This window comes from Hemiscyllium ocellatum, chromosome 30 (genome assembly GCF_020745735.1).
Source record: "Hemiscyllium ocellatum isolate sHemOce1 chromosome 30, sHemOce1.pat.X.cur, whole genome shotgun sequence".
Taxonomy (NCBI): Eukaryota; Metazoa; Chordata; class Chondrichthyes; order Orectolobiformes; family Hemiscylliidae; genus Hemiscyllium; species Hemiscyllium ocellatum.
Genome location: NC_083430.1, coordinates 54,070,523 through 54,142,611, shown reverse-complemented (window position 1 = coordinate 54,142,611; position 72,089 = coordinate 54,070,523).

Here is a 72,089-nt window from a genome sequence, read left to right as displayed (position 1 = left end):
GGCAGGTCTGACCCTAGCACGTTCTGCCCAGAAACTTCAACAAAACCTCTCCCATTTCCTCCTCCTCCTCCCTACCCCAGTTCCTCTCTCCCTCTTCCCTCCTCTCCTTTCTGCAGCACTCCCTCCTTCCTTCCCCTCCACTGTCCAACGTCCTACTCTTTGCCTCTCTGTCTTGCTCCAGTTATCTGCCACCCACAAACCCTGCTGCGGTTGGGAGCATTTTCCTTCCCTCCGTTTCCTGTGTGTAACATCGGTGCAGGTTGAGTTTGTAATAAATAACTGAAGCATTTTGAGGGCAGGGCTGACAGAAGGAAAGGCTGGGCTACATTTCATTTAATAAGTAACAAACTGCAGAATAGCTGCTTGAGTTTGGACAATTTGAAAACTGTCAGCCTGTTCTGTCTGGTCCAATAACAAAGGCACTGTTTTAAAGGTGAGATCCTTATCAGTTAACAGCCCTGTCACAGGTGTTTGTTCTGGTGTGGATGAATACACCTTTGTTTAAATATAATGAACACACCCCACAGTCTGTTGTGAAACCCATGAAGTCACAAGAGCTTTTGCAGTGTCCTTGATAACTAGTTTCTGACAGGGAGCAAGACGCAAAGTGCATTTAAAAGCCGTGGAAGACTGTAACAAGTTCCACATTCACTTCCTAGCCAATGTATGCTTCCCTGCAGTTCATTATTAACTGTACTTTTAGCATTCAAAACTACCTTTGCTTCTTCATCACTGGTCTTTCAGCACTGAATCTCTCCGGCCGTATGTAGCTGGAAGTTTCTGTCTCCAGCACTGTTGCTGAGTTTAGTGTTTCGCAGCCTATTGTAACATGTCCTTCCTGTGCGTGCTGCTGTTCAGGGCAGTGAGATTTATTTTCTGGTTGGCTGTGTTTCTTCTATCTTTCAGATACACTTCCTCTCCCAGTGTTTGCCCTATTCCCACCACTGTATCCTGAAATCAGGTATTTCTTGTCTGTCACTCACTGATTTCTGGAAGTCTTCCTTTCAAGAGCTTAAAACGTTTAACCATTTTGTGTCCACGCACCAGCCAAGTATAACTAGATTCAATTATTGCAGAAAATCACTTACTTCAATCATTTCAAGCTTCCTTGATGCATGTATTGCAAAGTCAGAAATCACATGACAGCACCTTCTAGTCCAACAGGTTTATTCAAAATCACAAGCTTTTGGAATGCTGCCCCTTCACCAGGTGGCAGGAGAAAGAACTGTCAAAGGAGCTGCCCTCTGAAAGCATGTGATTTCAAATAAACCTGTTGGACTATAACCTGGTGTTGTGTGACTTCTGACTTTGTCCAGCCCAGTCCAACACCAGCACCTCCACATCATGGATTGCAAAGGGAAAAAATCATGACTCTTACATTTATCAATCATCCAAAAGTTTCTGGTGAATGTCACTGGCTGGGAGTGTTATGTAGATGGGGCATGAACGGTAACACATTTGGAGAACTAAATCTGATGGCTCCAAGAATCTGCAGCCAGATCAACACCAAGTGCCTGCTGCTGGGAACAGCTGGCAGGGAAGATGTCATTTTTCTTATTTGTTCATGGGATGTGGGTGTTGCTGGTTGGCCAACATTTATTAGCCGTCCCTAGTTGCCCCTTGAGAAGGTGGGGATGAGTTGCCTTCTTGAACCGCTGCAGTCCATGTGCTGTGGGTTGATTCACAATCCCATTAGAGAGGGAATTCCAGGATTTTGACCCAGAGACAGTGGAGGAACAGTGATATATTTCCAAGTCAGGATAGTGAGTTGCTTGGAGGGGAACTTGCAGGGGTTGATGTTCCCATGTATCTGCTGTCCTTGTCCTTCTGAATGGAAATGGTCATGGGTTTGAGTGTGACAGTGTCAGCCTTGGGTCTGTACAGATAATTCTTCCAACTGCAACACTCTAACCATGATGGAATAACCACCACAGGGGTGTTGGGGGGGAGGGGCAGTTGGTGGTGTATCAGTAATCTGTCACTGTCTGTGGGACCATAACCTCATGAGGAATATTATCTTCACAAACCAAACTTCCAAATGCAGGTGAAATCATTGGAGATCCTTTGGTTCAAATGAGAAATACAAAGACGTTATAAAACTGCTCCCAATCAGCAGTGCATTTGAAAGATCAACATTTACATAATTTTATGATTCATTCAATTGAGCGACTGCCTGGGAGATCTCCTCCATCTCATCCTCCTCGTCATCATCCTCATCCTCTCAAAACCTTTGCCAGGTTTGAGTTCAGTTCCAGGTGGAGTGGATAAGTACTCTGCTTCTGCCAGCTCGGTTTGAGAGTGTGAAAGAACATTTTCCACCTCTCTGCTCCCTGCACCTGGCCTCTGTGTGATGATACGTTCTGATGATACAGCAATGAATCTCAAATACTGTACTCTGTGGATTCATCTCCCCTCATTGTGCAGTGTCAAGTTAATAATTCTTCATCTTTTCCGAGTCTACTGGACATCCAATGCATCATTGCCACAGTCCTGGGGCTTGGCAGGTGAGACTGAGTGACAGATTCCCCTGTTTGTAAAAGAGGCCGACACTGATGATAAAGCATCAAAGATCTGAGGTTGAGGTTGAGTGGGAAGATTTCACTTAAGAGGGTTGTGACTCATTGGAATTATCTATCCAATTTATCCTGAACATTTCACAACCGAGTGTAATTAAAACTGGAGATTGAAAGATTTTGGGAGTCTCAGGGATTGGAATACAGGAGGCAGTCAGGAAAATGAAGCTGAGGTAGATGGTCTTTATGAAAGACCGAACAGGCTCAGTGGCCCGAATGGCCTTTGTCTACTCTGATCTTCTCTTATTGAATGGCAGAGCAGGTTCAGAAAGCTGAGGGGAATCTCCTCCTCCCTGTTTGATGTGACTGTCTAAGGAAGCTCCTTGGAATTGTAGAATGGTCGATTTTGGAGTGAGCACTTTCTCCTGCTGATTGGTCCCTGTTTATTCCCTCACGGGACATGAGCATTGCATTTCTTGCCAATCCCCAATTGCCCTTGTGAAGGATGAATGTCCATGAGCCTGAGCATGTGTTGACAGGAATTAGACACCAAAGTGTGTCAGGAGCTCCCATTGAAGCTCCCCCACTTTTTCCAGCTGCGTCCAGTCAGGACAGTGTGGGCAGGCGTAGCCTTGGGCACAGAGAGGTACCAGCTCCAGGGATACACTCACCCTTCCAGCTTCCAGTCCTCCCAGGTTACCACAGGGTATGGGGGGGGACAGTCCCAGGGTGTGGGGGGGGGACACAGTCCCAGGGTATGGGGGGGGGACAGTCCCAGGGTGTGGGGGGGGGTCACTGTCCCAGGGTGTGGGGGGGGGGACACAGTCCCAGGATGTGGGGGGGGGCACAGTCCAAGGGTATGGGGGGGGGGGCAGTCCCAGGGTGTGGTGGGGGACTGTCCCAGGGTGTGGGGGGGGGGGTCACTGTCCCAGGGTGTGGGGGGGGGGACACTGTCCCAGGGTGTGGGGGGGGCACTGTCCCAGGGTGTGGGGGGGGGACACTGTCCCAGGGTGTGGGGGGGGGCACTGTCCCAGGGTGTGGGGGGGACACAGTCCCAGGGTGTGGGGGGGGTCTGTCCCAGGGTGTGGGGGACACACAGTCCCAGGGTGTGGGGGGGGGGGGACACAGTCCCAGAGTGTGGGGGGGACACTGTCCCAGGGTGTGGGGGGGACACACAGTCCCAGGGTGTGGGGGGGGGGGGGGGACACAGTCCCAGGGTGTGGGGGGGACTGTCCCAGGGTGTGGGGCTACAGTGGTTTCTGGATGACCAACAGGTGAGTTTCAATCCCCACAGCAGCTGGGGAGCTTCAATCAAATTAAATAAAATCGAAAAGGGACGGGTAATATCCAGTTGGATAATGAAAACATGAATCAGGTTTCAATGAGGCTATCAACCAGCCCTGGTTCATCACGAACCCGCTCAATGACGGCTGGTTTGTGTTCTGCCAGGGGCCCTCAGTTCCTGAGCTCAATACAGCCTCGGTTCAATCACAGACAACCATGCCTACTGTTATAGATACCGCATTATAGAAAAAGGTGTTTATTTATGTCAAGAACTCCACATGTGGATGTGGATAGGTTGTTTCTCCTTGTGGGAGAGTTCAGGACCAGGGGATATTATCTCGGAACAAGGGATAACCCATTTAAGACAGAAATGGGGAAAAATGTCTTTCTCTCTGAAAGTGGTTATTCTGTGGAGTTAAGTATTTTCAAGGCTGAGACAGCCAGATTTTTAATCAGCCAGGGAATCAAGGGTCATGGGGGAAAGGCAGGAAAATGGAGTTGAAGATGATCAGATCAGCCCCATGATGTCGTTGAATCACAGAGCAGGCTTGGTGGCCTACTCCAGCTCCGATGTCTTACAGAAACGTACATTGTTGTAGTTCTTGAGCAGAAGAAAAACCTTCAGTCAGCAAAATAAGCATCAAATAAAGAAATATTTTCTTTCTCTTTGCAAATAAACAGAAGCTTAAGCTGTGGAGTCAGGAATGACATACAGTTACACATACCCAAGACACAAGATTGTTCTGGACAACATCCGTCAAAGAAAACCAACAATGAAAGATTACTGGGTCAGTCCACGCAAACTCTACACTGTAGACACGAGTGGTGGAACCTCCTCCAGCCATTACCTGAGATTACCAAGATACTATGGTCACTTGGAATTTGAGTCGATCAGATACCCCAGCTACTTTGAATATAAACAGAGAATGCTGTGAGTATTTATTTCCATTCAAAATAATTAGAAAACAAGAGTCATCTCTTTCTGTGTCACCCCAACCAATTGTCCGAATAATGTCAAGACAATTTGCTGCCTTTCTCTAATCTGCTAAAGGCTATTACCAAGGTGTAGATGAGGCTAACAGTCCCGTGACTGAAGGTTCATCTTAATGAACAGTATCTAATACCAGATGCTATGTGAAGTTGAAATGGCATCATTAATCTGTCAGAGTTTACCATCTCCTTTAACTCTCTCACTAATTTCTTAGATCACAATATTAATTTCTCTAATTCACTGTTTAAAGAATATCTTTCAAATATGGACTTCCTTCCAAAATGGGCAATTTCACATTTTCCCACCTTGTAAACTGTTTGCCCTTCGTACTCTCAAACTATCTATAACCCTTTGTATCTTCCATGACTCGTCTTCTCAACTTACTTTTCTATTGACCATTGTGTTGTCAGCAAAGTTAGGAACCATCCCTCTCATCCCTCTATCCGAACCCTTTCAGTAAATTCTGGGAAAGTGCAGTCCCAGCACCGATCCCTGTAACACATCACTCCTTGCATTTTGCCAATAAAATAAACACCCTTTAATGCCTACTCTCTGTGTCCTGTTGTGTGATAATCTTCTATCCATGCTAACATTGGGGTCAGTCAATGTCCACATGTTAATAGGTCCTTACTGTCCTTGACTCATACTTTGTACTCTAGCCAGCTGTCAGTACCCTGGAAGTTGATATAAAATACACCTCTTGCTGCAAACTGCTTTCCCACTTCTCTTTCAATCTGCATGGATCGGCTTAATATTTCTGTAAATATTCCCGTGAACTTGTGGATATTCCTGTGAAACAGTCAATATTCCGATGAACCTGTGAATATTCCTGTGAACCTGTGAATGTTCCCGTGAACTTGTGGATATTCCTGTGAAACAGTCAATATTCCGATGAACCTGTGAATATTCCTGTGAACCTGTGAATGTTCCCGTGAACTTGTGGATATTCCTGTGAAACAGTCAATATTCCTGTGAATCTGTGAATGTTCCAATGAAATGGTTAATGTTCCTGTGAATCTGTGAATATTCCTGTGAACCTGTGAATATTCCCATGATCTTGTGAATATTCCTGTAAATCGGTGACTATTCCCATGAACCTCTGAATGTTCCTGTGATCCTGTGGATATTCCTGTGAACCTGTGAATAGTCCTGTGGACCTGTGAATATTCCCATGAACCTGTGAATATTCCCATGAACCTGTGAATGTTCCTGTGATCTGTGAATATTCCTGTGAACCTGTGAATAGTCCTGTGATCCTGTGGATATTCCTGTGAACCTGCGGATATTCCCGTGAACCTGTGAATGTTCCCGCGAAACTGTGAACACTCCTGTGAGCCTGTAAATATTCCTGTGATCTTGTGAATGTTCCTGTGAACCTGCCAATATTCCCACGCACCTGTGAAAATTCCTGTAAATTGGTGAATATTCCCATGCACCTGTGAAAATTCCTGTAAATCGGTGAATATTCCTGTGATCTGTGAAAATTCCCATGAATGTGTGAATGTTCCTGTGAACCTGTGAAGATGTGACTTTACCCTAATATTGTCAAGTTCCACATTAAGTCATTTTGAGAGGTGGCTGGTTTCCAACTCCATATTAAAAATCTTTTAACTGATAAGATGGAGACAAAATGATTAATGACTGTGACCAGCATTGCCCTCCCTGAGGTCAGCGTGATGATACTGGGACTCAAAACATCTGCAATCCAGATGTTTCGAGATGTTTCCCCTCACAGGGCTTCAATCTAAAGACAACACTCGATTATATCCATCAGACAGCCCCCTAACTGTGCCCAATGTTTATTTGTTGGGGTACCATTCTGTTTTTAATAATATTCAGGCTTTGAAGTAAATGCAGTCTGTAAGTGTCATTTTCTGAGAGAGGCAGACTCATCGAAACTCTCAAGGTCAACATCTTGTGAATTACTGACAGACAAATAAAGATCTTGTTATGTCAGCTTTGGAAATATCATTCTCCCACCAAATTTTGGATCTTTCTGTTGTCCCCGGCTCAACGTTGGAGTCAGTATTCCAGTTTCCCAGCTCTCCAGAGGAAAGGTATTGGTATTGTGGAAATGTTCAGACCAGGCTGAGCACTTTAAAGGTGGGTCACCATTTCATCCCGAACAACTTTCTCACGTTCACAGCTGGACCACAGTTTCAATAAACAGAATGAGTTCCTTGTGAACTGAAAACTGTTCAAGGAATCAGATACCACTCGGTTGGAGATGTTATTTGAGAAGAATAACGATAGAAGACCTTGGAGCCACGCTTGCGAACTTTGTTAAAAAATGTTTGGTTTAATGTGAGGAGTAATTTATTCATATGGAGACCCAGCAGTACTCAAGATTAAAGGGTTGAAGCAGATGTGAGTGTGGATTTCCTGAAACAATTCAAGTAGTTGCTGGATTGAGCTTGAGAGAAGAACACATGGGCAACATTCAAGTTCAGATCATGTGGATATTGCTCTAAGACATTACAGTTTAGCGTATAATGAATCTATAGTGACAGTGATAACCCGTACCTACCGGAATTAATGCTGAGCTATAATCCAGCAGGTCATGTCCATGTGACTCACTGAACCTAAAGGACCAGGTAGTATCAAAGACTAATTTAATAAAGGTAAAGGTGGCAATGAGCAGAAACAGGATGGGCAACTAGTTCGAACGAATGGAAAATGTCCCACCCACATTGTGACTTTTAATGAGCATTTCATACTCAAGTTAAAAAGCCTCAGCCCACCATTCTTCCAGATCTGTAATGCTTACCATCCTGATGATTAACTAATTATCTTCACAATAAACCTCTGAGGCTGGTACTGGCCCAATGACAGTCTGGTTTTTTTTAATGCTGTGTGAACATTCCTTTTTATTTTATTGTTTTTCTCTTCTTTCTTTTCTTTTTGTTTAAAAGGCAATTTTTTTTCTTTTTTTTCCTTTTTTTGTTATATATTATCCCCCACACTATCGCCTAACTGCGGTAGTGCTTATTTTTCCCCAGCACCCATGGTGTGTGTGTGCAGCTGTGAGACACAGTGAGAGACACAAAGTGTACAAATCTTTATTTAATTTCCACCACCAGGAAGATAGGAAAACACCCGAGTGGCCTGTGACAAGCAGTGCCCTTCACATCAAAGGGCAATGCTGTGTGAACAAACAGTGATGGGGAGGGCAGGGACTAAATCAAAATAGCATTGGAGGGGGAAATGATGCACCCCACTCCCTGCGGCGCCCACCTCTCCCTGAACAACTCGGTGTTGGTGGACACCGCGTGCTCCTTCTCCAAGGACACCCGGGCCCTAACGTAACCGCGGAAGAGGGGCAGGCAGTCGGCCCTAACGACCCCCTCCACAGCCCGCTGCCTGGACCTGTTTATGGCCAGTTTGGCCAGGCCCAGGAGCAGACCCACGAGGAGGTCTTCAGACCTGCCCTCCCTCCTCCGTACCGGGTGTCCGAAGATCAGGAGCGTGGGACTGAAGTGCAACCAAAAGCAGAGGAGAAGGTTTTTGAGAAAATCAAAAAGGGAGTGCAAACGCCCACACCCAATATACACATGGTCTACGGACTCCACAGCACCACAGAACAAGCAGTTGGGCTGGGAGTCCGTGAACCACCGCAATCTGTGGTTGCAGGGGACTGCTGCATGCAGCACCCTCCACCCCAGATCCCCGAGAGAAAGGGGGAGGACTCCTGCGTAGAGGGCCCTCCACTGGGGATCCCCACCGCCCGGTGGCAAATGGGCACGCCAGGGCGTGTCCGGGCGGTGGATGAGGGAGAAGAGGTGGACGGTGTGCAGCAGCAGTCGATATAGGGCACGCCTTTTAACGTCCTTGAAGGGGACAAAATTAAAATTCCGGAGGCGGCTCAGGTTGTGGGGCACAGGCTCCCGCGGGAAGTACGGGACCTTGGGGCCAATGTGAAATTCCGTCCGGGCAGGGGTGAGCGCGGACGGGATCCCACCGCACACCTGAGCGTCCTCCAACTGGTGCACTACGTTGGGTCTGAGCACCGCTGTTTTAAGGTGTCGGATGGCAGTGGCCACGTACCGGACGTCTACCGCTGCCCTGCTCGCTATGTCTTGCGGCAACGCCCAGCCCAGGCCCCCGGCACCCAGCACGTCCCCGACCCTGGTACCCCTCGCCGCCACGGCCCTCCCCTCCGACAGCCACTCGAACCCGCGAGCACGGAGGTGCGGATTCCTGAGCAACGGCTCCCTGACGACAGCCGCTACTCCTGCCGGAGGGTAGGCGCGACGCGATTCGACCGTGTTCCAGACAGTGATCAGGTCCTGGTAAAAGACAGGCAGCACCTTGAGGGCGACCTCCAAACCGTCATGGTCGACGAACAGCGTGTCGTAGTTGAGGTTACGCACCTGGCGGAAAAAATACGTCACCACCTAGGAGGAGGATCGACGTAAAGGTATCACTGCAAGGTCTGAAGGCGGAAGGTCGCGACCTGGGTGCGGACGCACACCAGCGACTGACCGCCTTCCTCAATGGGGAGACTCAGAACCTGCGCAGCGACCCAGTGCCTCTTTTTGTCCCAGAAGAAAGGGACAAAAGGGCGGCACGGTGGCACAGTGGTTAGCACTGCTGCCTCACAGCACCAGGGACCCGGGTTCAATTCCCGCCTCGGGCGACTGTCTGTGTGGAGTTTGCACATTCTCCCCGTGTCTGCGTGGGCTTCCTCCGGGTGCTCCGGTTTCCTCCCACAGTCCAAAGATGTGCGGTTCAGGTGAATTGGCCATGCTAAATTGCCCGTAGTGTTAGGTAGGGGGTAAATGTATGGGTATGGGTGGGTTGCGCTTCGGCGGGTCGGTGTGGACTTGTTGGGCCGAAGTGCCTGTTTCCACACTGTAAGTAATCTAATCTAAAAGACTCAGAAGTAATCTAATCTAAAAAAAGAAGTCGACCAACGTTCTCTGGATGTCAGCGACAAAGCCAGGAGGAGGGACCAAAGTGACCAGCCGGTACCACAGCATGGCGGCCACCAGCTGGTTTATGACCAGCACTCGGCTCCTGTAAGATAGCACTCGGAGCAGTCCTGTCCAGCGGCCTAGGCGAGCCGAGACTTTGGCCTCCAGCTCCTGCCAGTTGGCCGGCCAGGATTCCTCGGTCGGGCTGAGGTAGACCCCCAGGTAGAGGAGATGGGTGGTACTCCAGCTGAACCCCCGAAACTCCTCCGGCAGGGAGTCCACCCGCCACGGACCCACCAGTAGCCCGGAACATTTGGCCCAGTTGATCCTGGCGGAAGACGCCGCCGAGTACACGGCCTGGCACTCGCGCATCCTCCCCAGGTCAGCCGGGTCGGTGAAAGTGAGGAGCACGTCGTCGGCGTAGGCCGAGAGGACCACCCCCGCGCCGCGCAGAACCAGCCCCGACAACCTCCTCCGCAAGAGGCGCAGGAAAGGCTCCACGCACAGGGAATACAGCTGGCCGGACAGGGGGCAGCCTTGACACACTCCTCTCCCGAAGCGAAGGGGCGCCGTCAGGGACCCGTTAACTTTAACCAGACACTCTGCGGCGGCGGACAAAAGTCGGATCCGGGCGACGAACTGCGTCCCGAACCCGAATGCCCGCAGAGTCCCGAGCAGGTACTCGTGATCGACCCTGTCGAACGCCTTCTCCTGGTTGAGAGACAGGAAGGTGACCCATTCTTCCTGGTCTGTAATGCTTACCATCCTAATGGTTATCTAATTATCCTGATAATAAACCTCTGAGGCCAAACCTGTCCTCAATATAGGAAACAATTACTTCAATCAGGTGATATACCCCTGATACTGCTCCTATGTATCCCATTTGGCCTGAGTAGCTTGTCCAGTGACATTGGCATTACACCCACCACCTTCCCAAATCCTGTACAATATTTCCAATAAAATGATGGCATTTTCTAAAAGTTGACAAGGATGATATTTTTTTCAGGAGAACCCCCAGTCTTTGATTGGGATGACTGAGCCGGTGCTTATTGATAATAATCCCATTGTTTTATTGCAGAACTCAATACCCCATGCTGAGAAAAACATGGAGGGTCAATCTGGGAGGGATTATTCTGGATACTTTCCGAAGAAGTCGCTTGGGGTTACAGGATTACTGGTCCAACCCACAACGAGCCTATTGGATTGGGGCTGTGTCACGGAACTCCAGGAGGCATCTGCTGGTTCTCCCGGGAAACACTGGTATCTCTGATGTAGACTCCACCATCAAACCAGGATACTGCCATTATAAACACAAACTGATGTGAGTACAGAGACAAAACTACTCGGCAAACCTGAGGCAAATATACTAACGAGGGCTGTGTATGCGTAAGGAAGGCTGTGTATGTGTAGTGTGTACACTGGTTCCCTCATAAAGTACACACTTAAACTGAGAACATGCAACCTTCATTTAATCAATTTGTTTGGATCTAATTTTTTATGTGTTTGTTCCTATTTCATATTCCAGGTTAGTGGCCTGTGAATATAAAATCCCCTGAGCTGATTTAGTTTTGCAGCCTATAAATTTATCTATAAAGCCATTCTAGGCCAGTTAAAAATAGGAAACTGAGAACTACTTGTTCAATGTGATTTCGATGTGTCTATTGTGGAGAGCCATGAGGATCAGACCAATTATTGACCAATTATCATCCAGTGACAGGAGGTTCACTGTAAAAGCATAACGCTATTGGTGGGTAAAACCCTGGCCTGAACTCAATTACCTGGGGGAGGCCAGGGTCTCACTAACATGTCGAGAAAATGCTGGAGAAATTCAGTTGGATTGGCAGCCCCGATGGAGAGAGAAACACAGGGAGACATTTTGAGTCTGAAATGACTCTTCTTTAAAGGAGAACACTGTTTTTCTCTCTCCACAAATCTGCGGAATTTCTCCAATGTTTTTAGTTTTTATTTCAGTCGTTAGCTCCTGCAGCACGAGCCTTTGATCAGAGTGGCCGATTAAGGGAGTTGGGTGGAGGAGTGACTGTGATGTTCAGAAGTTCTGTCACTGAGTTCCTTCATCGGTGGTGACCCATGACAGGAACAGATCAAGAGGCAAGCATTTAAAAACAGGGGAAAACTATGAAGCTGCCTATGAAATTGGAATGACATCTGGCACTAACTCTCCTTCACATTTGGGGGAAATTGTAAACCTGGAATGCTTCTTTAAATTTCATCTCTTGTTGCTCTTGAGAAATGACTGAACCTGAAATTCCTGCTATTTGAGAAAGTATCACCCAGACACATCTCTGTACAAACCCCAGGCTTCGGAGTCTGTCCCTGTACACACCGAAAAACTCCATCAGGATACACTTCATCAAGATCTCCGACAACTATTCAAATGACAGTGGTGCTGGTGCGGCCTTCCCCCTGGCTTCAGTCCGTGGTTACAGTGCTCACTGCACTCAGGGCCAGCCTGCCTTCATACAGAAAAGAAGGTTTAGGGGTGACTTGATAGAGGTGTACAAGATGATTAGGGGTTTAGATAGGGTTGACCATGAGGACCTTTTTCCACGTATGGAGTCAGATATTACGAGGGGGCATAGCTTTAAATTAAGGGGTGGTAGGTATAGGACAGATGTTAGCGGTAGATTCTCTACTCAGCGAGTCGTGAGTTCATGGAATGCCCTGCCAGTAGCAGTGGTGGACTCTCCCTCTTTATGGGCATTTAAACGGGCATTGGATAGGCATATGGCGGATAGTGGGCTAGTGTAGGTTAGGTGGGCTTGGATCTGCGCAATATCGAGGGCTGAAGGGCCTGTACTGCGCTGTATTGTTCTATGTTCTATGTTCTATGTTCTAGAAACAGACATGGTCCTACCATGTCAGAAAGGAGCTCTTCCTCCTATCTGCCCTGACTGGATCACCATGGGCCAATTGTTGGACCATTGGATTCTCCAACCTGTGCAATGTCACACTATCCTTTCTGTAAAGGAACTGACTTGTTGCTGAAATAAGGGTTCCCAGGAATAACCCCCTGCCTCCCGGTGCTGTCTTCACCCAATGCGATATATTCACTGTTTCCCAGCTCAGTGTCTGGAGAGAAACCAGAAGCAGCAATGGGGTTAAATAGCCCAGCTCCCCATTCCCCCCTCGGCCGCACGCTGAGCCCATTCGCCCCTCGGCCGCACTCTGAGGGGACAGGTCCCGTTAGTGTCCTGGGCTCTCTCTCCCCTGTTTCAGCATCACACCATTTGATGGGATGGAGCTCCAGCCACTTGGAGGACACCTGAATTCATGAAAATAAATGTATTCCCAACTCGTTAGACAAACCAACAAAAGCCATTCAGAAAGTACAAAATAATTGAAATCGGATCCTGAATCTGCAATTACTGGAAGCGCTGGCATCAGGGAAAATTCATCATAAAGGGAAATAATTCTAATCCAAACCAAATGAAGTTAGAAAAGAAGTCTGTTAATAAACCGCAACTTCAGACAAATGCACAACATATTGCCATCGTCCCCACCAGGGCCAGCTATACAGAGAGCCCTCTGAGTGCTATTGAGATCACTTGTTTTTCTCTGACCAGTTACTCATCAGGTTTTAGTAACAGCTGTGACATGCTTTCCTTATGGACCTTCTGAAGCTGTCTTTCAAATGTGCTGTTTAATTCTGGATCAGGTTTAATTCTGACTCGGCATTCCTCCTATTCTAGAATCTGCACGGTGTGCTCTCTAATCCCACTATACGCTCCGGAATACCACTGTACGTTTCCTAATCCCACTGCCCAACTTTGGCAACTGTACATAACACATAGAACAATACAGCGCACAGCAGACACTGTGGCCTTATGTTGCACCGACCTGTGAACTAATCTAAGCCTATCACCCTACACTATCCCATCATCATCCATGTGCTTATCCAAGGATTGTTTAAATCTCCCTAACATGGCTGAGTTAACTACATTGGCAGGTAGGTCATTCCATGCCCTTACCACTCTCTGAGTAAGGAACCTGCCTCTGACATCTGTCTTAAATCTATCACCCCTCAATTTGTAGCTATGCCCCCTCGTACACGCTGATGTCATCATCCTAGGAAAAAGACTTGCACTGTCTACCCTATCTAATCCCCTGATCATCTTGTATGTCTCTATCAAATCCCCTCTTAGCCGCCTTCTTTCCAAGTTGAACAGATCCAAATCTCTCAGCCTTTCCTCATAAGACCTTCCCTCCAGACCAGGCAATATCCTGGTAAATGTCCTCTGCACCTTTTCCAATGCTTCCACATCCTTCCTGAAATATGGCAACCAGAACTGGACACAATATTCCAAGGGCGGCCACACCAGCATTTTGTATAGTTGCAGCATGATATTGTGGCTCTGGAACTCAATCCCTCTACCAATGAAACCTAACACACATATGCCTTCTTCACAGCAACCTGGGTGGCAACTTTCAGGGATCTCTGTACATGGACACCAAGATCCCTCTGCACATCTATACTATCAAGAATCTTTCCATTGACCCAGTATTCTGCCTTCCTGTTATTCTTCCCAAAGTCAATCACCTCACATTTAGCTGCATTGAACTCCATTTGCCACCTCTCAGCCCAATTCTGCAGTTTATCCAAATCCCCCTGCAACCTGTAACATTCTTCCAAACTGTCCACTACTCCACTGACTTTAGTGTCGTTTACAAATTTACTAATCCATCCACCTATGCCTGCATCTAAGTCATTTATAAAAATGACAAACAGCAGTGGTCCCAAAACAGATCCTTGTGGCACACCATTAGTAACTGGACTCCAGATTGAAAATTTTCCACCAACCACCACTTGCTGCCTTCTTTCAGAAAGCCAGTTTCTAATTCAAACTGCTAAATCACCCTCAATCCCATGCCTCTGCATTTTCTCCAATAGCCTACCACGTGGAACCTTATCAAAGGCTTTACTGAAGTCCATGTATACCACATCTATTGCCCTACCCTCATCTACATGCTTGGTCACCTTCTCAAAGAACTCAATGAGGTTTGTGAGACATGACCTGCCCTTGATAAAACCATGTTGGCTATCTCCAATCAAATTGTTGCTTGCTAGATGATTATAAATCTTATCTCTTATAATCCCTTCCAAAACCTTTCCTACAACAGAAGTAAGGCTCACTGGTTTATAATTACCTGGGCTATCTCTGCTGCCCTTCTTGAACAAGGATACTACATTTGCAATCCTCCAGTCCTCTGGTACTAAACCTGTAGACAATGATGACTCAAATATCAAAGCCAAAGAATCTGCTAGCTCCTCCCTAGCTTCCCAGAGAATCCTCAGATAAATCCCATCCGGCCCGGGGACTTGTCTACTTTCACTCCTTCTAGAATTGATAACACCTGTGTGTAACTAACCTCGATCCTTTCTAGTCTAATATCTCGTACCTCATTCTTCTCCTGTTCAATACCTTTCCTGAGTGAAAACCAATGAGAAATGTTCCTTTAGCACCTCTCCGATCTCTACAGGATCCACACACAACTTCCCACTTCTGTCTTTGACTGGCCCTATTCCTACCCTCATCATCCTTTTATTCCTCACATACCTATAGAAAGCTTTAGGGTTCTCCTTTATTCTATTTGCTAAAGACTGCTCATTTCCCTACCTCCTTGCTCTTCTTAACTCTCTCTTTTAATCCTTCCCAGCTACTCTGTAACTCTCCATCGCCTCATCTGAACCATCTCGCCTAAACGTCACATAAGCCTCCTTCTTCTGCTTAAAAAGAGATTCAATTTCTGTCGTAAACCACGGTTCCCTGACCTTATCACTTCCTCCCCTGCCTGACAGGGACATACCTATCAAGGACACACAATATCTGATCCTTAAACCAGCTCCACATTTCCATTGTCTACATCCCCTCCATTTTGCTACCTCATTCTATGCATCCTAATTCTTGCCTAATCGCATTATAATTGCCCTTGCCCCATCGATAACTCTTGACCTGTGACCTGTACCTATCCCTTTCCATCTAAAAGTAGCTGAATTATGGTCACTTTCTCCAAAGTGCTCACCTACAACTAAATCAAACAGCTGGCCTGGTTCATTACCGAGCACCAGATCCAGTGTGGCCTCCCCTCTTGTCGGCCCTTCGACATACTGTGTCAGGAAGCCCTCCTGTACACATTGGACAAAAACTGATCCATCCGATATGCTGGGGTTATAGCATTTCCAGTCAATGTTGGGGAAGTTAAAGTCCCCCATAATGACCGCCCTGTTCCTTTCACTTCTCCCCAGAATCATTTTGGTAATCCTCTCTTCCACATCCCTGAAACTCTGTGGAAGCCTATAAAAAATTCCAAGCAGCGTGACCTCTCCTCTCCTGCTTCTAACCTCAGCCCACACTGCCTCAGTAGACAAGTCCTCATCAAAAGTTCTCTCAGCCACCATTATACTATCCTTGACTAACAAGGCCACACCTCCCCCTCTTTTACCCCCTTGCTTGTTCTTAATGAAAGATCTAAGCCCTGGAACCTGCAACATCCATTCCTCACCCTGCTCTATCCATGTCTCCAAAATGGCCACAACATCAAAGTCCCGGGTACCTATCCTTGCTGCAAGCTCCCTCCTGCACCATCCTTGCAGCCACGTGTTCAGCTGATATTGAACGTTGGGGTGAGGGAATGGGTTGGTGTGTTGCCTCTCAGGTGTCAGGGTCCGTGATGTCCCGGATCGTATCTTTGGGGTCCTGAAGGGAGAGGGTGACCAGCCTCAAGTCATGGTCCATGTAGATACCAACGACATAGGTAGAAAGAGGGATATGGATGTAAGGCAGGATTTCTGGGAGCCAGGGTGGAAGCTGAGAGCTAGAACAAACAATCCCACACCCGAATTTAGGTAACATGCAGTTGCCAATCCCACTGTATATTCCCTAATCCCACTGTATATTCCCTAATCCCACTGCTCAACATTGCAAACTGCAAATTCCCCAATCCCACTGTACATTCCCTAATCTCACTGTACATTGCCTAATATCACTGCTCAACATTGGCAACAATAGATGTCCTCAACCCACTGTAAATTCCCTAATCCCACAGGCCGACATTGGCAGCTATATGTTCCCTAATCCCACTATCCAATCCATAAACCCACTGTACGCTGCCTAATGTACATTCCCTGATCCCACTGTACGTTACATAACCCCACTATAAGACCCTGAATCCCACTGCCTGAGATGGGCCACCAAACCCTCCCTAATCCCACTGCCTGATGTTGGCAACTGTAGATTCCCTAATCCCACTGCCCAACACTGACAGCTATACGTTCCCTAATCCCACTGTACATTCCATAATCCCACTGTACGTTCACTATTCCCAATCCCTAACATTTGGCAACTGTACCTTTCCTAATCCCGTTGTTTAACATTGCCAACTGTACGTTCCCTAATTACATTGTATGTTCCCTAATCCCACTGCCAGACATTGGCAACTGTACATTCCCTAATCCCACTCTAATGTCCTAATTCCACTGTACGTTCCTTAATCCCACTGCACAACGTTGACAAATGTATATACCATAATCCCACTGCATGTTCCCTAATTCCAATGTATGTTCCCTAATACCATTGCCCGTTCCCTAATCTCTCTGTACATTCCCTAATCCCACTGCCCGTTCCCTAATCCCCCTGCCCGTTCCCTAATCCCACTGCACATTCCCTAATCCCACTGCCCGTTCCCTAATCCCCCTGCCCATTCCCTAATCCCACTGCCCGTTCCCTAATCCCCCTGCCCATTCCCTAATCCCACTGCCCGTTCCCTAATCCCACTGCACATTCCCTAATCCCACTGCCCGTTCCCTAATCCCACTGCCCGTTCCCTAATCCCACTGCTCGATGTTGGTAACTGCCTTTGTCTTTCCACAAGATCCCGAAGGGTGCTACAGAAAAATATTTTCTCTCAGCAAGGTAAGATTTGGCAACGCGTTACCTGAAAAAATGTGGAAGCCAATTTAATAATAACTTTCAGACCAGAATTGAATCTCCGTCGAGAAAGGAAATATTTAAATGGGAAGGGGCCAACACAAGCAGAATGGGTTGAATGGCCACTTCCTGTGATGTATCAGCATCCTGTGATGTCAGGTCCTAAACTCTGGAGTTCCTTCCTTAAACTCTCAGTCTCCAACCCCGTTAAAGTGTCCATCTGTGATCAAAACAGAACATCTTGGTAATACACAGCAGCTCAGACTCCCTCCGTACACAGAAACACAATTAATATTTCAGGATGGCAACACCATCCTCTTTGACCAGACAGATGGTCATGCCTTCTCATATCTTCTTCTTTTAGAATCATCAATTATAAAATTATAGAATCAAATAGTACACAAGAGGCCATTCAGGCCATTCAGTCTGTACTGTCAAAAATATACAATTTACACTCATCCCACTGCCCTGTGCTATGACCATGCTCTTCAATATTATAACACTTCAAATGTCCAGGTAGCCTGTCCTAAACCCCCATCAATCTTTGAATCTTTGGATTTATATCATCTTTTGTCTGATGAATGCTCCTGTGAAGTTATGGAATGGTTAGCTCCAGTAAAGGTGCTACACAAATATAAGTTGTGATGAGGACGTAAGGCTCCTACAAAGGGATATAGAAAGGTCAAGTAAGTGGACAGGAGTTTTGCAGATGGAGAGTAACGTAGGAAAATGTGAACTTGTCCACTTTAGTAGCAGGAACAGGAAGGTAGATAGTACGTAAATGACGTGAGATTGCCCAGTGCCTGGTATAGAGGGATTTGGATGTTCAATAGGTCTTACTGGATACCAGACTTTAGAGACTACAAACAATAACTCCTGGTACTTGAATCACAAAAACAAAGGTGAATGGAATATGAAGTGGTGAAGCTTTGCTGTGGTTTTACAGGGAAGACCACAGCGAGAGCACTGTGTACAGTGTTTTATTGTTTTAGCAAAGAAACGACCTGATTACAATAGAAGTTGTTCAGAGAAGGTTGATTTGCTGATTCCCGAGATGTGGAAGTCATCTTCTGAGGAAAGGTTAGCTTGGCTGGTCTTATATCCATTGGGTTTAGAAGGATGAGAGACAAACTTACTGAAACACAAATATTTACCTATAAGAATCAATAACCAATCAATCAATCTAATTGATCCTGGGGGAGCTTAACAGGGCAGATACTGAAAGGATTTTTCCCCTTGTGGGGGAGACTGGAATTAAGGGGGCAGTGTTTAAACAGGAGAGGCTTCTGATTTAAGATGGAATTGAGAAGACTATTTTTTTCTTCCTGAGAGTCAGTCTGTAAAATCCTCTTCCCCTGAGGTCGGTCTATTGAAGATTTTTAAGGCTGAGATGAATTGATTCTTGAATAATGAGAGAGTCAATCGTTGTAAAGGGTAGACAGGAAAGTGGAGTTGAGTGTGGAATGAGGTCAGCCATGATCTGATAGGAGAAGGTGAGCACTGCAGAGATCAGAGCTGAAAATGTGTTGCTGGAAAAGCACAGCAGGTCAGGCAGCATCCAATGAGCAGGAGAATTGATATTTCCTGAAGAAGGGCTCGTGCCCAAAACGTCGATTCTCCTGTTCCTTGGATGCTGCCTGACCTGCTGTGCTTTTCCAGCAACACATTTTCAGCCATGATCTTACCCAATAGCAGAACAGGCTCAACGGGCCAAATGGCCTCATCATGCTCCTGCTTCCTTTTTATTCCATCAGGGAATGGGGATCTCATTAGGTTTCCGTTGTGTATACAGTTAGTAAGGTCATGTTGTCCATCCTTAGCAATGCTAAACCTTAAACCTCTGCTTCTGCTGAAAACAAATGGATGATGATTCAGCAGCTGGGAACAGAAACAGTCGATGCTGGCTCAACCATCAGAACCCATCTGGACCCTTTGTTGGTATCAAAGCAGGACCTCAGTGAGATTCCAAAGGCTTCCAGTCTCCCAAAACACTATTGTATAATTCCAAACATTCCACATGAACGCTAGTCTGGAAATGTGAAAGATCCTAATAAATAAATTCCATTGTTTTACAGTAAGGCCAGATACAGAGCATGAATATTACTTTTCAATTTATCCAATGGCCTCCTCCTTTCTGATGAAAGCTTGAGATACAATTCTCTCATTTGGATGTGAGCATAAAAGGAAGTAGGTTTGCAGATGACACCAAAATTGGAGGTGTAGCGGACGGCAAAGAGGGTTACCTCAGATTACAACAGGATCTGGACCAGATGGGCCAATGGGCTGAGAAGTGGCAGATGGAGTTTAATTCAGATAAATGCGAGGTGCTGCATTTTGGGAAAGCAAACCTTAACAGGACTTATACACTTAAAGGTAAGGTTGTAGGGAGTGTTGCTGAACAAAGAGACCTTGGAGTGCAGGTTCATAGCTCCTTGAAAGTGGAGTCGCAGGTAGATAGGATAGTGAAGAAGGCGTTTGGTATGCTTTCCCTTATTGGTCAGAGCATTGAGTACGGAGTTGGGAGGTCATGTTGTGATTGTACAGGACATTGGTTAGGCCACTGTTGGAATATTGCGAGCAGTTCTAGTCTCCCTCCTATTGAAAAGCTTTTGTGAAACTTGAAAGGGTTCAGAAAAGATTTACAAGGATGTTGCCAGGGTTGGAGGATTTGAGCTACAGGGAGAGGCTGAACAAGCTGGGGTTGTTTTCCCTGGAGCGTCAGAGGCTGAGGGGTGACCTTATAGAGGTTTACAAAATTATGAGGGGCATGGATAAGATAATTGGACAAAGTCTTTTCCCTGGGGTCGGGAGGTCGAGAACTAGAGGGCATAGGTTTAGGGTGAGAGGGGAAAAATATAAAAGGGACCTAAGGGGCAACCTTTTCATGCAGAGGGTGGTACGTGTATGGAATGAGCTGCCAGAGGATGTGGTGGAGGCTGGTACAATTGCAACATTTAAAAGGCATTTGGATGGGTATATGAATAGGAAGGGTTTGGAGGGATATGGGCCGGGTGCTGGCAGGTGCGACTAGATTGGGTTGGGATCTCTGGCCAGCGTGGATGGGTTGGGCTAAAGGGTTAGTTTCCGTGCTGTACATCTCTATGACTCTATGACTCTCATGAGGTACACCTCCATGAACAGGAAGAATGCCTGGGAGTTTTACTGTTATAGAATCTGTGAAATAATGGTTCTAATTAACTGATTACTATTTTGGTTAAACATCAAAAATGATAGAGCAAGTCTCAAAGATAGCAGTTAGAGTCTGTGGAAATTGGACAGTGCTTGATGCTGGAAGGGATTCATTCATAAAGAAATATTCATGTCAAAATGCAACATTTATCTATTGATCCATTTTTGGAAAGTGTTTCAGTTCAAATTGTATTTGAGGGTTGTGTTGGCCACAATATGTCTCTCACATTCACCTACAAAAAACACACTGGCTTACATTGATGGTAAGTGAAGTGTTCCATTATGAAGGCCTGCTGTATTAATGCGCAAGCCCTGAATTCACACAAGGACATCAACCTGACAGTGACAGTGACTTTTCTGGGCATAAGCCATTCCTGATGAAGGGCTTATGCCCAAAATGTCAATTCCCCTGCTCCTCAGATGCTGCCTGACCGGCTGTGCTTTTCCAGAGCTATACAAATTAACTCTGACACTCCAGCATGTGCAACCCTCACTTTCTCCAACAAGATTATGAGACACATTGGTAGAATGGGATAGTTGGAGTCTTTTCCCCGGGTTGGAAGTATCAATTACTGGAGAACTTAGGTTTAAGATAAAAGGGAGTTACTTTAAAAGTGATGTGAAAGGCAGGTTTTTTTACACAGATGGTTTTAAGTTCCTGGAATGCATTGTCAGAGGAGGTGGTGGAAGTGGATATAATAACACCGATTAACACACATCTTACCAAGTCCAGGAATAAACAGAGGATGGAGGGATATGGACTGCATTGAGGCAAAGATTTTTAGTTTAGCAAGGTGTCATGTGTTGGCCCAGCCTTTGAGGGCAGAAGGGTGTGTTATATTGACCCTTTGTTCTTTCTGACGGAAGTGTGTGTGATGGGGATGGAGTTTGCTCTGGTGTAAGGAATCCATGAAATGCCCAGTGGATGTGGAGAGGGCGTGCCCAGGCCTTGGCTACATGGTTATGGTTGGAGCTTGTCTGGAGCTTGCACCTTTTCACACCACTCTGACTGCTCCCAATATGTGGCTTTCTTATTGAAGTTCACAGATTGAGCTTTTGCGATGAGTTCTGGACTAATTGCTATTTTTAACCAGTCCCTTAAAATATTAAACTCCAGACTGGCCCTGCACATAACAAGAAGGGTTTGAAGTCTTGATCTTTGTTGTTGAACAACACTGGATCAGTGTATGTGACCCCGTGGTTGGACAGGCAAAGAGTGCGCTATAAAGGCCATGCAGAGAAATCCGGCCTGTGCCAAATTCCTGGGAGATTGTTGGATCCACTGGGCAGTGGACTCCTGTCAGTCACAGTTACAGAACTCCTGACCAGACAGCCAAACCCTACTCTCATTTCTGTCCAAACCAAGGACAATCGTGTCACATTATCATTCCTCCCATTATCAGCACAAGTATGAACTGAAATCTGGACACTGGTATATTGCTGTCCTCTATTTCACCGTTGACAATACTTCAGTCTCCCCCTGACAGTACGTTCAGGCAAGTCACAATTTCCCTTTCTCCAAGATGTTTCAGCATCAATTTTGAGAACTAAAGCTCAGCTTTTTAAAACCCACCTGTTGATTCTCTCTCCAGTAATCACCAAAAATCATTCCTTTCCACAAAATGCAGTGGATTCAGAACCTTTCAATATTTATACGACAGAGGTCGATAGATTCTTCATGCCGAAGGGGATGCAAGGTTCTTGTGATATACAGCAATGTAGAGTTGAGGTTAAAACCAGATCAGCCATGATCTTACAGAATGAGAGAGCAGGCTCGAAGGGCCGAGGGGCCTCCTCTTGCTCCTTGGTCATATGAATTGACTTTGCTTCAACTCTTGTACTGCACTGGCAACATTGGTAGAGCCAGATTACTTCAGAAAGAAAACACAACCTTTGACAAAACCACAAATGCACACTTGTCCAATCTCTCGCATATTATTCCAGGTGTGGAAAGAGAATGATTGAAGGGGCACCGTGGAGAACCAAGTGGAGACAAACTAAAACAGGGTGCCTAGGTTCTGTGGGGTAATGGGGCCAAGTGACTGTGAGGGTGAGGAACAGGAGCAGCTGGTCATGGCACAGCTGTTTCCTGCTTCCACCAGCAGATCCCTAACGGGGAGAGGGGTGGGGGAGGTGGGGGGAGGGGGGGGGGGGTCACAATCCCACGGGAATGTGGGAAAGACAATGGAACCTCTGTTCGTCAAAACATAGCATTGGATCAGAATATACTGTCACATGATCTGCACAGTCCCACTGAGCCCACGTCAGACACACAATCAGCAACATTCCTTGGAAAATACTCAGTATTATTTTATATTTCCTCCAGTATCAGATTCTTTGCTGGAATTTAAAGGCGCAGTTGTTGGAATACTGCGAGGGCTGTGTGTGATTAATGTGTAACTTTCTCAGGAACATGGTACTCAGTCTGGAAACCAGCTGTTTCCCCACAGTACTCCGCACTCCAACACTAACCCGGTAACATTTGGGGAACTGTTGGAAACAATCAGCCTGCCCAGCAAAGACACACAGCTATGTGTCTCAACTCGCGGCAGATGCTGACATTTATGACAAAGTTACGTTTAAAGAGCATTTTTAATGTAACAAAGCACCCCGGAGGAGTTGGGTATCAGACTCGAGGATGGATAAGACAGTATATTGAACAGGCACAGAGACTAGACTCTGTCAATAAATAGTTGCTTGGTGGTGCAGAGCTTCACATCTCGCACTCAAGAGGACAGATTTGCAAAACATACTGAATCTCAAAGGGAACAACAATTTATACTGCATCGGATTAGGTATTGATAGGTTGGCAAGAGAACTCTGATTGGTCAAGGCATTACCATAGAGAATGTACCAGGAAATGATTATCTCAAAAGCTTTTCTTTTTTTCCCTGGTTATTTTATTAAATAATACACAGTTTACAAAACAATTAACTTTAACAGCTGTATACAGAGAAACAGTAATTTTACAAGGGAGAGGAAACTAGGCCCCAAACCCACCATTCAACCATTTTCAGGGAAATGAGGACAAACCTCAAATCCCAGTTTCACTCATTATAAAACAGTAACAATGACTTTTGTACATACAAGACAGTACAATTACATAAAACAGTACATACAATACAGAGCCCCAGCAAACTACCCATTGCTCCCACCTTCCAGCCACTCTAACGCAGCCCGTCCCATGCCCCTCCCAGCTTCGAAAGCTTTTCTTTGGTTGAATTAGTACAATGTGAGTGGGTGAGCCACTGATCATCGGAAATTGATTGTTAGTCTAATTACTCACTCAATCTGAAAGGTTTACTAAGTTTTATCGAATTGCAGAATCCCACCTAACATCGGCCAATAGAATCTGTGTTTTGCAAACATGGCTTGGTTGAGGACAGTCTACACTCAGCCCATTGGGAACAGCCAAAGGGATGTGCTGTTTGATATTATTATCAGCTGATATAAGCAGGCATCACCCCAGCACTGAAACTGAGATACCACGTTCCTTCTCGGTGTGATGGGAAGGATGTGCTTTTGGCCTGCCTGCTGAAATCTGTGAGTGGAGAACACCACTCTGCGAGGCACTTTATCCATCGAGGATAATCTGAGGTAGACTGAGCACTTTGCAGGATTGGAAGTGGCAGCCTTAGGCCTGATTGTGTACTATCCAGTTAGAGGTTCTCTGATTGGAGTAGACATTCTCCCACAACATAGCTTTGTGGCATCTTTCAGCGTTAAGGTTCTACACTGAGCATAAGGCTTGGGGCCTGTTTATGAGATTGTTGATAAGATCAACCTTATAGCACACAGGACAGTAAGAATTCCAATCCATCTAGTGTCCAGTGAAGGAAGTCTCTCTCGAGACAGTGGGGGAGAACCCCTTCATGGGTTTGTCAGCAGCATATCCTGGAAAGGCAGCTATTTAAATTGTTCCAGTTCAAGGGTGAATTTGAGCACAGGTTGGAGGTCACTAAAACGTGTAAAGAAATTCTTACATGCAACTGCAGATTCAAATCCAACAAATGTGCCATTGAGATACTGGAAAGATGTGAGGAATAGGAGGGAATGGGTCATTCCATCCAAGATATCTTTCTCTTGTAAACCGATAACAAAGCTGATGAGAGCTAGACCTAGTGAGGATCCCAAAGAGACATTATCTACCTGGGCATACAGAGTGTCATTAAAGTTGAACTCTACCAAGGAGTTGCTCAAGGAATATGGGTTCAGTCAATTGCAGTGGATCTAAATCTATGATTTGGAGATGCTGGTGTTGGACTGGGGTGTACAAAGTTAAAAATCACACAACACCAGGTTATAGTCCAACAGGTTTAATTGGAAGCACTCTAGCTTTCGGAGTGACGCTCCTTCATCAGGTGATTGTGGAAGGCTTGATCGTAACAGAATTTACAGCAAAAATTTGCAGTATGATGTAACTGAAATTATACATTGAAAAATTGATTATCTGTTAAGCCTTTCATCTGTTAGAATACAGTGATAGTTTCACTTCTTTCATGTGTAAATCACAAAACTTTTTTTAAAGGTTGCATTCTTGGGTTAGCTGTTAACAATGGTGATAGCTAGACAATATGTTGAAGGTGTTAGCCCCCTGTGTTCTCTGTCTATGACCTGATGTTTAGATTGATTCTAATCTAAAAAGTGAGATAACAGAGTTTTACATAAATTCCTGCAGTTTTTGAGCACAGAGTTCTACATGAATGTATGCAGCTTTTGAGCAAAGTGCAATGTAACACTGCAAGTACAAATTCACCCCACACAATATATGTGTGCATGTGGGTCTTTGTCTGTGTGTGTCTGTTGGTCTGGGATGGGGGTTGCGAGTGTGAGAAAGTGTGTGTGTGTGTAGTGGGTGCAGAGTGTCTTAAGTCTGTGAGGGGGTGCATGTGTGAGCGTGGGAGTGTGTGTGTCTATAAGGGTGTGTGTGGGTGTCTGTGTGTACCTATGTCCATGTGTATGTGAGAGTGTGTGTGTAGGAATATTTGTGTGTGTGTGTGTGTGTAGTGCAATGGTGATCACCTGTAATGTGACATGAACCCAAGGTCCCAGTTGAGGCCCTCCCTATGGGTACCGAACTTAGCTATCAGCCTCTGCTCGGCCACTTTCCTCTGCTGCCTGTCCCGAAGTCCACCTTGGAGGATGGTCACCCGAAGGTCCGAGGCTGAATGTCCTGGACCACTGAAGTGTTCCCCAACTGGGAGGGAACCCTCCTGCCTGCTGATTGTTGTGCGGTGCCCATTCATCCATTGTCGTAGCCTTTGCTCGGTTTCCCCAATGTACCATGCCTCCGGGCATCCTTGCCTGCAACGTATAACATGGACAACGTTGGCTGAGTCACATGAGTTGAAAATGTGTTGCTGGAAAAGCGCAGCAGGTCAGGCAGCATCCAAAGAGCAGGAGAATCCACGTTTCGGGCATGAGCCCTTCTTAAGGAATGAGGAATCACATGAGTCACATGAGTACCTGCCATGTACAAGGTGGGAGGTGTCCTCACGTGTAATAGTGGTATCTATGTCCACAATCTGACACGTCTTGCAGCAACTACCGTGACAGGGTTGTATAGAGTTGTCCTGAGAGCCGGGCAGTTTGCTATGAACAACGATCTGTTTGAGGTTTGGCGGTTGTTTAAAGACAAGTAGTGGAGGTGTGGGGAAGGTCTTGGTGAGGTGCTCATCCTCATTGATAATGTGTTGCTGGTCATGAAGAGCATGGCATAGTCTTTCAGCTCCTGGGAAGTACTGAACAACAAAGGGTACCCTATCTGTTGCAGCACGTGTCTGTCTCCTGAGGAGGTCATTACGGTTCCTTGCTGTGGCACGTCGGAACTGGTGGTCGATGAGTTGAGCATCGTACCCCGTTCTTGTGAGGGCATCGTTGCGTACTTCCAGGTGTCCGTCATGTTCCTTCTCATCTGAGCAGATCCGGTGTACACGTAGAGCTTGTCCATAGGGGATGGCTGCTGCAAATGTGTTGCTGGTCAAAGCACAGCAGGTCAGGCAGCATCTCAGGAATAGAGAATTCGACGTTTCGAGCATAAGCCCTTCATCAGGAATAAGAGAGAGAGAGCCAAGCCGGCTGAGATAAAAGGTAGGGAGGAGGGACTAGGGGGAGGGGCGATGGAGGTGGGATAGGTGGAAGGAGGTCAAGGTGAGGGTGATAGGCCGGAGTGGGGTGGGGGCGGAGAGGTCAGGAAGAGGATTGCAGGTTAGGAGGGCGGTGCTGAGTTGAGGGAACCGACTGAGACAAGGTGGGGGGAGGGGAAATGAGGAAGCTGGAGAAATCTGAATTCATACCTTGTGGTTGGAGGGTTCCCAGGCGGAAGATGAGGCGCTCCTCCTCCAGCCGTCGTGTAGTTGTGTTCTGCCGGTGGAGGAGTCCAAGGACCTGCATGTCCTCGGTGGAGTGGGAGGGGGAGTTAAAGTGTTGAGCCACGGGGTGATTGGGTTGGTTGGTTCGGGCGGCCCAGAGGTGTTCTCTGAAGCGTTCCGCAAGTAAGCGGCCTGTCTCACCAATATAGAGGAGGCCACATCGGGTGCAGCGGATGCAATAGATGATGTGTGTGGAGGTACAGGTGAACTTGTGGCGGATATGGAAGGATCCCTTGGGGCCTTGGAGGGAAGTGAGTGTGGAGGTGTGGGCGCAAGTTTTACATTTCCTGCGGTTGCAGGGGAAGGTGCCGGGGGTGGAGGTTGGGTTGGTGGGGGGTGTGGATCTGACAAGGGAGTCACGAAGGGAGTGGTCCTTGCGGAACGCTGATAGGGGAGGGGAGGGAAATATATCCTTGGTGGTGGGGTCCGTTTGGAGGTGGCGGAAATGGCGGCGGATAATACGTTGTATGCGCAGGTTGGTGGGGTGGTAGGTGAGAACCAGTGGGGTTCTGTCTTGGTGGCGGTTGGAGGAGCGGGGCTCAAGGGCGGAGGAGCGGGAAGTGGAGGAGATGCGGTGGAGGGCATCGTCGATCACGTCTGGGGGGAATCTGCGGTCCTTGAAGAAGGAGGCCATCTGGGCTGTGCGGTGTTGGAACTGGTCCTCCTGGGAGCAGATGCGGCGGAGACGAAGGAATTATCAGACATCTATTATAAACCGACTGACTCCCACAGCTACCTGGACTACACCTCCTCCCACCCTGCCCCCTGTAAAAACGCCATCCCATATTCCCAATTCCTTCGTCTTCGCCGCATCTGCTCCCAGGAGGACCAATTCCAACACCGCACAGCCCAGATGGCCTCCTTCTTCAAGGACCGCAGATTCCCCCCAGACGTGATCGACGATGCCCTCCACCGCATCTCCTCCACTTCCCGCTCCTCCGCCCTTGAGCCCCGCTCCTCCAACCGCCACCAAGACAGAACCCCACTGGTTCTCACCTACCACCCCACCAACCTGCGCATACAACGTATTATCCGCCGCCATTTCCGCCACCTCCAAACGGACCCCACCACCAAGGATATATTTCCCTCCCCTCCCCTATCAGCGTTCCGCAAGGACCACTCCCTTCGTGACTCCCTTGTCAGATCCACACCCCCCACCAACCCAACCTCCACCCCCGGCACCTTCCCCTGCAACCGCAGGAAATGTAAAACTTGCGCCCACACCTCCACACTCACTTCCCTCCAAGGCCCCAAGGGATCCTTCCATATCCGCCACAAGTTCACCTGTACCTCCACACACATCATCTATTGCATCCGCTGCACCCGATGTGGCCTCCTCTATATTGGTGAGACAGGCCGCTTACTTGCGGAACGCTTCAGAGAACACCTCTGGGCCGCCCGAACCAACCAACCCAATCACCCCGTGGCTCAACACTTTAACTCCCCCTCCCACTCCACCGAGGACATGCAGGTCCTTGGACTCCTCCACCGGCAGAACACAACTACACGACGGCTGGAGGAGGAGCGCCTCATCTTCCGCCTGGGAACCCTCCAACCACAAGGTATGAATTCAGATTTCTCCAGCTTCCTCATTTCCCCTCCCCCCACCTTGTCTCAGTCGGTTCCCTCAACTCAGCACCGCCCTCCTAACCTGCAATCCTCTTCCTGACCTCTCCGCCCCCACCCCACTCCGGCCTATCACCCTCACCTTGACCTCCTTCCACCTATCCCACCTCCATCGCCCCTCCCCCTAGTCCCTCCTCCCTACCTTTTATCTCAGCCGGCTTGGCTCTCTCTCTCTTATTCCTGATGAAGGGCTTATGCTCGAAACGTCGAATTCTCTATTCCTGAGATGCTGCCTGACCTGCTGTGCTTTGACCAGCAACACATTTGCAGCTGTGATCTCCAGCATCTGCAGACCTCATTTTTTACTCATAGGGGATGGCTGTTTCAATATGTTTTGGGTGGAAGCTGGAGAAGTGTAGCATTGAGAGATTGTCTGTGGGTTTGCGGTAGAGTGAGGTGCTGAGGTGTCCATCCTTGATGGAGACCCATGTGTCCAAGAATGAGACAGATAGTCGAGAGTAGTCCATGGTGAGTTTGATGGTGGGATGAAACTTGTTGATGTCACTGCGTAGTTTTATCAGTGACTCCTCGCCATGGGTCCAGAGGAAGAAAATGTCATCAATGTACCTGGTGTACAATGTTGGTTGGAGATCCTGCATAGAGAAGAAATCTTGTTCGAACCAGTGCATAAAAATGTTGTCATATTGGGGTGCAAATTTGGTCCCCATGGCTGTTCTGTGTGTCTGGGTGAAGAACTGGTTGTCAAAGGTGAAGACATTGTGGTCGAGGATAAAGTGGATGAGTTGTAGGATGGTGTTTGGAGATTGGCAGTTATTGGTGTTGAGTACTGAGGCTGTTGCCGCGATGCCATCATTGTGGGGGATGCTGGTGTAGAGTGCGGAAACATCTATCGTGACGAGGAATGTTCCTGGTTCGACTGGTCTGAGGGTGCTGAGTTTCTGTAAGAAATCCGTCGTGTCGCAACAGAAGTTGGAGATCCTCTGTACAATAGGTTTCAAGAAGCCTTCCATATAGCCGGAGAGATTCTCACAGAGGGTCCCATTGCCCGACACGATGGGACGTCCCGGTGTGTTGGCTTTGTGTACCTTTGGAAGGCAGTAGAAGTCGCCTACACGAGAAGTACGTGGGATGAGGGCGCGTAGGGAACTCTGAAGGACTGGATCCAAAGTTCTGGTCAGTGTGTTTAATTCTCAGGTGTGTTCTGTGGTCGGATCAGCTGGTAGTTGCCTGTAGTGTTCCTGGTTGTTCAGCTGTCGGTACACTTCCTTGCAGTAATCTATTTTATTCTGAATGACAATGGCTCCCCCTTTATCTGCTGATTTGATGACAATGTTGTAATTGGTTTTGAGAGCCTGGATGGCATTGGGTTGTGAATGGGTGATGTTTTGCTCTCCCTTGTGGGTGCGGCTGATGAATCTGGCATACCCACACACATACACTGGATCTGCTCAGATGAGGAGGAACATGACGGACACCTGGAAGTACTCAAGGATGCCCTCACAAGAACGGGGTATGATGCTCAACTCATCAACTGCCAGTTCCGACGTGCCACAGCGAGGAACCGTAATGACCTCAGGAGACAGACACGTGCTGCAACTGACAGGGTACCCTTCGTTGTTCAGTATTTCCCAGGAGCTGAAAAATTACGCCATGTTCTTCGTGATCTGCAACACATTATCATTGCGGATGAGCACCTCACCAACACCTTCCCCACACCTCCACTACCTGTCTTTAAACAACTACCAAACCTCAAACAGATCGTTGTTCGTAGCAAACTGCCCGGCTCTCAGGACAACTCCATCCAACCCTGTCACGGTGGGCACTGCAAGACGTGTCAGAGTGTGGGTATAGATACCACCATTACACATGAGGACACCTCCCACCTTGTACATGGCAGGTACTCATGTGACTCAGGCAACGTTGTCCATGTTATACGTTACAGGCAAGGATGCCCGGAGGCATGGTACATTGGGGAAACCGAGCAAAGGCTATGACAATGGATGAATGGGCACCGCACAACAATCAACAGACAGGAGGGTTCCCTCCCAGTTGGGGAACACTTCAGTGGTCCAGGACATTCAGCCTCGGACTTCGGGTGACCATCCTCCAAGGTGGACTTCGGGACAGGCAGCAGAGGAAAGTGGCCGAGCAGAGGCTGATAGCTAAGGTCGGTACCCATAGGGAGGGCCTCAACTGGGACCTTGGGTTCATGTCACATTACAGGTGACCACCATTGCACTACACACACACACACAGATATTCCTACACACACACTCTCACATACACACAGACACAGGTACACACAGACACGCACACAGACCCCCACACACACCCTTATAGACACACACACTCCCACAGTCACACATGCACCCCCTCACAGACTTAAAACACTCTGCGCTCACTACACACACACACACACACACACACACACACACACACACACACACACACACACACACACACTTTCTCACACTCACAACCCCTACCCCAGACAGACACACACACACTCAGACACACAAAGACCCACATGCACGCATATATTTTGTGTGGGGTGAATTTGTACTTGCAGAGTTACATTGCAGTTTGCTCAAAAACTGCATACATTCATGTAGAACTCTGAGCTCAAAAACTGCATGAATCTATGTAAAACTCTGTTCTCTCACTTTTTAGATTAAAATCAATCTAAACATCTGGTCATAGACAGAGAACACAGGGGGCTAACACCTTCAACATATTCTGGATTAGAATATGCAATATTATGTATATTATGTAATAATATCTTGTTCTGGCCAATCGCGTCTTCTCATGAAAACTCACTGCTGGTCTTCCTCGACCACGGGAAATCAGGCACGCCCCCCAAGCTCAGGCCAGAGAAGGGTCTTATTCCCAGCCACAAACTGGCATTGTCATCCCAACACACACAGCAATGAGCTGACCTGTTAATGCTCAGCTACATAAAGTTCCAGCTTATCCACAACTTGGTCTCAGACAGAATCAGGCAACACGATAACAGTTATAGGATCAGGAGGGATGATAACAAGGGAAGGTCAGCCATTCTGATCACTCATCTGAAGGCTGATCTCATGCTTACAGCCGATGGGTTCAGAGGGTCAGTGAGCTAACTCCACAGGGGCTGGTATCCTGCCACCAAGTCACCCTTTATTTACATGGGCACAGTACACTAGCTGGGGCCAGCCAGCTCAGAGCCAGTCCTTGAAGTCAGGAGACTCTGCATCGCCTGCTTCATTTTTAAAAATTTGATTGAACAGTACAAAATACAGTTAACAATAAACAGAAAGCAGCAGTTCACAAAAACACCCCACTATATCCAGGGGAAAGTGCAGTAAAGCCAAACCCCAAACCCCACCATTCAACCAGTTTTCAGGGAGGCGGCACGGTGGCACAGTGGTTAGCACTGTTGCCTCACAGCGCCTGAGACCCGGGTTCAATTCCCGACTCAGGCGACAGACTGTGTGGAGTTTGCACGTTCTCCCCGTGTCTGCGTGGGTTTCCTCCGGGTGCTCCGGTTTCCTCCCACAGTCCAAAGATGTGCGGGTCAGGTGAATTGGCCATGCTAAATTGCCCGTAGTGTTGGGTAGGGGTAAATGTAGGGGTATGGGTGGGTTGCGCTTCGGCGGGTCGATGTGGACTTGTTGGGCCGAAGGGCCTGTTTCTACACTGTAAGTAATCTAATGAGGACAAACCTCAAATTCCACTTCCATTCATCACAAAGGTAACACAGACAAGACAGTGCAATCAAATCAGAAACAGTGCCTGGAACACAGACTCAATATAGCTATAAAAGATACATGAGACCCGTCCACACTACATACTGATCGGACCATCCTTGGCTAGCCTTCCTGCAGGACAGTGGTCAGCCTTTTGGTCTCTGGCCGCCCTGCGTACTGACCTGACTACCCTGGGCCACTTTCCTCCAGGCTGGTCATCGACCACCCAGCTCCCAGCTTCCCCGCGTACTGACCAGCCTGCCCTATACCGGTTTTCTTGCAAGGACGCTGTCAGTTGCCAGGCCCCGCCCACCCCACGTATTGACAGGCTCCTCCCTGTCCATTTTCCCCTAGGCCGATCATTGACCCTCCAGCTCCTAGCCAGCCCATTACTGACTAGCCCACTCTGGCTCACAAAACAATTATTTACAAAACCCACATACAGTAACAGAATTCACAAAATCCTAAATACAGTTTCCAGGACAAAGACAGAGTCTATGCCCAAAGGCAGAGTCCACACTCAAACCCCAGGATGTAGCAAATGCTCACCTCCCAGCACACACACACACAGATGTTCAGTCTCCATAGAGAACTGGCCCTTCCAGGGAGAACCAGGCCCATTCTCAGGCACACGATATATTGAGAAAGTGCAGTTAACTCACAGGGGTTTGGTCCACTCCAGGAAGGAGCAAGTGCTCATGTCCCAGCACACACACACACACACACACAGTGTTCAGTCTTTGCAGAGGCCTAGTCCTAAGGTCAGGCCTACCCACAGGAACAGTTCCTCTGGAAAATTGTATTTTCTGATTAGGGCTCAGTCCAAACACCAAAAAATCAAAGAAAACTAAAGTGCAAGGGCTAAGCCCTGCCACAAAGTCAACACTGTCCTTTTCTCAAAGTGAAAGAAAAAAAGTGGTTGTAAAGAGCCAGTGAAATAACAATCCCCTAATGAGGCCTGAGTTACACTTGAAACACATTGATTGTGTGGAGCAGGCAATTTAGAAATCAGTCCTCACTAAAAATAGGAATACCAATTAACAAACTGGCTCAATAATTCAGCCTGTTCAGGAATCAGGTCTCCCCCCCCCAAAAAAAAGCAGAAACCAACAACAGCAATAACCCACTGACTGTAGTACCAACCAGCACAGAGTCAGTCCCCTAAATGGAGAAGACTCTGAATCTCCTGTTTATATCAGTCAGCCAGGGCTTTCCTGATTGTCCCAGATTAATAGTAACACACTGACTGTGACCCAGCCGGCTCAGAGTTTGTCCTTGTTTCTAGAAGACTCTCTGCATCTCCTGTTTCTTTTTTTTAATGGGGTTAATGTTTTTAAAACTCCACAGAGGCTGGTATTCCGTCACCAGCTTTCCCTCTTTTTACACGTGGAGAAGGATTAACACTGATCCAGCTCCCTCAGAGCCAGCTCTCCTGGTGAACAGGGTGTCTGACACCCCGGTCTTTGTTTTGTCACCCTTTATCTACATTTAGAAAGTCCTTAACACTGATGTTTCCTGTTCCTGTTTTTTTGAGAGTGGATATTTATTAAGGAATATAGAGCATCAATAATACTTATTTTCAGGCTCTGTACACACAATCTGGTCACTTTTTTGACAATCCATTTTTCTAGAAGTATCAAGAATGTATACTTATTTTCCAGACAGTTGTTCATATAGTTTTGGTACATAGTTATCCCATTCAGCCTGGTAGATGTCCCAGCAACTGGTGCACCCTTACTTTACTATATCTCCTGCTTCTATCTGTCAGCCAGGGCCCGGGTTGACAATCCCAATCAGGAACCTCAGAGTCGATGAGACCTCCCTGGTTCCAATCACTAGAGTCAGCCAATATACACTGTTCCAAATTCTCAGAGCCAATGGATGATGAGAATATACGTAGTGAACAAACAAACTACTACCCTCCATTTTGAGACCCTGCTGAAGTTCAATGGTGGCCTTCAATGTCACCAAAGATGAATGAACAATAAGGGGGAAGAAGGATGGAAATCTGAGGGCAGATCAACAGCAACAATGCTGCACGCAGGAAGAAGCCAATACAGAAGATGTGTCATATGACGTGAGTCAGATAAGAATGTAACTAAATAAAACAGCCCATAGAGCTGGCACACACAGGGAGGGTGGGGAATGAAAGATGGTTAGAAGGGAAAACTGGGCCAGAGACGTAGAGGTCACTGAGGTCAGATATGCGATAGTAAAGGTCACACGTCATGTGGTCAGGACTGTCTCAGTTTCCCATTTGCAGAATAGCAGATGGATGAAGGTAATGATGGAATTTTGGGTACAGAGTTGAATGGCTGTAACATGTTCCAAAGGTTTCGAAAGTAGGAATGGCTAGAAATTGAAGTAGCAGTTGAAGCAGGCAACAAAATGAAGAGAAAGACTTTGAAAATAGAGTCCAAGGGGTAGTGGAAGTTATTCAAATGAGGCACTTTCCCTGTGATGTATCTAAGGAAAAAGGGGAAGCTATCAAAGTGAAAGAGAAGGCATACTTAGTGGGTAAAAACAGCAGGAATCGAGAAGATTGGGAAAACTCTAAAGGTCAATAGAAAGCCACATGTAGGATAGAGTCTGAGAAAAAACTAGCATAGAATATAAAGACAGATCACAAAAGTTTCTATAAGTATATGAAATGAAGAAGAGTGGCTAAAGTTGGTCCTTTAGAGGATGAGAAGGAGCAGTTAGTTATGGGATAGGGTGAAATGGCTGAGGCATCGAACAGGTACTTCGTATTGGTCTTCACAAGGGGGATACCAATAACAGGCCTGTAAGTGACAAAGAGATGGAGGTGGGTGAGGACCTGGAAACAATCATTATTACAGAAGAGATAGTGTTGGGTAAGCTCATGGAGCTAAGGATAGATAAGTCTCCTGGTCCTGATGGAATGTATCCCAGGATACTAAAAGAGATGGTGGGAGAAATAGTAAGTGCACTGGTGGTAATTTTCCAAAATTCACTGGATGCTGGGGCAGACCCAGCAGATTGGAAAATAGCAAATGTGATGCCACTGTTTAAAATGGGAAGTGGACAAAAGATGGAGAATTATAGACCAGTGAGCCTGACCTCTGTAGTGGGGAAGATGCTTGAGTCTATTATCAAGGAAGAAATGGAGCATCTTGAAAGAAATTGTCCCATTGTACAGATGCAGCATGGGTTCATGGAGGGCAGGTCATGCTTCTCAGATCATTCAGAATTCTATGAAGACATTATGAGCAAGGTGGATGATGGGGATCCAGTGGATGGGGTGTATCTAGATTTCCAAAAGCCTTTGACAAGGTGTTGCACATGAGGCTGCTGCATTTGATAAGGATGCATGGTGTTGGGGTAGAAATTTCACGTGGGTAGAGGGTTGGTTGACCAACAGGATGCAAAGAGTGGGGGTAAATGAGTGCTATTCTGGTTGGCAATCAGTGATTAGTGGTGTGCCCCAGGGATCAGTGTTGGGACCACAATTATTTACAATTTATATGGATGATTTGGAGTTGGGGACCCACATGTACGGTGTCAAAATTTGCAGATGGCACTAAAATGAGTGGCAGAGCAAAGTGCGCAGAGGATTGTGAAACTGCAGAGGAACATAGATACATTGAGTGAGTGGGCAAAGGTCTGGCAGATGGAATACAATGTTAATAAATGTGAAATCATCCATTTTGGTCGGAGTAACAATAAAATAGATTATTATTTGAATGGTATAAAGTTACAGCATGTTGCTGTGCAGAGGGATCTGGGTGTCCTTGTGCAGGAATCACAGAGGGTTGGTCTGCAGGTATAACAGGTAATTAGGAAGGCAAATGGAATCTTGTCCTTCACTGCTAAAGGGATTGAGTTTAAAAGTAGGCAAGTTATGTTGTAGCTGGTGAGGCCACACCTGGAGTACTGTGTGCAGTTTTGGTTTCCTCACTTGAGAAAGGATGTACTGGCCCTGGAGGGGGTGCAGAGGAGGGTCACTCGGTTGATTCTTGAGTTGAAGGGGTTGGCTTATGAGGAGAGACTGAGTCAGCTGGGATTATATTCATTGGAATTTAGAAGAATGAGGGGGAATCCTAAAAACACATAAAATTATGAAGGGAATCGATAAGATAGAGGTAGAGAGGATGTTTCCACTGGCAGGTGAAACTAGGACAAGAGGGCATAGCCTCAAGATTAGAGGGAGCAGATTGAGGACTGAATAGAGAAGGAACTTCTTCACCCAGAGGGTTGTGAATCTGTGGAATTCCCTGCTCAGGGAAGTAGTTGATGCTACTTCAGTAATCGCATTTAAAGCTTCTTTGAAAACTAAAGGAATAAAGGATATTGTGTAAACGCGGGTAAGTGGAGCTCAGGCCATGAAAAGATCATCCATGATCTCATTGGATGGCAGAGCCAGCTCGAGGGGCCAGACGGCCTCCTCCTGCTCCTGGTCCTTATGTATGGCCTCATCCTGGTGTGGAATAAATGGGCAGTGAGGAACACAAACTGATGGAGATGCTCCTACGATTTTCAATCATTTCTCTAAACAGCAAAATTAGGAGACGATTCATCATGTGACCTTATCATCAATGTGATTCGCCCAGAGCTGCACAGCTGATGAATGTGCAGTCCTGCCACACTGTCCCAATCACCTCACTTTGGCCAGCAATATCTGCAGAGCACAGAATGATCAAAGGTTCAGTTTAAATTGGGTCTTAAATGAATGAATGGATTAGTGTGGTGCTGGAAAAGCACGGCAGGTCAGGCAGCATCCGAGGAGCAGGAAAATCAACATTTCGGGCATACGCCCTTCATCAGGAATGAGGTAAAAAGAATGACTGCTGAAAATTAATGAAGCATTATTATAAACTTGATGCCAGACTCAATATTGTAGCAAGGAAAATCCTTCAACTGTGAATTTAGAATCCAAATAGGGTCATAGAGTCAGAGAGATGTACAGCATGGAAACAGACCCTTCGGTCCAACCCATCCATGCCAACCAGATCTAGTCCCACCTGCCAGCACCCTGCCCATATCCCTCCAAACCCTTCCTATTCATATATCCATCCAAATGCCTCTTAAATGTTGCAATTGTATCAGCCTTCACCACATCCTCTGGCAGCTCATTCCATACACATATCATCCTCTGTGTAAAAAAGGTGCCCCTGAGGTTCCTTTTATATCTTTCCCCTCTCACCCTAAACCTATGCCCTCTAGTTCTGGACTCCCCCACCTGAGGGAAATTGATAATTCTTGCAGTATATTATATTTGCAAAACCCTATAACTGGCAGCAGACATAGTAGAGCTGAAAATGTGTTGCTGGTTAAAGCGCAGCAGGTCAGGCAGCATCCAAGGAACAGGAAATTCGATGTTTCGGGCCAGAGCCCTTCATCAGGAATGAGGAGAGTGTGCCAGGCAGGCTAAGATAAAAGGTAGGGAGGAGGGACTTGGGGGAGGAGCGATGGAGATGTGATAGGTAGAAGGAGGTCAAGGTAAGGGTGATAGGCCGGAGTGGGGTGGGGGCGGAGAGGTCAGGAAGAAGATTGCAGGTTTGGAGGATGGTGCTGAGATCGACGGAATCGACTGAGACAAGGTGGGGGGAGGGGAAATGAGGAAACTGGAGAAATCTGAGTTCATCCCTTGTGGTTGGAGGGTTCCCAGGCGGAAGATGAGGCGCTCTTCCTCCAACCGTCGTGTTGTTATGTTCTGCCGATGGAGGAGTCCAAGGACCTGCATGCCCTCGGTGGAGTGGGAGGGAGAGTTAAAGTGTTGAGCCACGGGGTGGTTGGGTTGGTTGTTCCGGGCGTCCCAGAGGTGTTCCCTGAAGCGTTCTGCAAGTAGGCGGCCCGTCTCCCCAATATAGAGGAGGCCACTTCGGGTGCAGCGGATGCAATAGATGATGTGTGTGGAGGTACAGGTGAATTTGTGGCGGATATGGAAGGATCCCTTGGGGCCTTGGAGAGAAGTGAGGGAGGAGGTGTGGGCGCAAGTTTTACATTTCCTGCGGTTGCAGGGGAAGGTGCCGGGAGTGGAGGTTGGGTTGGTGGGGGGTGTGGACCTGACGAGGGAGTCACGAAGGGAGTGGTCTTTTCGGAACGCTGATAGGGGAGGGGAGGGAATGCTGCCTAACCTGCTGTGCTTTAACCAGCAACACATTTTCAGCTCTGATCTCCAGCATCTGCAGACCTCACTTTTTACTAGCAGACATAGTAGCCAGCATGCTGGTCACAGCGATACTGAACTGAACTGAACCACCCTTATCAGCAATCTCTCTGTTTCCGTTACAATAGCAGCACAGCTTTTGCCGTGTGTGCTGTCTGATGCAAGAGGTTTCTTGGTTTTTGAAGTAATATTTTTGTTACATCTGTTGGAAATAAAATTACTCTAACAAAACAACTTACAACTTCAAACATTGTATGTAAAGGAAACTATCAAACCTGATTCAGATTAGAACCTGAAATATTCACAGATTCCCATCATGGACAGTGTCAGGACAAGCATTGAGTAGTGTTCAGTGCTGCTCCAGGAAATTGATTATCTTAATGATCTGGAAGAAGGTATAGATGGTCTGATTAGCAAGTTTGCAGGTGACATGAAGATTGGTGGAGTAGCAGATAGTGAAGGGGACTGTCAGAGATACAGCAGAATATAGATAGATTGGAGAGTGGGGCGGAGAATTGGCAGATGGAGTTCAATCCAGACAAATGCGAGGTGATGCATTTTGGAAGATCTAATTCAAGAGTGAACAATATAGTAAATGGAAAAGTCCTGGGGAAAATTGATGTACAGAGAGATCTGGGTGTTAAGGTCCATTGTTCCCTGAAGGTGGCAACGCAGGTCAGTAAAGTGGTCAAGAAGGCATACCTCATGCTTTCCTTCATCGGACGGGGTATTGGGTACAAAGGCTGGCAGGTCTTTTACAGTTGTATAAGACTTTGGTTCGGCCACATTTGGAATACTGTGTACAGATCTTGTACTAAAAGGATGTGGATGATTTGGAGAGGGTTCACCAGGATGTTGCCTGGTATGGAGGGCACTAGCTATGAAGAGAGGTTGAGTAGATTAAGATTATTTTCACTAGAAAGACAAAGGTTGAGGGGGGACCTGATTGAGGACTACAAAATCATGGGAGGTGCAGACAGGGTGGAAAGCAAGAAGCTGTTTCCCAGAGTGTGGAACTCAATTACTAAAGGCCACGAGTTCAAAGTGACAGGGGAGATGTTTAGGGGAGATATGGGTGGTAAGTTCTTTATGCAGAGGGTGGTGGGTGCCTGGGTGGAGGTGGTAGTGGCGGGTACAATAGCATCATTTAAGATGTATTTAGACAGATGCGCTAATGGACAGGAAGCAGAGGGGTAAAGATCCTTAGAAAATAGGCGCAGGTTTAGATAGAGGATCTGGATTGGAGGGCCGAAGGGCCTGTTCCTGTGCTGTAAATTTTTTTGTTCTTTGTTCTTAATTCCAAAGCTGAGCTTACTTCTAACCTTCATCACATTCTTTCTTTCTCTCTCTCTCTCTCTCTCTCTCTCTCATCCTTCCCCTCCCCCATCTCTCTCTCTCTCACACACACACACACACACATTAATCATTGGATGATTAATCAGGGAATTCTTCAGTTGGTGGTGTTCGATATTGTTCTGGATGATGGATTTACCAGTGGGAGATGCACCAATTGGCATAGGCAGCTGTGGTGAAAGGTGTTTAATTTGTATATGTAATTTAACATCACTTTAAGACTGTTTTGTGATGGGTGATTTTTAAAATTTAAAACTAGGTCAGCCAATCCTTCCACAACAATAATCTGCCCTGGTTTTTATCTAAGTGTAGAGAATGTTAATAGAACAAGGTGTTTATGCTCTGGTGGTTTATGACAGGTAGAGTAAACATTGAAGGCTATTAGCTTGTTTCCCATTCAGAATAATCAAGGACCGATAGGAGTTTTTAAAAAGCTTGAAGTGTTTCAGTACAGCTCTCAGGAACCCTGAATGGGATCAGAATTGTAGCTTCTCTTCTAGAAATAATTTTCTTTCAGAGCCACAGTAGGAGGTGAATCAGCGGGAAAGCCGAGTTTGTGAAATGTCAAGACCAGGGTTGTTTGATTAGAAATATGCAGGTTTTTTAAAGCTGAGAAAGTTTAAGCTGCAAATATTCAAATAAGAAGACTCCATAGTGCAAAGGATAGAAGCAGGAGATAATTAGTTATGTAAAAGTTAAAGTTTTAATGTAGAAAGGTAATTTCTTCAGATTTGAATCTTTGTAAACTGATAGATCTGGAAAGTTGATTAAGAATTTGTTTTGCTGTCTGTTTTAATTTTTTAAAAATTGTCTTTGATATCCATATAACTTGGTTTGGTATTTTCTTTTACATTTTTGTGTTTTAAGTAATAAACTTCTGTTCTCTTTTTCAAGTAATCCTGCAGCCCTGTGTATCAATGTTTCAGTGACTGGCTGCCATGTTGACTAAAACAATCATTTGATCAAGTCAGTTTTCATTCTGAGGACTGATTTGTCCAGTAGTACCATCAGTTTGAATCATAACACAGTTAATTAATAACTAGCTGACAACTAATGCAGGAACTGAGCTGAAATACTGAAGTTCTAATTGTCCAGCATTGTGCAATTATGCTGAAGTCATAAATTAAGCTCGAACATGATTTCTGCCTTCATTGGATACAGTTGCTTGAATACTTGTAATAATATTCGACTTTAACAGCACTTATTGCTTGCAAAGCACGAGATGGTGACAGTCCACCTGACACCCCCTCAAACCTGCATCATGTCCATCTTGGCTGAGCTACTACTCTTTGGCTTTCTGACAGACCAATAAACTTTCGAACACCAACAAGTTCAGTAATTAATGTCGAGTGATACATCAATCATTCTGTTAACTCTGCAAGGTGAATATTGCAGTTCATAAGGTAACAGAAAGCCCTAGCTTCAGTGAGGATTTGAATTGTCGTTCAGCAGATGGAGATATCCTTCCTTGGCCTTTGTCCACAGAAGCTTTAATAAAATGTAACCACCAAAATCAGTCCAATACCAGCAAATCATTCTCAAAATTGATAAAGTAATGCACTTAAAAATCATTACAATTAATTTGCATTGTACTAAAATACAGGATATCAGCAACAGTTAAACCTAAAATAGATCAGGCATTTTATATCCACCGGGATTAGTCACATCAATGTGTGTTGCTCATTAATTAATTTGTTTTCAGGATGAACACCATTAATCACAGTCAAACCTTCTAATTTAGCCACAAGCTGGTTGGTCTCGGCTATTTCCTTCCAACATCTGAAAGTGGACAGAGAGATGACTGACCTTTACACTGGGTCCTGGGATCTGGCCTTTGATTCCCTTACTGATTAAAAATCTGTTTCTCTCAGCTGCCCCACCGAACTCATCTCTGCATACCTTGACACGGTCCTGTCCCCCTTAATCCAAGAACTCCCCACCTATGTTCAAGACACCACCCACGCCCTCCACCTCCTTCGTGATTTTCACTTCCCTGGTCCCCAACGCCTTATTTTCACAATGGACATCCAGTCCCTGTACACCTCCTTCCCACATCACGAAGGACTCAAAGCCCTCCGCTTCTTCCTTTCCTGCCGACCCAACCAGTATCCTTCCACTGACACCCTCCTTTGACTGACTGAACTGGTCCTCACCCTGAATAACTTCTCGTTCCAATCCTCCCACTTCCTCCAAACTAAAGGAGTTGCCATGGGCACCCGCATGGGCCCCAGCTATGCCTGTCTCTTCGTAGGATATGTGGAACAGTCCATCTTCCGCAGCTACACTGGCACCACCCCCCACCTTTTCCTCCGCTACATCGATGGCTGTATCGGCGCTGCCTCGTGCTCCCACGAGGAGGTTGAACAGTTCATCCACTTTACCAACACCTTCCACCCCGACCTCAAATTTACCTGGACTGTCTCAGACTCCTCCGTCCCCTTCCTAGACCTTTCCATTTCTATCTCGGGTGACCGACTCAACACAGACATCTACTATAAACCGATGACTCCCACAGGTACCTGGACTACACCTCCTCCCACCCTGCCCCCTGTAAAAACTCCATCCCATATTCCCAATTCCTTCGTCTCTGCCGCATCTGCTCCAACACCGCACAGCCCAGATGGCCTCCTTCTTCAAAGACCGCAGATTCCCCCCAGACATGATCGATGATGCCCTCCACCGCATCTCCTCCACTTCTCGCTCCTCTGCTCTTGAACCCCATCCCTCCAATCGCCACCAAGACAGAACCCCACTGGTCCTCACCTACCACCCCACCAACCTCCACATACATCGTATTATCCATCATCATTTCCGCCACCTCCAAACAGACTCCACCACCAGAGATATATTTCCCTCCCCTCCCCTATCAGTGTTCCGAAAAGACCACTCTCTCCGTGACTCCCTCGTCAGGTCCACACCCCCCACGAACCCAACCTCCACTCCCGGCACCTTCCCCTGCAACCGCAGGAAATGCAAAACTTGCGCCCACACCTCCCCCCTCACTTCCCTCCAAGGCCCCAAGGGATCCTTCCATATCCGCCACAAATTCACCTGCACCTCCACACACATCATTTACTGCATCCCCTGCACCCGATGTGGCCTCCTCTATATTGGGGAGACGGGCCGCCTACTTGTGGAACGTTTCAGGGAATACCTCTGGGACACCCGGACCAACCAACCCAACCACTCCGTGGCTCAACACTTCAACTCCCCCTCCCACTCCACCAAGGACATGCAGGTCCTTGGACTCCTCCATCACCAGACCATAGCAACATGATGGTTGGAGGAAGAGCGCCTCATCTTCCGCCTAGGAACCCTCCAACCACAAGGGATGAACTCAGATTTCTCCAGTTTCCTCATTTCGCCTCCCCCCACCTTGTCTCAGTCAAATCCCTCAAACTCAGCACCACCTTCCTAACCTGCAATCTTCTTCCTGACCTCTCCGCCCCCACCCCACTCCAGCCTATCACCCTCACCTTGACCTCCTTCCACCTATTGCATTTCCAACGCCCCTCCCCCAAGTCCCTCCTCCCTACCTTTTATCTTAGCCTGCTGGACACACTCTCCTCATTCCTGAAGAAGGGCTCATGCCCAAAACGTCGATTCTCCTGCTCCTTGGATGCTGCCTGACCTGCTGCGCTTTTCCAGCAACACATTTTCAGCTCTCTCAGCCTTGAGCCAGCCTCAACAGCCTTCAGTGGTAAATAACTCCACAGATTCACTGCCCTCTGAGTGAAAAGCTCCTGCCCATCTCTGTCCTAAATATTGTGCCTTTATTCTGCGATTATGTCCTCTGGTCCTAAAATCTCCCACAGGGGAAATGACTTTGCAGCATCTATCCTGTCAAGTTCCCTAGGAATCTCATGTGTTTCAGTAAGTTCACCTCTCATTCTTCCAAATGCCAATAAGCACAGGCCCTAACTACTCACCATCACTTCCTAAGACAATCCCTCCATAACAGGATCTGCTGGGTGTAGACCACCTTTAATGTAAGTACATCTTTCCTTAAATAGAGAGACCAAAACTATGCGAAAGTATTCTAAGTGTGGTCTGACTTGTTTTAGCTACACCTCCTTAGTTTTATACACTGAAGCCTTTGAATTGAAGGCTACAACATTCCATTCACCCCTCTATTACCTGCTGAACTTGGATACTGGTTTTTTTGTGATTTATGAACAAGGCTCCTAAATCTTGCCGTTCTTTGATTTTCTGCAGTTTTTCTTTATTTAAACAATATTCAGCTTCTCTCTTCTTCCTGCCAAGGTTCGTGACCTCACATTTTCTCCTTTAGTTTCCATGCTAGGATGCTTTCCAGCAAGGTCCTCTACTTTTTGTCATTTACATAAATGATTTGGATGTGAGTATAAGAGGTACGGTTAGTAAGTTTGCAGATGACACCAAAATTGGAGGTGTAGTGGACAGCGAAGAGGGTTACCTCAGATAACAACAGGATCTTGACCAGATGGGTCAATGGGCTGAGAAGTGGCAGATGGAGCTTAATTCAGATAAATGTGAGGTGGTGCATTTTGGGAAAGCAAATCTTAGCAGGATTTATACACTTAATGTAAGGTCTTAGGGAGTACTGCTGAACAAAGAGACCTTGGAGTGCAGGTTCATAGCTCCTTGAAAGTAGAGTTGCAGGTAGATAGGATAGTGAAGAAGGCGTTTGGTATGCTTTCCTTTATTGGTCAGAGTATTGAGTACAGGAGTTGGGAGGTCATGTTGCGGCTGTACAGGACATTGGTTAGGCCACTGTTGGAATATTGCGTGCAATTCTGGTCTCCTTTCTATCGGAAAGATGTTGTGAAATGTGAAAGGGTTCAGAAAAGATTTACAAGAATGTTGCCAGGATTGGAGGATTTGAGCTACAGGGAGAGGCTGAACAGGCTGGGGCTGTTTTCCCTGCAGTGTTGGAGGCTGAGGGGTGACCTTATAGAGGTTTACAAAATTATGAGAGGCACGGATAGGATAAATAGGCAAAGGTTTTTCCCCTGGGATGGGGGAGTCTAGAACTAGAGGGCATAGATTTAGGGCGAGAGGGGCAAGATATAAAAGAAACCTAACGGGCAACTTTTTCACACAGAGGGTGGTACCTGTATGGAAGGAGCTGCCAGAGGAAATGGTGGAGGCTGGTACAATTGCAACATTTAAGAGGCATTTGGATGGGTATATGAATAGGAAGAGTTTGGAGGGATATGGGCCGGGTGCTGGCAGGTGAGACTAGATTGGGTTGGGATATCTGGTCGGCATGGACGGGTTGGACCGAAGGGTCTGTTTCCATGCTGTACATCTCTATGACTCTATGACTGTAAGTCCAGGAGACTTATCAGCTCTTAGACTCATTAATTGTCTTAAGGCTTTTTCTCCAGTGATAGTAATTATAATTGTTTCTCACCTTTTATGGTCCTTTCAATACTGCCCTCCCATCATTTCAGCTGATTTCCAGGAGTTCCAGTACACTGCCGTTTTCTGACTGTTACTTTTGAATAATGTTCTGAATGGCTCACATCATTCTGATTATTCACTGCTGGACACACTGCCCGTGCCTCAGATTGGAGAGTCCCTGAACACAATCGATCTCTTCAAACCCGACGTACCTCTTATTGAATTACAGCCAGTCTCAATATCAGAAACCTGGCTGTTCATGCTACATTCCCCAGAAGGTCTATCACCCCCTACATTTTCCAAAACAGCAAACTTGTTTGAAATGGGGATAGCCACAAAAGAATCCTGCCCTACCTGTCTATCTCTCTTATCTTTCCTGGAATTCATCCATCTACCTCACTGTATCTGTGATTTTTCTCCCTTCCTATAACTGCCATCCATCACATCCCCTTGCTCTTGTCAATTCCTCATTGCCTCTAACTGTCTCCCCAACCAATCCATTCGATCTGATAGGATTTGCAACCAATGGCACTTATTGTAGATATAATCCTCAGGAACCTATAAACTCTCCCTAAACTCCCATATCTGACAAGAAGAGCATATCACTCTACTAAGGGCCATTTTGCTTCTTTCAGTCTACAGATTTAGAAAATAACAGTGTCTTATTCCTCTACAAAATACTGCTTCAGATTAAATGAATACTTATGGCTTATGTATTAAGGTTAATGAAGAGACATATCTCAATAAAACATATAATCAAGAAAGAACCCACTTTACTCACTACTGCAGACTTACTGTAAGGCCGGGCTTAAAATATCCACTTATCTGTTTCTGTGCTGTGACCTCTCCCAAACAGGTTCCTCCAAGGTTAGTTATGAATTTCACTGTTTGTTCATTTTCCCAGATACATTCCAATGTCTAGTGATACATGAATTCAAACAGCAAAGGAAATAACTGTACAGGTTCACTGCTGTGTCAGTTAGCAATGTGGGTGTCTCTCTCTCTCTCTCTCCTGTGCTGACCTCACCATCAGACAGAGGTCTTTGTCTGTACCTCTCCCTTTTAAAAGAGCTGTTGTTTTGACTTTTTTTCTCCAAAGTTCAAAACAAAGCATTAGAATATAAAACAGTAATTGTTTAAAAATGTTCACAATTTTGTTACAGTTAATTGTTTCCAAATTGAGTTTAGATTCTTATGGAGCTTTATCCTGCTTTATAAACACCTCAATTACAGTCTGTAACATCATAACCTTTCATTTCTGATCTCCTCTTCTTTCTCCCTTCCTGACTTAAACATTTTGTGAGGCTCCAGTTCCACCAGTGGGCTGCTTCACAGCTTTCAGCCCAGACCCTGAGCCTTATTGCCATCAGCATGGGTCTGTGGGAGCTTGTCCAGTGAGTGACAAAGATATTTGGATGAATAGCTATGGAGTTTCATCGGACAAGATTCCCTCCCTACCTGAGGGACAGGGAGGTGCATTTCAGAGGAGAAGGCGCAGACCCAGGGGAACAGACTGTAGGGGCATGAGGGTGGGGGCAGCAGTGGAATAGAGGTAAGGGCCAGGATGACAAAGATGGGAGGAGGAAGCCTCCACCAGAAAAGCATGGTCCATTTGTAAGGAAGCAGAGAGATCAGTTAGCTCCTGAGGCCTTTCGGCTGAAGTGAAATTTAAATATGTTAAAACTCTCAATCAAAAAGTGAACTTAATGGTCACCAGGTAACTGCTGTCAATTGTTATATCTGGTTTTCTCGTGTCCTTTAGAGAAGGAAATCTGCCCTCCTTACCTGGTCTGGCCTTTGTGTGACTCCAGACCCATAACAATGTGGTTGATTCTTAATTAGCCTCTGGGCAACGAGAGATCAGCAATAAATGCTGGCCTGATCACTGAAGATAGATTAAAAACAATTAAAGTTAGAGTTGTCACAGATTAGTCACAAAGGAGAGAAATTGCCTCCTCCTGTTTGTACGAAACTGTTGCTGTGAGCTGCTAACCACTGTTGGCATGTGATTGGGTAGGTTCCTGCCACCATGCTTCCTTTCTGACTCGGTCCCCGAGACCTGTTTGATTAAGTGTGATTGTTAACAATTCCCCAGGTAGTCTTCCGAGAAGATGTAGTTAATTCCCTGATATTAATCACGAGTAAATTCGACATTATCACTAAGACTATTGGGAAACCCAGAGAAAAGGATCTGTCCCTTTGGAGATAGAAAGGTATCCTGCGTTTCCTCATCCACGCCTATATGAGATCATCAAACTAGGTGGATCTCTATGCAGGCTTCTGTGTTAACCCTTTCTGAACTGCTACCTTGTATAAGATTATGAGAGGCTTGGACAGAGTGGATGGAAAGCAGCTGTCCCCTTTAGGGTCAATAATAAGGAGACATACCTTTAACACGACAGGCCAGAGGCTTATACAGGATTTCAGCCAGAGGGAAGTGGGAGTCTGGAGTCGTGAGATAAACATTCTCCCTGAGCCCACCTGGTGACTCCGAGGATTAAATGGGGGTTGCTGGGGTCTCCCATGACCTCTTCAGGCTGTCCAATGAACCCAGTCAGGGACTGTGTGCCAGACTACACACCCACACCAGGCAGCAGGAGGGGGTACAAGCTGCTGATGCTGCCCCCTATCTTTATCTCTGACCTTCGTGAGCACCCTCCTCACCCTCACACAAAATCCCATTTGATCTGGGGTCCCACAATTGGCTGGTAGTCTTTGTGGCAGCACTTCCTCAGCTGGGACCACAACATGGGGAATGCCTAATGGTGACCACTCAAGTGCATGGGGGCGCTGATTCCATTGGGTTTCCCACACGGAGCTGAGAGGGATCCCCAGCGCTCCTGTTCTATGGACAGTGGGTGACAGCCTTGTCACTCAGACAGAATTCAGGCAGCGGTGACCAACTGATAAACAGCAAGATCCCAGAAACAGCAATGTCATAATGTTTAGAGAATCATCATTGAAACAATGCTGTTTGTGAGTTAGACTTGAGGCAAAATGCTCGGAGAAGTCCTTTGTTTTGCTGTAGAACAGCACCAGGGAATCTTTGTTCAAGTTTGAGAGCACTTCAAAGTTCCACAATTTACAACCATTCCCTCGTTCAAGGATGGACACCCACAATACTGGTGCCCTGACAGAGTTCTTTAATCCTGTCATTGAACCAGGAGTTCAGGAGAAGTAAAACGAAGCATGGATGTCATAGAAATAATTTGCCTGTGGATGGTTTCACATTCTTGAGCGATGACAAAAAAAGCACACATTTAACATTGAAAACTCATGTGATCAAAACTTTCCAATGGGAAATGTTTTCAAATGCCTTATAGACACATATCAGTGAAGCGATATTTGGCATGAAATTGTGTTAAATAATTTACAATATACTGTCACTTCAACTGACAACATCAGACTGAAATTATGATTGTCTCAGAGTTTTACTGTGTATCTATTGATGAGCATTTGAGTCAAACAGAATCAATAAATCCAGTTCCTTTGAAGATCTAAAGACCAGCCCCAGGCTCTTCAGAAATCTTTCTAACAATGCTGAGTGCCAATCCGCTCTGGGATATGGACATCAGCAGCAGCAATGAAGATAGTTTATGTTTCACTGCAATTTTTAATCCCTGATGCATTAGAAGAGATGTGAGGTGTCAAATAAATTCTGCAGGTTGCTATCTGAGAGCAGGACTTCAGTGCAGAACATCAAAACAGAGATACGTTAGGAGGTTTTTCTCACTTTATCTCAATATATAGAATTGCAATAAATCTGACCTGTTAAATTTCCATTTTCACTGTCTGACATCTATTCGCAACATTAGATGGCAGGGCAGACTTCCCATCACTGAGGTAGCTGCAGAGAAAGGCATTCCTAGAATTGAGAAGATGTTCAATAGAGCTTAGCTTTGCTGAGGCAGTCAAAGGAACAGAGAAAGGCCATTCAGCCCCTTGAGCTTGCTCTGCCTTTCAGAGAAGTTGTGGCTAATAATCTCCCTCAATGGCATATTCTGCACTATTTCTGTATCCCTTGAGCTCTTGAACGAGCTCAATGACTGACCTCCCACAGCCCTCACCCAGGAGAAATCTTCTGACAGTGCACCCCAAATTATTTCATTCCCATGGAGGCCTCTCTGGCCCGTCTCCAAGCCAGCTCAGCATGAGAGGTTACACCACAGGGTGCCTCAAACTTAGAGATAAATACAAAACGAAGGTTAACTTGTAAGCTGGTTTCCAACACAAGGGGGAGAAAATCTACCTTGGACAAACCCAAATGGAGATGACTCTGTCATCAAATGATTTCAACAGTTGAGGAGAACATAGTCAGGTGTCCTCAGGTCAAGCTGGTTTGGGACAAAGCCAATACCTTCATACTGACTTTGTACGCTGTGTTTACAATCACTTTTACCAATCAAGACTTGGTACAACAGCGCACAGGAGATGACACCAACCGAGAATATAAACCAGTCATGCATTTGATCAATGATCAGCTATCAAATCAACAGGAGAGAGCCCAACAGCTTTTCACTTTGATAACACATCTTATTATTTCCATCCCTGTGCAAGTAATTTGATAATATCACTTGTATTGCTACAATAATGCCTCATCCTCGAATGTTCAAAGCCATGGTAGTCTCCCTACAGTAGTTAGTGCTAAACATTGCTTTCCCCTGGATCACAATATTTACAATGCCTAAATTCTATGATGGGTGTACTGGTGACAGAGCCCACATATATTAATGTGAACTCTGCCTTATAATCACACTCAGGCTCCAACTTCCTGCTTATTTTCAATTCATTCTTGTATTGAGAGTCACTGGTAGATCTGATATTTTGGTCAGTGAGTAAAAGTGAAGTCATCACAGTATTACCAGGCTTTCTCATTAGAGAATGGCAGCTGGTGGTGGTTTAACCTGAGGATTACTATGCCTCAGGTAAGGAAGAGAGGTTGAGAAGGAGAATCCTTCACAGTAACATCAGCTCGTGCAGGAATTGAACCCACACTGTTGGCATCAATCTGCAGCACAAGCCAGCTGTCCAGGTAACCGAGCCAACCGTACAAGTACACCCACAGCAACTTCCACATTTAACTACATATGTGCAGTCATCAGATATTATTGCCAGTCTCAGAAAGAAATGGCTTTAAGCACTGACAGATTCATCTAAATTACAACCACAAATTCCAGCAATAATCTGCAAAACATTTTTGCCTTTAGTATCTAGTATCAGACTGGGCTGAGTCCAAGTCAATAATTTCCCAACCAAAACCTTCATTCCATTCCAAGATTTCTTTATAACTGAGTGCCTGTACAATCACATTGATGTTGTACACCATTTACTTATCTGTCTCTAATAGATAATGCAACTTCCAGCAAGTGTGAGTGTACTGTTTATGAAAACAAGGATTCCCTGAAGAACCATTGGCTTATCACTTGACCAAAGGGGAACAATTCCCTCAGCCTAGCAGAGACACTGCACTAACGTTGTTATACTCAATCTATTGTATTTATACTCCAGTGTAAGAATCCATAACTCACTGTGTACCAGACCACTGTAATCGACATGAGATCCCAATGGGACAGTCTATTGTTAGAGAGTATCCGGAGAATCTTGCTCTCTCAGTAAAACCTGGCACTCAGAAGGAAAAAGCACTGGGAGGGAAAGGGTTTAATGGCCATTCAGGGGATGAGGGGGAGAATTCTGGGTTTTACAGGAACAACGTGAACTGTTACTACTCTTTGTTAAAGCCCTTGTCTCTGGGTCCTCCTGCCCTCAGTGCCACCTTCCTCTGACCTGGCAGTTTAAATATTGTTTATAGTTTTGTTTGGTGGTTCTAGGGCCACTCTCTCCTGTTTCCATCTCCTGCTTTCACAGGGAATTAATGTTCTGGTGGAATGTTCAGAACAGATGGTGGAATTTGAATTCAATCAAAATCTGGAATTAAACGTGTAATGATGACCGTGATTCCATTACCGATTGTTGGAAAAACCCATCTGGTTCACTAATGTCCTTTAGAGAAGGAAACTGATGATGTCCTTACGTGGTCTGGCCTATATGTGACTCCAGACCCACATGGTTAACTTTCAAACTCAATTCAGAATGAGTAATAAATGCAGGTCTATCCAGCGACACCCTCATCCTGTGAATGAATATGAAAGCAAGGTTACAGTCCTTCCCCCGTACAATTACCCCCCTCACCCTTGGGGTAGAGTTACCCTCCACCTCACAGTCCGGCTACAGATCCACCCTCATACCCAGGGTACTGACAACCCCCACCCCCCCAAGACTCAGGGTACAATTACACTCCCATGTCCAGGTACATAACCCGGGTGGGGTAGAACCCCCCGCCTGCTTATTGGAGAGTAGCCCAGTTGCATGTTCAGTTTCTAGTAACCAATCAGATACCCCCAGAGTAAAGCCCACAGCCCCTCCAGCTACATCTCAGGAAAACCAGAGGGAACCCAGGAGAGGGAGTATTACCTGAGCACAGGTGTGAGGCCGAGAGAACAGGCTTTGAAAGGGCACAGTGCAGAGGGAGCCTTGCTCCAGTCAGCTGGGTGTGGTGAGTGAGGGGGGTGAGGTGAGTGAGGGGGGTGAGGGGAGTGAGGGGGGTGAGGGGAGTGAGGGAGGTGGGGGTGAGGTGGGTGAGGTGAGTGAGGGGAATGGGGGGAGTGAGGGAGGTGGGGGGGTGAGGTGGGTGAGATGAGTGAGGGGTATGGGGGGAGTGAGGGAGGTGGGGGGGTGAGGTGGGTGAGATGAGTGAGGGGTATGGGGGAGTGAGGGAGGTGGGGGGGGTGAGGTGGGTGAGATGAGTGAGGGGTATGGGGGAGTGAGGGAGGTGGGGGGGTGAGGTGGGTGAGGTGAGTGAGGGGTATGGGGGGAGTGAGGGAGGTGGGGGGGTGAGGTGAGTGAGGGGGGTGGGGGGGTGAGGTGAGAGAGGGGGGTGAGGGGAGTGAGGGAGGTGGGGGTGAGGTGGGTGAGATGAGTGAGGGGGGTGAGGGGAGTGAGGGAGGTGGGGGTGAGGTGGGTGAGATGAGTGAGGGGTATGGGGGGAGTGAGGGGGGTGGGAGTGTGCTCAACAGAAGGGCCAGCTCAGAAAGAGGGAGCTGTCTGTCAGGGAGCGGGGTCTGTGTGTGCCTGGGCAAGTCAGCAGCTCAGTGAAACAGACAATTTAATTACTTTCCTCCTTCTCATTAATCACTTGTTCCTTATTATTTCCGGTGTTGTGTGATTTTTAACTATTTCTGGATTGTCTTGTATTTAGTTTAAAATCAGAAACAAAATATGTCAGTTATTTCTGACTGACCGTTAGGATTCCTCTTGTAAGGAACCTACAATCTCTTCCATTTTATTGACATTTACCACATTTTGAAGATTGTTCATCCTGATTTTCAATGTTTTGTCTGTTTATTCTCATTCTATTGTCTCTCTTTTTCATCAATTTCTTGGTTTACTGATGTTTAAAATTTTTCCAACCTTTGCTCCTGATGCACTTTGAGTTGTTTGATGCTTGTCTACATAACATTGCCATAGAGAGGAGGGTTCTTATTGAGACAGCTATCTTTAAGTTTATTTACCCAACTACAATGTTACAGATTTCCACACATTGTCTTGGCTCTGTGCTGACTCATATAACTGCACATTATACACATTCCCAACTGACTCCATTACCTGAAGGTGAGGGGCTCCCTTTGTGAAGAGACTGTCCATATTGTCACATCACTGCAGCCATCTTAAAGTTACAGGCCGGTCAGGTGTGGAATCTGTGCCAGAATACAATATGATTTTCTGACAACTTTGTATGGCATTTTCCATTGCATGTTATCATCGCGTCTCTGACTCGATTGATATTACTCTGTGGGTGCTCTGTTAGTTTAGGTTCTTGAGATAAAACATGAAACAATAACTCAGTGTGATTGGTGTGAAATAATCTTGTTAGTGTGATTAAAAATCTCCTGCTCGCTCTCAGAATTTGCTGATTTGTTTGAAACTGTCTGACTCAACCTGAAGATGCTTGAGAGTGGATACAATTAAATTCTTTCAATAAAATAACCATTTATTTTCAATAATCTGTGATGGATAGAAACCCATTTGTGTAATGATTGTTTTCAATTAATATCATGATTCAGTGTCTGGATTAAAATACTTTGCAGAAACATAGACATTAAATAATTCGGAGACTGGAAGAAAAACAAATCTTACCCATTTAGAAAATTATTGTTCCTGAGCTGACTTAAGAATATGTTCACATTTGAGAGTTCAACTTCAAAATGTACAAACAGTGTGTCAGAGCCTGGAATGTTTAATATTAGGGCTTTGGTAAATCTTGTAAAACTGAAAGCTGTTGTTTGAAATGTTCAGAACCTTTGTAGTTAGTTTCATTCCTGGTCGATTCCAATCACACACACGTGGGACTGAGGCAGGGAGGGATGTAGATGAGAGTTTGAATTACCCATCCACTGGCAGCATGCCAGCTCTGTGTCTCCGTCCCCCCGCCACCCCCCCCCCCCCCCCCCCCCACTCCAGAGGAGGGATTGGACTGTGTAAGTGTTTCCTGACCTTATGCAATGGCTTCTCTGCCAGGCTCAATCAGAACAGACAATGAAATAGATGAACTAGATTCAATGGGGTGGGGTGGGAGCACGGGCAGAATGATGCTGCTGAGCTGTTTATAAGTGATTGCTAGCTTCAGTTTAGAGGGAAGATGTAGTGGGTAACTGAGGCTGTGTACTCTGTATGGTTCCTATCAATTGCCCCAAACATGTTGGGCAGAGGGAAATTGGGGCAATTGCTCTGTGCCCAGGTACCTGGGTGTCCCTGTAGAATGGCAGGGGTGGTGGAGTGTGTGTGGTCACTGCCCACAGAGTGTGCCCTGAGATGATTGTGATTGATGGAGGTCTATGGGGCAAGAGGTGAACTGGAGTCAACAGGAACCCACTCGAACTTTACATCATCTTTTAAATCATCAGTAGAAATCCTAGATGAGTATGTCACCACCATTATGGACTTTATGAGTAAATGCCATGGAGGATTGTATCCCAAAGTTGTCAATCTGGGTGTTCCCTAACTGGAAACCTTGGATGAAGTGGAATTTCCACTCCCTACTGAAGACCATGCATCGTGTATTCAAGTCAGACGACCCAGACCTGTACAGAAAATCCAGATAAGACCTCTGCAAAGCCATCAGGGATGCCAAGAGGCAGTACCAGACAAAATTAGAGGTCCGTATCAACCATATGTAACCTTGTAAGCTTCACTCTGTCTAAGTACCCTATCATCTGCCTGCACTGCTCACAAAACCAAGCTTTTCATTGTACTGAGGTACACGTAAGCACAATAAATCAAGTCACATCAAATATTGAAAATTCTCCCATTTGGATTCTGTCTGGGTCTAAGATGTCAGAATGGGAAACTGCATATTAATGAGGAGATGATGAAATAATGACTTGTTAATGAATGATAATGTATGTAACGAGTCCTCTCGCTGCTCCCCCATGAGAATCCTGTCTCATTGTTCAACATTCGGTCGGATATGGGACTTTTTGATCTTGATGTTGGGAAGCTCCTCATTGGCTAATTCACCAGAATTCTTCCAAATTTGTCACCAATGTCCATATTGGTTTGAGGCTGGGAAAATTCCACCCTAAAACTAACTATGCTGATGCATGATTTGGAGATGCCGGTGTTGGACTGGGATGTACACAGTTATAAACCACACAACACCAGGTTATAGTCCAACAGGTTTAATTGGAAGCACACTAGCTTTCGAAGCGACGCTCCTTCATCAGGTGGTAGTGGAGGGTTCAATCTTAACACAGAATTTATAGCAAAAATTTACAGTGTGATGTAACTGAAATTATACATTTAAAAATCCCTTGATTGTTTGTTAAGTCTCTCATCTGACAATCAAGGTATTTTTCAATATATAATTTCAGTTACATCACACTGTAAACTTTTGCTATAAATTCTGTGTTAGGTTTGAGCCCTCCACAATCACCTGATGAAGGAGCGTCGCTCCGAAAGCTAGTGTGCTTCCAATTAAACCTGTTGGACTATAACCTGGTGTTGTGTGGTTTTTAACTTTACACTGATGCATGAAGCCTTCAGGAAACAATCAAAATAACGGCTTCATGGATGGAATTAGGACTCCCACTATCTGTATAAAGTACCTGTGTATGAAAAGGTGAAGTATATGAATAGTTCAGGTCTCTGTTAAAGGTTAACAGACCAGTTAAAGGAGAAGATGAAACTGGAAAGAGGGAATGTTTTAATGAAGGAATCTTCCAGCTTTGTGTCTCTGTCACTAAGCTTAGCGCTGTTCATGACAGAGTGATGAAAATGGGGTGTGCAACCAATTGGCTCAACAGGAACAGACACTAAAGGGAAAGGTGCTCTCTTTCTTTCCAAGGACTGTAAGAATTACAGACTGTATCTCATGGACATTGGAAATATAAATAGCTGGGTCTGGCATCTGGAAAGCTATCCCAGGTTTCCGTGGAGCCAAGTATGGTGTGCCATTAGATTAATTACAGGACTCCCTATGGAATATCTCGACAAACAAAAGGATCCCAGTGGCAGTGGTGGCTCTCTTGAATTTCTAGAGCTCATTATTTGTGTTGACATTTACAAACAAGAGTACAAGGTGCCTTACCACACAGTTAGTGATGCAGGGGGACTGGCCTTACCAGGCAGTTAGTGATGCAGGGGGACTGGCCTTACCAGGCAGTTAGTGATGCAGGGGGACTGCCCACAATCAGTCTCCCAGAAGCTTTGCCTTAATATTTTAGTAATTGAACAAATTGTTGTTTATCCAATCAAGGGTACAGTTGAAAATAAATAGGCATTTGGAATAACTAATCCCTTGGATAATGTAACTGGGCAAATGTTCCTTTGCAGAAACTAGTCTCTTATTGCAGATGCTCAGGACACACAGCTCATTTTTATAGAGACAGTCCGACAGAAAATGAAATAATCCACTCAAAACTTGCAAGAGCTCCCAGTCATGCCTTATTTGATAGCTTTACCAGACTCACTCTCTTTGTAACTAGAGACATTTTCCTGTGCTAATCATGTTTTTGATCCCAGCTGGGACGCTCCATATAGCTGCTCCATCTGTCACATACTTTATCTGTGAAATGTCACGCATTGTGAAATGCCGAAAGCAACACAGGCCTGGATGAGGGGAGAGCCACATCGTTATGTACGCTAGCAAAGTAGCAATGATAGGGAAGGTTGGGAAGTTTCATGAACAAGAAACCCAGCCCAGGAGCACTTGACAAAGTGAGTTCAGCTTCCAAGACAGATGGAGCTTCTGTAATTAAATTAAAATCTGAAACTGTGTATGGGCCAGATGGGGTTCACTAATGGGTAACGCATGAGAAAGAAAAATGAAATGTCATCAGAGTGCTTCACCCTGCATTGCTGACTAACCTTCTGGGTTCCGAACATTTTAGCTGTAAGCTCACGTTTCTAGAATAATGTTTACAAAGATTAACTGCAATGTTCCAAAGTTGCCTTCACGCAAGATCATTAGCGAAATCTAAGAGTAGTTTTTCTCCGTGTAAATTTTACTGAGAAACTCCTGCTGGGCTCTTTGGCTGGATACAGCCAAAGTAATTAAATTCTTGATGGAACTGTAATAAAAGCAAAATACTGTGGGGATGCTGGAAATCTGAGATAAGAACTGACATTACTGGAGAAACTCAGCAGGTCTAGCAACATATATGAAGAGAGAAACAGAGTTCATGTTTCGAGTCTGAAATTACTCCTCTTCAGAATCTCTTCCTCCTAATGATAGTTGAAGGTGTTCATTGGTTCTGTTTGTGCGATGTCAATGATTATTGGAGGTTCTTTAACCAAATGGTTGTGGAGAGGCAGGAACCAAAGTCTGGGCTGATCTCCATTCACTGTCTGCGAGTATGTTTCCATGAGTATGACTATGTTGCTTGTGACTAGTCTGTGAGCGAGGTCTCCCAGTGTTGGCACGAGCCCCCAGATGTTAGTGAGGAGGACCTTGCAGGGTCGATAGGGCTGTTTCTGCCATTGTCTTTTCCAGTGCCCAGGTCGATGCCAGGTCATCTGTCTGATTTCATTTCTTTGAGAGTTTGTAGTGATTGATAAAACTGAATGGCTTGTTAGGCCATTTCAGAGGGCACTTGAGAGTCACCCACATTGGCCACCGGCCTGGAGTCACATGTAGGCCAGACCAGGTGAGGATGGCAGATTTCCTTCCCTGAAGGACATCAGTGAGCCAAATGGGTTTTTCCAACAATGGTCATCAGTAGATTCTTAATTTCATTATTTTTCAAAATTGAATTCAAATGCCAGTATCTGCTGTGGCGGGATTCAAACCCAGGCCTCCAGAACATCAGGTGAGTTTCTGGATTAATAGTCTAGCAATAATATGACGAAGCCATCGCACTCCCCTCCTGGATCTCAGCAGGACTCAGTCAGGACAAGGGGGAATGGCCTTCACTCAGAGGGTCCTGGCACTGTCAGCTAAGGGCAGGCTCCGATACCAGTCCAGAGCCCGCTCAGGGTGGTCAGGGTCAGGATGTTCCACTGATAAGGGGGTGGGGAGCTGAATGAGGGGCAGCTCATCACCCATCTTGACTCTTCCTGCCTGATTGTGGGCCGTGTTCCTCCTGGAGTGAGAGTGAGGCAGGGATTGAGGGAGATGAAAGGGGCTATTAATGTTGGTGCAGGTGAGGAGGGGTCCCGAGAGAGAGAGAGAGAGAGAGAGAGAGGAAGCACAGAGGGCACGCAGGGTGAGTAGTGTTGGGGATTGGGGTGGGTGAGGGTGAGTGGGGGAAGATGATGCAGGTAATAGTGAGAGTGGGAGAGCAGGAGCCTTGGTGGGAGGTGGGTGCAGGAGCAGGGGGAGAGTGAGGGTGAGGTGTCAGGGAGAAGATGGTGGCACTTACCCGGGGGGGAGTTGAGAAGGACATTGACCTTATGATTAGATTCGCTACAGTGTGGAAACAGGCCCTTTGGCCCAACAAGTCCATACCAAACCTCCGAAGAGCAACCCACCTCCCTCTGAGGGCAATTTCCCATGGCCAATTCACCTAACCTGCACATCTTTGTGACTGTAGGAGGAAACGGAGCACCCGGAGAAAACACACACAGACACGGGGAGAATGTGCAAACTCCACACAGACAGTCACCCAAGGCTGGAATTGAACCCAGGTCCCTGGTGCTGTGAGGCAGCAGGGCTAATCACTGAGCCACCATGCCACCTACAGCACTGGGCATTACCCAGACGCTGAGACTGCACTGACCCAGGGGGGAGAGGGGCACCCTCAGACCAGGCTGGGCAGGGTCTGGCACTATGGTCCCCACTGCTGGTCCCAGGGGAGGAGGAAGTTCTGCCTCTGCCCATCTGGTCCAGCAGGAGCTCCAGGTTCCTGCCCACAAAACAGACACTGATTACACCCCACCCCCCCCCCCGCCGTCTGCCATGTCCAGGGCAAATCATAGAATCCCTACAATGTGGAATCAGGCCATTCTACCCATCAATATCACAAAAAACCTCCAAAGAGCATCTCACTGACAGTGTGTCTCTGGGTACCCAATGGGATTCTTAAGATGCTGTGGGGACAAGGACTGCTGGTGCATTCTGGGATATCAATCAGCCAGAAATGATGTACGGTGAGATGATGCCAAAATCGGATATGACACTCACCATGGGGGCTGAACCATCACCGATTACGGTGTGTTTGGTGAAACACCATGAAACTGCGCGAATCACTGCATCAAACTCGACACTTGCCCCAAAATGCAGTAAGCTTCAGTGTTGTAAGCTGATCAATCATTATAAAGACCAAAGGGTAGTAAGAAGCCTTTATAAGACCAATCCAAGACCTCGGCTTGAATACTGCATGCAGCCACAGTGTCCACACTTTGGAAGGACCTTGTGGATGGCACTCTCAGAATAAGGGAGGAGCCATTCAGGACTGAGATGAGGAGAAATGTCTTCACTCAATGGGCTGTGAATCTTTAGAATTCTCCACCTCAGTGCACAGTGTCAGCTCAGCCTCTGAAAATATTCAAGACAAATGTTGATAGATTTTGAGTTTTAAAAGATGTGGAGCTAAGCCAAAGAAGTGTTGCTGTAATGGAAGATCAGCTATAGTCCTATCGAAAGGTGGAGCTGGTGCCTACTGCAGCATCCTATTTCTTATTTATAAACACAAAACAGGAACCAGAGGCTCAGATACTGTGGACTGAGCCTGAACCTGAGCCTGTGTCATATCATTCTCAAGACATATACTTCTATTTGAGGGTTTATAGCCATACTGTGTGGAACTAGATTAGAAATACCAAGAAACTTCAGAAAATAGTTTTTATTTGACAGTAAGACAGTTGGAACAAATGAAGAGCTCAGTGTTATAATCTTATGCAGGTGGAAATCCATTAATGAATATTTAGGCATTATGTACAAGATACAAGACCAACTAACAGATTATCATGTGCAAAGATTGGACTGAGGCCCTTAAATGATTTTTCCAGCATGTGGGGACTGCCGATCTTAGCCTGGAAAAGTAAAAGCCAATTATTATATCTTTTTTTAATCTCTAACAACTCAGTTTTGGAAAACTAGGTTTTATAGAATTTCAATGTTTATTCTTCACAAAAACTGGCCATTCAGCCCAATCAATCCATGTTGTTCCTTTCTACTTATTTTGAGTTTCCTTCCATCCTCCCTCCTGACTGTAACCCTTCTCCCCCTGCACTAATCATACACTAATGAGTGGCACGGTGGCTCAGTGGTTAGCACCAGGGTCCCAGGTTCAATTCCAGCCTTGGGTGACTGTGTGTGTGGAATTTACACATTCTCCCCGTGTCTGTAGAGAGTAGTAAGGGTATGGAATGCTTTGCCTATAACGGTAGTAGATTCACCAAGTTTAAGTACATTTAAGTTGTCATTGGACAGGCAAATGGACGTACATGGAATAGTGTAGGTGGGATGGGCTTCAGATTAGTATGACAGTACAACGAAGGGCCTGTACTGCGCTGTAATATTCTATGTTCTATGTTCTATATTTCCAAGTCAAGATGGCGAGTGACTCAGAGAGGAGCTTGCAAATGGTGGTGTTCCCATGTATCTGCTGCCCTTGTCCTCTGAGCTTGTTGAGGTTTGGAAAGTATTATGGAAGGAGTTCCTGGAGTTCACCTTGTGGCTGTTACACACTGCTGCTACTGTACTTCAGTGATCGAGGGAGTGAATGTTGACAGGGCTGGATGAAGTGGGTAACTTTGCTCCAGGTGCCTCCTGGATGCAGTCAGAGATGAACCCATCCAGGGAAGTTTAGCATCAGCAAGTAGTCTCACCATCATTTTGTGCTTGTGATGCTTGCATTCGCTTTGAAATCCATATCAACACCATCAGTTGCTCTGGCAACGTCACTGACTGCAGTGTCTACCTGGACCAACTTTAAATAAACACAACAGAGTGACAAAACTGATCATGCGAGTTAAAAAGAGATAGTTGGGTGAAAATAGTATCAAAATAGACACAAATGTTTTTATGATTATATTCAGAAAAAGAGAGTGCACCTGTAGAAATTAATAAGGGTAATGTTGAAAGATCTGGCACCTGGTACTATCAGGATGGTTTAGGTACAACCAGCTGATCGTATAAACCAGTTTATGGAGCTAACTAGTAATAAGTGGTGAAGAGTAAAAATGGTTAAGTCCTTGGCAAAAGAAACTCGTACTTAAGATAGAAGAAGCAGTTTTCTGGTCATCAGATAACAGGTAACAGTAACTGCATTAACACTGGGTAAGAGACATAGCCATCTCCTATGAAACAGTAACTAGATTGATGCTGTATGAGTGTAAACTATCGAACTGACTAACCCTGGGACTAAATAGTCCCTTGCAGAAGTAATTATTTATATATCAGCGGATGTATATATCAACTACTCCAAAGCTCCCAAGTTAACCCTTTCCGACCCAATTGAATTCTCCATTAGTGATATTAGAAATGAAAGAATGGAGATAGTGAATAGGGGAATTAATGATGTTATATGGGAAATAACATCAGCACACAAAGAAACATGTGAATATCTCAAAGAAATTATTATTGAATCAGAGACAGGGATTCACTAAAAGTAACTTCAGTATAAGAACAAAAATAAACAAAACAATGACACTGAAGAGTAACAAATTCTTAGAATCAAATGATTTCCACTCCAGGGTTTTAAAGGAAGGATGTGAGAACTTTGTAAATACTTGTGGACAGTAATTTTTCAAAGTTCTTCTGTTTCACAATTACTCCATTTGATTACAATGCTAAATGTGTCATTGCGCAATTTAGAAAATGTGATCTAGTGGAACCAGAGAATTGTAGATCTCTGAGCCTGTTATTGGAGATCAATGGACTTTATAACTAAACATCGGATGGCTGAATAGCTGGAAAAGTTTTAGTTGATCAAACATCACCAGGATAGATGTGGTCGGTGGGGGTCACACCTAATAAACCTGATGAATTTTTTGAAGCAATGATTAAAATTGTGGGCAGGACAATGCCTGCAGATGTTACTGATATTGACTTACACAAGACATTTGGTAAATTCCCACATGGGAACTTGACATCTGAAGTTGAAACTGTGGAGGTGCAGGTTAGTTAGCTGCACAGCAGGAGGCAAAAACGAAAGGAGATAATGGTCATTCTGATTGGTAATGAGTGACCAATGGCTCTTATGGCAATCTGTGTAGAGGACGTTACTTTTATTGACAACACTTGATGGGACAGAAAGGTGTGTGTATCCAAGATAACCAATAACACAATGAAAGGCTGCATTGCAAACTGTGAAGATGGCAGCAGTAATATTACAAACTGATATTACTCGATTAAGTGAATGAGTAAAATTGTGACAAATGAATTTCAATGTGAGCAAATGTGAGGTCATCCACTTTGAACATAAATAGATGAAGAGCACTTTCTAAATGGGATTAAACTGGAAACAGCAAAAGTCCAGAGAGATTTGGAATGCAAGCTCATAGATCAGTGCCATATCGAGAGGATTAGGGTTTGAGAAGAGTATGGTCATATTTCAGATGTATCAGTCTTGGTAGACCACAGACAGAGTCCCAGTTGTGCACCCACCTTAGGGACCATTGAGTGGCCTTCAGGAGAGCAATGTAGATTTATACAACTTCATACAACCACAAGATACTAAGTTGTAGGAGCAGGAGTTGGCTGTTTAGCCCACTGAGTGTGCTCCACCATGCAATGAGATCATGGGGCTTATCTGATCATCTTCAACTCCACTTTCCTGCCTTTTCCGAAAGTCGCAATTCCATTACTGATTAAAAATCTATTAATCTCAATCTTAACAACCCAGCCTTGACATCCCCCTGCAGTTAAGAATGCCATTGATACACTACCCTCTGAAAGAAGAAATTCCTCCTCATTTCTATTTCAGATGTACAGCCTGTTACTCTGAGATGATGCCCTTTAGTCCCAGACTCTCCCACAAGGGGAGACAACCTTTCTGTAACTACCCTGTCAAGTCTTCTAAGAACCTTCTATTTTTCAATAAGGAGTGAGATTACTCAAACTACAGTTTGATTTGTTTCTGTTCGGCGATGATGTTGAAGAATTTGGAGCAGGGTGCAGTGGGGTGAGAGAGAGCGAAGTATCAGATCATTTGTAATCTTTTCAAATCACAAAACAGATCCGACTAACAAAAGGCCTCATCGGAATCCTTCCCTCCTATGTTTTCCCATGATACTGTGAATGAACATAACACACCAAGATCTGATTCTGTTGGAAATAAACCCCAGGAGTGTGTGAACTGTCAGTTCCTCAACAGCAATTGCTTACAAAGTAAACATAATTCTTTGATCCCACAAGCAGCAGTGACAGAGCTGAGCCGTTAATCTGTTTTTAATGTTCTTTGCTGAAGGATCATTTTGGCCGGGATGCTGGAACAGCTTGTTGTTGTTCTGACAGTACAGCGATCTTTAATAACCATGTGAATCGGAGGGACAAGAGCATGTACGGAGCAGGTAGAATTTAGAAAGATTTATTGACGATTATGGGGCTAGTTTTTACATTCGAAGATGAAAAATATTTCCCAACTGAAAATACGATAAATAGTACAAGCTAATTCAGAGATAAATAAAAACAGTGTTCGGAATGTTGCAAGTTAGCTGAAGTGGAATTCTTATGTTTTCTTTTTGTTCACGCATGGGGCGTGGGCATTGCTGCCTGGGCCACCATTTTTGCCCATCCCTAGTTGCCCCTCGAGAAGGTGAGGATTGCAAATGTTGTGCCCTTGTTCAAGAAGGGCAGTAGAGATGACCCAGGTAATTATAGACCAGTGAGCCTTATTTCTGTTGTAGGAAAGGTTTTGGAAAGGATTATAAGAGATAGGATTTATAACCATCTAGCAAACAACAATTTGTTTTCAGATAGTCAACATGGTTTCGTCAAGGGCAGGTCATGTCTCACAAACCTCAGTGAGTTTTTTGAGAAGGTGACCAAGCATGTGGATGAGGGTAGGGCAGTTGGCGTGGTATTCATGGACTTCAGTAAAGCCTTTGATAAGGTACCACATGGTAGGCTGTTGGAGAAAATGCAGAGGCATGGGATTGAGGGTGATTTAGCAGTTTGGATTAGAAACTGACTTTCTGAAAGAAGGCAATGAGTGGTGGTTGATGGAAAATATTCAGTCTGGAGTCCGGATACTAGTGGTGTGTCACAAGGATCTGTTTTGGGACCACTGCTGTTTGTCATTTTTATAAATGACTTCGACGCGGGCATAGGTGGATGGATTAGTAAATTTGTAAACAATACTAAAGTCGGTGGAGTAGTGGACAGTTTGGAAGAATGTTACAGGTTGCAGGGGGACTTGGATAAACTGTAGAATTGGGCTGAGAGGTGGCAAATGGAGTTCAATGCAGCTAAATGTGAGGTGATGCACTTTGGGAAGAATAACAGGAAGGCAGAGTACTGGGTCAATGGAAACATTCTTGGTAATGTGGATGTGCAGAGGGATCTTGGAGTCCATGTACATAGATCCCTGAGAGTTGCCACCCAGGTGGATAATGTTGTTAAGAAGGCATATGGTGTGTTAGGTTTCATTGGTAGAGGGATCGAGTTCAGAGCCACAATATCATGCTGCAACTATACAAAACACTAGTGAGGCCGCACTTGGAATATTGTGTACAGTTCTGGTCCCGATATTTCAGGAAGGATGAGAAAGCATTGGAAAAGGTGCAGAGGAGATTTACCAGGATGTTGCCTGGTCTGGACGGAAGGTTTTATGAGGAAAGGCTGAGAGATTTGGGTCTGTTCTCATTGGAAAGAAGAAGGCTAAGGGGGGAATTTGATAGAGACATACAAGATAATCAGGGGATTAGATAGGGTAGACAGGGAGAGTCTTTTTCCTAGGATGTTGACATCAGTGTGTACAAGGGGGCATAACTACAAATTGAGGGGTGATAGATTTAAGACAGATGTCAGAGGCAGGTTCCTTACTCAGAGAGTAGTAAAGGTGTGGAATGCCCTACCTGCTAATGTAGTTAACTCAGCCTAGTTAGGGAGATTTAAACAGTCCTTAGATAAGCACATGGATGATGATGGGATAGTGTAGGGGGAGATGCTGAGAACAGTTCACAGGTCAGTGCAACATTGAGGGTCGAAGGGCCAGTTTTGCGCTGTATTGTTTTATGTTCTATGCCTTCTTGAAAAGCTGCAGTCCATGTGCTATCATTGACCCACAATGCCCTACGGGAGGGAATTCCAGGATTTTGATCCAGTAACAGTAAAGTAATAGTGACTTAATTCCAAGTTGGATGGTGAGTGACTTGGAGGGAAACTTTCGGATAGTGGCATTCCCATGTATCTGTTGTCAATCCCTTTCTAACTGAAGGTGGTTGTGAATTTGGAAGGAGCTCCCTAAGGATCTTTGGTGAATTTCTGCAGAGCATCTTGTAGGTGGTGCACACTGCTGCTACTGAGCATCGGTGGTGGAGAGGCTGAATGATCACAGATGTGGTGCCAATCAGGCAGGTTACATTGTCCTGGATGATGTCAAGCTTCTTGAGTGTTGTTGGGGCGGCACCCATCCAGGCATGTGGGGAGTATTCCATAACACTCCTGACTTGTGCCTTGAAGATGATTGATAGATTTGGGGAGTTAGGAGGTGAGTTACGCGCTACAGGACTCATAATCTCTGTCCTGCTCTTGTAGCTACTGTGTATGTGGTGAGTACAGTTGAATTTCTGGCCATTGGTAACCCTCAGGATGTTGATAGTGGGTGTTCAATATTGGTAACATCATTGAATAACAAGCAGTGATGATGAGATTCTCCCTTGTTAGAAATGATCATAGCCTGGCACATGAGTGGCACAAATGTTACTTTCCACTTTTCAGCCCAAGCCTGGATATTGTCCAGATCTTGTTGCATTTATGATGTGGAGGTGCTGGTGTTGAACTGGGGTGGATAAAGTTAAAAATCACACAACATCAGGTTATAGTCCAACAGGTGTATTTGAAAGTATTAGCTTTCAGAGCTCTCCAAAAGCTAGTGCCTCCAAATAAACCTGTTGGGTTATGACCTGGTGATGTGTGACTTTTACCTTTGTTGCATTTAAACATGGATTGCTTCAATATTGTGAATGATGCTGAACATTGATGATTGCACAATGAACAGCCCCACTTCTAACTTAATGATGGAGGGGAGGTCATTGAGGAAGCAGCTGTAAATGGTTGGGCCTAGGACACTACCCTGAGGAACTCCTGCAGAGATGTTCTGGAGCTGAGAAATTGAGTCATACTGAATCCATCTAGAAATAAGTGGCAATTAATTACAGTAAACTCATTTATGATTAGTGCTATCTCTCAGAACTGATATAAAGCTTTAGAGTAATTCCTTTTAGTAACCGCTTTAATGAGGCTTTAACAATGACAAAGTCAATTTATTTAATGCCTATTGAATGTAGAAAACCATTTCATAGCTCTTCATCAGAGCACCTTCAGACAAATCATACAATAGTCACATTGCAGACGGAGTCCATTTGGCTCATTATGTCTGCACCAGCTCTCTGAATATTTTAACCTTGCGTTAATATCCAGGTTTTTCCCATAATGTTGCAATATGTTTCAATTTTGAATAATTATCTAATGATGTCTTGAATGCCTCAATTGAACCTGCCTCCACTACACTGAGGCAGTGCATTCCAGACCCTGTCTAATCGCTGAGTGAAAAAGGTTCCGGACCCTGTGTAATCACTGGGTGAAAAAGGTTCCAGACTCTGTCTAATTGCTGGGTGAAAAAGGTTCCAGACCCTATCTAATCACTGGGTGAAAAAGGTTCCAGACCCTGTCTAATTGCTGGGTGAAAAAGGTTCCAGACCCTCTTTGTTACTTCTTCAAAAAAGTCTATCAGGTTTGTGAGACATGATTACCCATGCACAAGACAAGGTCACGGTGATCATGGGGGACTTCAATATGCAGGTGGACTGGGTAAATAATGTTGCCAGTAGATCCAAAGAAAGGGAATTCTTGGAATGTTTACAGAATGGCTTTTTGGAACAGCTTGTCATGGAGCCCACAAGGGAGCAGGCTATTTTGAACCTAGTGCTACGTAATGAACCAGGTTTTATAAAAGATCTTAAAGTAAGGAAACACTTAGGAAGCAGCGATCATAACATGTTGGAGTTCAGTCTGCAGTTTGAAAGAGAGAAGGCAAAATCGGATGTAATGGTGTTACAGTTAAATAAAGGTAATTACAGGGGCATGAGAGAGGAACTGACAAAAATAGACTGGAAGCAGAGCCTAGTGGGGAAGACAGTACAGCAACAATGGCAGGAGTTTGTGGGTATAATTGAGGACACAGTGCAGAGGTTCATCCCCAAGAAAAGAAAGATTATCCAGGGAGGGATGAGACAGCCATGGCTGACAAAGGAAGTCAGGAAATGTATCAATGAAAAAGAGAGATCCTATAAAGTGGCCAAGAGCAGTGGGAAATCAGAAGATTGGGAAGGTTACAAAAACAAACAGAGGATAACAAAGAGAAAAATAAGGAAGGAAAGGATCAAATATGAAGGTAGGCTAGCCAGTAATATTAGAAATGACAATAAAAGTTTCTTTCAATACATAAGAAACAAACGACAGGCAAAAGTAGAATTGGGCCACTTCAAACTGATGTTGGAAAGCTAGTGATGGGAGATAAGGAAATAGCTGGAGAACTTAATGAGTACTTTGTGTCAGTCTTCACAGTGGAAGACATGAGTAATATCCCAACAATTAAAGGGAGTCAGGGGGCTGAGTTGAGTATGGTTGCCATTACAAAAGAGATAGTGCTAGAAAAGCTAAAAGGTCTTAAAATTGAGGGAGGTGGCTGAGGAAATAGCGGAGGCATTGGTTGAGATCTTTCAAAAGTCACTGGAGTCAGGAAAAGTCCCGGATGATTGGAACATCGCTGTTGTAACTCTATTGTTCAAGAAAGGATCAAGACAAAAGATGGAAAATTATAGACCAATTAGCCTAACCTCGGTTGTTGGTAAAATTCTAGAATCCATCATTAAGGATGAGGTTTCTAAATTCTTGGAAGAGCAGAGTCTGATTAGAACAAGTCAATATGGATTTAGTAAGGGGAGGTCGTGTCTGACAAACCTGTTGGAATTCTTTGAAGAGGTGACAAGTAGGTTAGACCAGGGAAACCCAGTGGATGTGGTCTACCTAGACTTCCAAAAGGCCTTTGATAAGGTGCCACACGGGAGGCTGCTGAGCAAGGTGAGGGCCCATGGTGTTCGAGGTGAGCTACTGGCATGGATTGAGGATTGGCTGTCTGACAGAAGGCAGAGATTTGGAATAAAAGGTTCTTTTTCGGAATGGCAGCCGGTGACAAGTGGTGTCCCGCAGGGTTCAGTGTTAGGGCCACAGTTGTTCACGTTACATATTAATGATCTAGATGAACGGATTGGGGACATTCTAGTGAAGTTTGCCGATGATACGAAGTTAGGTGGACAGGCAGGTAGTACTGAGGAAGTGGGGAGGCTGCAGAAGGATCTAGACAGTTTGGGAGAGTGGTCCAGGAAATGGCTGATGGAATTCAATGTGAGCAAGTGCGAGGTCTTGCACTTTGGAAAAAAGAATACAAACATGGACTACTTTCTAAACGGTGAGAAAATCCATAAAGCCAAAGTACAAAGGGATCTGGGAGTGTTAGTCGAGGATCCTCTAAAGGTAAACATGCAGGTTGAGTCCGTGATTAAGAAAGCGAATGCAGTATTATCATTTATCTCAAGAGGGTTGGAATATAAAAGCACCGTTGTGCTACTGAGACTTTATAAAGCTCTGGTTAGGCCCCATTTGGAGTACTGTGTCCAGTTTTGGTCCCCACACCTCAGGAAGGACATACTGGCACTGGAACGTGTCCAGCGGAGATTCACACGGATGATCCATGGAATGGTTGGTCTAACATACGAGGAACGGCTGAGGATCCTGGGATTGTATTCATTGGAGTTTAGAAGATTAAGGGGAGATCTAATAGAAACTTACAGGATAATACATGGCTTGGAAAGGGTGGACCCTAAGAAATTGTTTCCGTTAGGCGAGGAGACTAGGACCCGTGGACACAGCCTTAGAATTAGAGGGGGTCAATTCAGAACAGAAATGCGGAGACATTTCTTCAGCCAGAGAGTGGTGGGCCTGTGGAACTCATTGCCGCGGAGCGCAGTGGAGGCCAGGACGCTAAATGTCTTCAAGGCAGGGATTGATAAATTCTTGCTGTCACAAGGAATTAAGGGCTACGGGGAGAATGCGGGTAAGTGGAGTTGAAATGCCCATCAGCAATGATTAAATGGCAGAGTGGACTCGATGGATCAAATGGCCTTACTTCCACTCCTATGTCTTATGGTCTTATGGTCTAAAGCCATGTTGACTATCCGTAATCAGTCCTTGCTTTTCCAAATACATGTACATCCTGTCCCTCAGGATTCCCTCCAACAACCTGCCCACCATCTACATCAAGCTCACCGGTCTATCGTTCCCTGGCTTGTCCTTACCACCTTTCTTAAACAGTGGTACCATGTTAGCCAACCTCCAGTCTTCCGGCACCTCATCTGTGACTATCAATGATACAAATTCTTTAGCAATTCAATTTAAATCTGTGTCTTCTGGTTCTAAATTTTTCCACCAGTGGAATGGGGGTTGGAAATGAATTGGGAGAAAGTGAGGACTGCAGATACTGGTGATCAGAGTCAAAGAGTGCAGTGCTGGAAAAGCACAGTAGGTCAGGTAGCAATCGAGGAGCAGGAGAATCGACGTTTCAAGCATAAGACCTTCATCATAAAATGCCGAGCGCAGAAACCAAATCTCCCTTTGTTGTGACTGAGTGGAGAGGTGCAGGATTGGAGACTTCTGTCGGTTTGTAGGGTTATGGGGAGAAGAACAAGTTCAAAGAGACAAGTCAACCTTCAGGTGAAAACACTAAACCTGGGGTTTTAAGATAGTGCAGCGAGGGAGGGGTGATGGGCAAGTGGGATTTAGTGCAAGGTGAGAGTTGAAGATGAATATGTTTTGGAATAATGTATTGAGATGAGACATGAATGTTTAAAGGTTTCAATGATAGATGGGCTAAAATTGTTTTTATATGCAGGAGCACAAATTTCACAAGGGTTCTGAGAAAGGATCATTTGATTCAAACATTAACTCTTGATTTCTCACTGCAGATGTTGCCAGACCTGCTCACTTTGTCAGCAATTTCTGTTTTTGTTTCTGATTTATAGCTTCTGCATTTCTCTTGGTTTCTGTTTAGTAAATTTCACAACTCCCTGTGCGACAAACGGTCCAGATGACAGTATTTTCTGTTTCTTTTTCAAAAGTGTGATCATGCCTGTCCCTTTTAAATCTCTCCTCGATATGATCAGAATTTCAGGACTGCACTTTGCGAAGGACTGTTGTGTAAATGGTACTTGACTCACCTCCTCTGTGCACCTTCCAACCCGCAGCTGGAAATATCGATGGCAGAAGATGAAGGAAGATTATCTGGCGAAGAAAGTACTTTGGGCCTAATGGAACAACCTCTCCGGAGAAAACAACGGGGCAAATCACCGAAAGGAAGTCATAATCATTAGGCTCAAGACTTACAAAATCGAATAAAAATGTTACACTCAGGAAAAAACATCATTTATTTCCTGTTGTTTATAATTTTCAACATAATTATACAGAGCATTAATTTACTGGGTATCAGGTGGTGGGTTATAAGCAACATAACAATTTACTACCTTAATGCGATGGAAGAAAGAGTACATTTTTTATTGCCTGTCATTAAAGGAATTAATTTCTTAAAGAGCCTTTTTTTTGCAATTACCGTTTGCAAAAAAGATATTGGTTAAAATAAGTCTGATGTTTGTCAATAGTACAACACAAGCTCACTGCTAATGACAGAAAATAAACTTGCTGCATTTATTTTCAATTAACAATATTTTCAATGAGATTTTAATGTGACTGTTCTTAGAAAGGGTAATGGATATGGGAGAATGCAATACTTATCAAGTGGGACATACACACAGGCAAACGTTTTACAAAATAAGTCAACTGCTCTCATTAGGAGAAAACTGACCAGTTATCTCCTTGTTCCAGCGATGCCCAGTACAGAGTTTCACTGCTGCCTCTGGCTAAAATCAGATAATTCAGTGTGGAAAAGCTATCGACCTGGTCATCTCTGTTGTCTGTGTTTCACTCACACAAAAAAGGCAATGAGTTGGGAATTAGAAAAATATTTCCACTGAGTGGTGAAGGTGAACTTCCAATCGCTATTTCTAAATCCCATTATTTTCATTTGAGGGGGAAAAGGGGGATGGCGAACCCCACACACTGTTGGTCAGATATTTCCAGAACAATTCTGGAAGGGAGTATATGTATAAAAAGTGTTAAATTGTGGAGTTGCCTCCTTTCCAGCTCATCATGAAATACTACAATCTAAGTGAAAACTTTGCTTATGAAGTGTGTAATAACATTAGTTTGATTGGAAAAGGTAAGTGTCCATTAAATAATATATTACCAGACTGTTACTTAAAATAACTGACAAGCTGCCAAATGGAAGAATAATATTTTAAAAGTAGAAAAGTCTTCAGATGCATTAAAATATTTTATGTACTGGATACAATACTGTTCTGTGATATTGAAAGCCTAGTCCATTGTGTATCTAATTGTCTAAACAATCCCCAATCTCCATTGTTTTTATTCCTTTTATGCTGAACAGCTCAGCCATCTGTTTGGCTGCTTGAAAATTTTGATAGATATATATGAAATTGATGGGGGTGGGGGGGATGCTGAAAGGATGTTTCCCCTTTTGGGAGAGACTAGAGCTAGGAAATACAATTTTAAAATAGGATTCTCTCATTTAAGTTAGAAGATTTTCTTTCACTCAGGAGTTTAAGAGCCTTTGGAAATCACTTGCCCAGAGATTGGTGGAAGCAGGATCATTGAATAGTTTTAATTCAGAGGTAAATAGATTCTTAAATAACAGGGGTGTCAAGGTCATTGGAGGAAACAGGAATGCAGAGTTGAAATTATCCATTTTGGTCTGAAGAATAGAAAGGCAACTTATTATCAGAATGGAGAGAAATGTCAGAGTGCTTCAGGGCAGAGGGATCACTGTGTTCTTGAGCATGAGTCACAGAAACCTAGTTTACAGGAAAAACAGGTAATAAGGAAGGGAAATGGAGTTTTAGAATTTATT